At 36.5% G+C, this 58,144-nt stretch overlaps 5 protein-coding genes and 1 long non-coding RNA gene across 7 annotated transcripts; 3 read left to right on the top strand and 3 right to left on the bottom strand.

Moving 5' to 3' along the window:
* Nucleotides 1-10,220: 10,220 nt before the first annotated feature.
* Nucleotides 10,221-11,332, bottom strand: LOC110894305. Its single transcript, XR_002566242.2, has 2 exons — nucleotides 11,264-11,332; nucleotides 10,221-10,459 (listed from the first exon to the last, which is right to left on the bottom strand). It is a non-coding gene; the product is annotated as an uncharacterized LOC110894305 (long non-coding RNA).
* Nucleotides 11,333-12,821: 1,489 nt separating this feature from the next.
* On the top strand, nucleotides 12,822-19,559 carry LOC110894304 (rhamnogalacturonan I rhamnosyltransferase 1). Its single transcript, XM_022141509.2, has 8 exons — nucleotides 12,822-13,897; nucleotides 15,115-15,182; nucleotides 15,267-15,355; nucleotides 15,446-15,608; nucleotides 16,678-16,967; nucleotides 17,824-18,028; nucleotides 18,131-18,288; nucleotides 18,938-19,559. Exons 1-8 carry the CDS (start codon nucleotides 13,621-13,623, stop codon nucleotides 19,209-19,211), a joined length of 1,524 nt encoding a protein of 507 aa, XP_021997201.1. The 5' UTR covers nucleotides 12,822-13,620; the 3' UTR covers nucleotides 19,212-19,559.
* Nucleotides 19,560-20,432: 873 nt separating this feature from the next.
* On the top strand, nucleotides 20,433-21,211 carry LOC118485014. Its single transcript, XM_035981213.1, has 2 exons — nucleotides 20,433-20,631; nucleotides 20,901-21,211. The coding sequence occupies exons 1-2, from the start codon at nucleotides 20,433-20,435 to the stop codon at nucleotides 21,209-21,211; spliced, it is 510 nt and encodes a 169-aa protein (XP_035837106.1).
* A 3,343-nt stretch (nucleotides 21,212-24,554) lies between these two features.
* LOC110892554 lies at nucleotides 24,555-25,109 on the bottom strand. The gene has a single exon (XM_022139710.1). The coding sequence runs from the start codon at nucleotides 25,107-25,109 to the stop codon at nucleotides 24,555-24,557; it is 555 nt and encodes a 184-aa protein (XP_021995402.1).
* A 1,466-nt stretch (nucleotides 25,110-26,575) lies between these two features.
* On the bottom strand, nucleotides 26,576-32,850 carry LOC110894303. Of its 2 annotated transcripts, none has more exons than XM_022141508.2 (3): nucleotides 32,546-32,850; nucleotides 27,020-27,115; nucleotides 26,576-26,877 (listed from the first exon to the last, which is right to left on the bottom strand). In XM_022141508.2, exons 1-3 carry the CDS (start codon nucleotides 32,789-32,791, stop codon nucleotides 26,827-26,829), a joined length of 393 nt encoding a protein of 130 aa, XP_021997200.1. In that variant the 5' UTR covers nucleotides 32,792-32,850; the 3' UTR covers nucleotides 26,576-26,826. The 2 variants fall into 2 exon arrangements, with proteins under 2 accessions (XP_021997200.1, XP_021997199.1); XM_022141507.2 differs by having other exon boundaries at nucleotides 27,020-27,093; nucleotides 32,546-32,844.
* Nucleotides 32,851-38,550: 5,700 nt separating this feature from the next.
* On the top strand, nucleotides 38,551-52,113 carry LOC110896460. Its single transcript, XM_022143793.2, has 5 exons — nucleotides 38,551-38,687; nucleotides 39,201-39,267; nucleotides 41,223-41,848; nucleotides 49,580-49,646; nucleotides 51,899-52,113. Exons 3-4 carry the CDS (start codon nucleotides 41,230-41,232, stop codon nucleotides 49,642-49,644), a joined length of 684 nt encoding a protein of 227 aa, XP_021999485.1. The 5' UTR covers nucleotides 38,551-38,687; nucleotides 39,201-39,267; nucleotides 41,223-41,229; the 3' UTR covers nucleotides 49,645-49,646; nucleotides 51,899-52,113.
* Nucleotides 52,114-58,144: the final 6,031 nt, after the last annotated feature.

Here is a 58,144-nt window from a genome sequence, read left to right as displayed (position 1 = left end):
AAGTGATTTATACATTAAATCATATATAAACCTTATCTTATAACTACATTTTGGGTAAGTGATGCTAAAAACCTATAGAATGTATAAAAATATATTTAAGCACCCTGTGCCTCACATACGGAAAGTCTTCTGCTTTTGCGATTTGTGCTGACCTTGTTGCTTTTGTACGTTTGGCGCTTTCTAAAACCTAGCCCGATGATCACGATCCTTTGCATCCATTCTCGTTGGAGCAAAAATACTTACATCTACGTAACATTTAGCATCCCATTCTCATTGGAGCAACAGTACTTACATCTACGTAACCTTTTGCATCCTATTCTCATTGGAGCAACAATACTTACATCTACGTAGGGCTGTAACGAACAAGGCTATATTCGTGTTCATTCGTTAAGGAAATTAACATGTTCACGAACTGTTCACGAACGCATACCGAACATCAGTTTATGTTCATGTTCGTTCGTTAAGGAAATTCAGTTGTTCACGAAAAGTTCGTGAACACTGGTCTCGAACACAAACGAACGCAAGCGAACACAAACGAACGCAAGCAAATAAAAAAGAACGCAAACGAACATTTAACTTGAAAATAAAAAAATAAAAATATTGTTATCCTTAAACATTCGATATAAGTAGTTAAATAGAACCATCAAATGATAAATCAAAACAAAATAAGTCTAATACACTACCAAACGATGAATCAACTTTAACTAACTTAGACATAATTATGCCCAAAAATGTCTTAGCATGTCCAAATTTTAGCTAACTTAGAAAAAAAATGGTTTCAAGTTTTCAATAGGTTTAGATAAAAGGTTTATTATTTATTATTTTTTAATATAATCAAACGAAGCCGGACGAACGTGACCGAACATATTACCGAACGTTCACGAACGCAGTCGAACGAACGAGACCTATATTCGTGTTTGTTCGCTAAGCTAACCGAACGGAATTTTTGTTCGTGTTCGTTCGTTAAGATAGTCGAGCGAACATAAACGAACTTCCCGTCGAACGGTTCACGAACTGTTCGCTGAACGTTTGGTTCGTTTACAACCCTACATATCTACGTAACCTTTTGCATCCATTCTCGTTGGAGTAAAAGTACTAAACATCTACTTAACCTTATTTAGCGCTAAATCAGATTAAAATCCTTGGCAGCCACACCATAACTCCAATTAAACTCCACTCAAAACATGATCACTGGATGGTTTATAAATGGCAATAAAGAAAGCCATATACCCAAGCTCAACTGCCTAAAATGCTAATTGTCCCGCATGCACATGATCAGCGTGGTGATGAATTTCCATAAATCAATGAAATCCCAATATATAACGGATTCACGGGTTACTTATGTAAAGGTTAACCTCGCAATCAATTCTCTTTAATCTTTTTGTATTTTCACAATAAATACCCAATCAGTTTCCTATAAAACGCCCTTAAGATTTGATAAAAGAATAATAATGTGTGAAGTTGCAAGGCTAATCCGACGCACATTTAGCTAAATGTATTTGCGGGTTTATCCATAAATCGAGTTGAACGTGTTTTGGAACTCATAAATGTAATTTAGGTTCATGTAGTATTTAAAGTTCACACCTATAAATTCTCTCTGTCATAAATCCCTAAGGTGGGGCGGGGCACCTCATGGGTTCGAGGCAGTGTGGCAACACCGCCGCCACTCCCTAGCCATGCACGGGTAGTTTGCCGGAACGGGTTGAATGTTTGGAGAGTTTAAGGTGGGTGTGATTGGTGGGTGGAGTAAAAGGATGAGGTCCATGATTCTAGGGTACATGGGTGTAGAATTAACATGACAACGCAGAATTGGACAGTGTTAGAGTAGGTCCCTTGGGTGCCATGGGCATTTACAATCGCCATCTCACACACGTCACCCACATCAACATCTCTCTCTCTCTACATAGACAAGTACCCCTTCATGTGGACTTCTCCCCTCTCTTAAGCCTCTTCTTCTCTCCGTATACAAATTGATTCCTTCGAAAAATGTGATGTAGGTTGTAGCCTCTCTCTCTCTATCACATGGGAGCCATGACTAATCCCATTGTAAATGGTCTTAGAAGTTAGAACTACATGGAAATACACAAGTTTTGCAGGACCAAAAAGTTTCACCTTAGGATTCTTAGTTGTCTATATTCTTAACACGTAAATTCGCACAAGTATTTCTTCTAAAATCGATTGGAAATATTTGATATGAGATTAAGTGTTTTAACTTCTCATAAACTTGATTAGTCCCATCTAAAAATAAATGTTACAATGCTACTAATATTAATTCTTAGTCCCTTCTTACTAAAAACATAAAATCTGGTCAAAACCTCTACCTATTCGTACTTCGAGTTGAACGAGGAAACACTTTCACATGCGTTGTTTCCGTTTCAAAACTTAATTCGAAGGGAACTTTTATTTATATGCAAACACACCCTTCAACTTGTGTATTTTTTGTATTAGTTATACAAAAATGCGAGATTTATTTTACTTTATTTATATGGTATATAATATATATTATACTTTAATTTTTTTTCATTATATCATGTAACATAAACAAATAATTGTATAATAATAAAAATGATATCACTATATTTCAAATTATTTTAAAAATGACATGCTCATAAAAGATAGGAAAAGATGCTTGATTACTATTTGAAAAAGTCCCATGCTACATCAAATGTAATGATTGATAACTTGGCTCCACACAATTGTTGAAACTTAGAACATCCTATTGCGAAAGCTCCAAATAAAAGGCTGAAAATGTCCATTTTTAACAAGCATACCGAAATTATGTTTTATTCTCATTCATAATGGAGGAAAGAAAAAACCAAACCTAATGGGTAAATTCAGAACCGGAAACATTAAAGATGAATATTCGTGTGTGCAATAAGTATAAAGCTAGTTTTGAAAAAAGTTAATGAGTATGAGACAGGTATATTATGAGATAGTAGTTGATCCGATTACCTGAATCATACATGCCCGTAAACATTTTAGTTTTATTTTTCTTTGTTCTTGGATAGTATAGTAATATAGTACTCATATTATTTTTAGTTTTTTATATTTATAAATTCACTAGATAGTAAAATACTAAAATATTATATAAACAATTATAAAATTAAGAAATGTATTTAGGAAACCCAATGGTCATTTTAATAAGCTAACTGGTGTACCCGTTTTGTACTTTTTTACGATCTATATTTTCTGATATTAAATTATAAATTATTACACTTTGAATTAATATAATTCATTTGATACTTCTAGAATATTATATATCTTTCAAAAGTATAAATACGATAACATAATGCATGATTACTTTAGAAGTGTTGATTTAATTATTTCTAATTACCACCAAATCAGCGGTTAAAAAAACAATTACCACCAAATCAGTCCTGACACATTATGATTTTAGAAGTAGTGATTAAATTAATAATTTTGAAATTAAACAAGTGTCTTCAAGTCAAAGCTGGAAATGGGGACACATGACCTTGTATATTTTTTTTTTAATAATCATAATAGCAGGTCCCCAATATCATTTTTTCCATCTAAAGCAACGCTAAAATAGAGGGAATCTTTTTAATTTTAAAATTATCATAATGTATTTTAAGATGCATTAATAACCTGCTTTTTTATTTATATTTATATATGAAAATCATGTGCAAAAAGTGTGAATAAAGTCAATCCAGTGATTTTTTGGAACTTGTAACAACTAATTTATACAAATGTAAAGTATTCTTTTACATAATTTAAAGTAACTAAACTTGTGAAATGTTTGGTTTCGGCCGCCACGGTTTGAGGTGGTTCGTGTTTTAATGAATTATACCTTAAAAAAATTCTAAACTTGTGAAATGCATTTATTCATTTAAGAGAGTTTTATAGAAGTATTTAATAACACCATTTTCCTAGAGTGTATGTAATACGGGTCCGTCGACTCTCACAAACACGACGTGATAAGAGATGGAGGAAAACCTTATGACGTGAAGGAGAAAAGACAGTAAGACACGAGAGAAAGAAGACAACCCTCATGGCCATAGATTTTTCGTGGAAGACGCTAGTATGGTTTGTGAGGGTGGGAGGGAGGGAGGGGTGGAACCCCCACATCAGCCCCTTCACCATCAAATCAACTTCGATATCTCATCTTCTTCAAGAGGTATCCGTCGGAACCCACGCTTCTAGTGACACTCCCCACAATCAATACCTGCAAGTCCGACTGCAACCCCCAACGGTCACAAACACACACAATCAATCGGTAACCAACCAAGTAATCTCTATTTGGTTTTGGTACCCGATTGACTGATGACGATGTACCCGAAATGGGGTTACAGTCTACGTCCCACCCACCCAAAATAAGAAGGGGAGAGAAAAATACTTCCCCGTGATAGAGAACTCCCTATGAAATTCTAACTACATTTTTATAAGTATGAAATAGTCCAACACTTCTAGATTTGTATGGCCTATCAATTGCAAAATTGTACAATACTCTTCCTCTTGTCACTTTCACCACATTAGATCTTCCTTTCACACCACTTTCCCCCAAAGTTCATACAAAAAGATAATAATAAAGAATAGATCTTCAACATTTGAACATCATTTGACCTTTGTTAATTCGGTAGTTCAAATTCCATTTTCATTATAATAATACTAATTATTATATAATTAATTTATGTCCATCTTCTCGTGATTTCCCACCACCTAATTCTCACATTTTTGGCTTTTCACACTTTCAATAATCATTGTTTCTCACTCCCTCTCTAGGTTTCTTAATTTCATAATTTCTTATTCATTGATCCAACCGACAAAAACTTCAAATCTTACTGTAAATTCATCAACACCCATTTCACCAATTTACGTTTATTCAACTGGGTATTCTTCTTTTCGATGTCACATCATTGTGATACCCAAATCTTGAATTCTTGAATCTTTTTTTCCATTTTCTCACACACCCAGTTCGTCCAACACCCCCAGGTGATTTTATTTGGTTAAAGATTGAATCTTTTTGCAATTTTATGAACACCCACCTCAAGATTTGATCAGGGTATTGCTTAAAGTTTGAATCTTTTTGCAATTTTATGAACACCCACCTCAAGATTTGATCAGGGTATTGCTTAAAGTTTGAATCTTTTTGCAATGAGTTAATTACTGTTTTCGTCCCTGAGGTTTGTCAAAAATAACGGTTTCAGTCCATTAGTTTAAAAATTGCGATTTCAGTCCATTAGTTTCATTTTCGTAACCATTTCAGTCCACTAACTTAACTCCATCCATTTATTTTGTTAACTTTGAGTTAACTAACTAATTCAGGGACGGTTTGCGTCAGTTTTAGAAACACAGGGACTTAAGTGTAAACTATAAAACATTAAAACAAAAAACATAGTAAATTCCAAAAAATTAAAAAAATTCCAAAAAAACCAAACAAATTCCAAAAATTTCTAAAAAAATCATAAAAATTCTAAAAAATTCTAAAAAATCCAAAAAATCCGTTTCGGCGCGAACTGTTTCGAACCCGAACAGTTTCGAGCTTAACCGTTTCGACCCATACCGTTTCGACCCGAACCGTTGCGAGCTGAACCGTTTCGACGCGAACCGTTTCGACCCGTACCGTTTCGAGCCGAACCATTTCGACCCGTACCGTTTCGAAGCCGAACCGTTTCGAACCGAACCGTTTCGACCCGTACCGTTTCGAAGCCGAACCGTTTCAAGTCGTACCGTTTCGAACCGAACCGTGCCGTTTCGAACCAAACCGTTTCGAGCTGAACCGTTTCGAACCGAACCGTTTCGACGCGAACCGTGCCGTATCGAATCGTGCCGTATCGAACGGAAATGGTTCGGCTTCGAAACGGTACGGCTTAGAAACGGTTCGGGTCGAAACGGTACGGTTCGATACAACGGTTCAGTTCGAAACGGCACGGTTCGGTTCGAAACGGTACGGCTTGAAACGGTTCGGCTTCGAAACGGTACGGGTCGAAACGGTTCGGCTCGAAACGGTACGGGTCGAAACGGTTCGCGTCGAAACGGTTCAGCTCGAAACGGTTCGGGTCGAAACGGTACGGACGGTTCAGCTCGAAACGGTTCGGGTACGAAACAGTTTGCGCCGAAACGGATTTTTTTGGATTTTTTGGATTTTTTAGAATTTTTTTAGAATTTTTTTGATTTTTTAGAATTTTTATGATTTTTTAGAATTTTTATTATTTTTTAGAATTTTTTGGAATTTGTTTGGTTTTTTGGATTTTTTTTGATTTTTTGGAATTTACTATTTTTTTTTTGTTTTAATGTTTTAGAGTTTACACTTAAGTCCCTGTGTTTTTAAAACTGACGCAAACCGTCCCTGAATTAGTTAGTTAACTCAAAGTTAACAAAATAAATGGATGGAGTTAAGTTAGTGGACTGAAATGGTTACGAAAATGAAACTAATGGACTGAAATCGCAATTTTTAAACTAATGGACTGAAACCGTTATTTTTGACAAACCTCAGGGACGAAAACAGTAATTAACTCTTTTGCAATTTTACGAACCCCCAACTCAAGATTTGATCAGGGTATTTGATTTAGGGTTTGTATTTATCATATTGACCCAATTTGGAATCATAAAGGTAGGATTTTGATCTTATTTTTGAGTAATGTTTTGAGGTCAAAGAAGCTATGTGGTGTGAAGAACGGAAATGGATGTTAGATCATAAAGGTAGGATTTTGATCTTATTTTTGCTTCAAGTCATTATACATCTTGGTCGCTCCCGGGTGAATGGAATAACAGGATTTATGAGCTTCATCAAGTAGAAGCTTCTTAACCCCACATGTGTTAGGGACCCAGATTCTATTAAAACGAGTCTTTAGGCCGTGACTGCCTATCTCAAGGTCTTTAACTTGGCCGATAATTCTTTCCTTTTTCCAGTTTTCCGCCTTTACAGCTTCATCCTGTGCTTCTCGAATTCGTTCTAGTAAGCTTGAAGTCACAACAAGTTGCATTGATCGTACCCGTATCGGGGTATAATCTGCTTTGCGACTCAACGCATCGGCCACTACATTGGCCTTCCCAGGGTGGTAATGTATTTCACAATCGAAATCTTTGACTGTTTCCAACCACCGCCTTTGTCTCATGTTTAATTCCTTCTGATCGAAGAAATATTTCAAGCTTTTATGGTCGGTAAAAATTGTAAATTTTACCCCGTACAAATAATGCCTCCATATCTTTAAGGCAAACACCACTGCCGCCAATTCCAAGTCATGAACCGGGTATTTCTTTTCATGAACCTTCAATTGCCTCGAGGCGTAGGCGATGACCTTACCTCGTTGCATCAAAACACACCCGAGCCCTAAATAGGAAGCATCCGAGTAAATTTCCATGTCGTCAGTCCCTTTCGGTAATGTCAATACCGGAGCGTGGGTCAACCTTTCTTTGAGCGTTTGGAAAGCTTCCTCTTGCTTAACGCCCCATACAAACTTTTCCTCCTTGCGAGTCAATTTGGTCAATGGCAAGGCAATTTTGGAGAAATCCTGTATGAATTTCCGATAATACCCCGCAAGCCCTAAAAAGCTTCGGATTTCTGAGGGGTTTCTTGGAGGGTTCCATTTTGACACCGCTTCCACCTTGGACGGATCCACTAGTACTCCATCGGTACTAATGATATGTCCAAGAAATTGCACCTCTCTTAGCCAGAAAGCGCACTTAGAAAATTTTGCATATAGCTTTTCTCGTCTGAGGGTGTCTAATACTTCCCGCAAATGGCACACATGCTCAGCTTCATTCTTCGAATATACCAAAATGTCATCGATAAATACGATTACCGACTTATCTAGCATGGGTTTGCAAACCCGGTTCATGAGGTCCATGAAAGCCGCAGGTGCATTTGTCAATCCAAAGGGTATTACAAGGAACTCATAATGCCCGTACCGTGTACGAAAGGTCGTTTTCGGGACGTCTTCCTCCTTGACCTTCAATTGGTGATAACCAGATCGGAGATCAATTTTGGAGAACCAACTTGCTCCTTGTAATTAGTCAAATAAATCATCAATTCTTGGAAGTGGGTATCGATTCTTCACCGTGAGTTTGTTTAACTCTCGGTAATCGATACACATGCGCATACTGCCATCCTTCTTTTTCACGAATAAGACTGGTGCGCCCCACGGAGACACACTCGGTCGGATAAACCCCTTGTCAAGAAATTCCTGAATTTGAGACATCAATTCTTGTAACTCCGACGGCGCAAGTCGGTATGGCGCCTTGGCCACGGGTTTCGCGTCCGGAATCAACTCGATTCCGAACTCTACCTCCCGTTCTGGTGGTATCCCCGGTAGCTCTTGCGGGAACACGTCTTCATAATCTCGCACGACCGGTACATTCTCAATTTTGAGGGGTTCTTTTTCCGTTTCGCTTGCATATACCATATAGGCCTTGCATCCATGTTTCATGAGTTTATGGGCTTCTAGCATTGTGCATATCACCGGGTTACCTCCCTTTTCTCCATATATCGTAACTTGTTTTCCGCTAGGGGACGTTAGTTTTATTTCCTTTTGGAAACAAACCACTTTCGCGTGGTAACGGGATAGCCAATCCATTCCCACTATCACTTGGAATTCTCCCATCGACATCGGAATCAAGTCTATTGCGTATTCCTCGTCATCAATGTTCATTGTGCAGTTTTCACATACATCGCAAACAATAAAGCTTTTGTTATTACCTATCTCTACTTCTAAAGGCATAGGTAATTTTGTTAGAACAAATGAAGGGTGCTGAATAAACCCATATGAAACAAAGGATTTATTCGCACCAGTATCAAATAACACACGTGCGGGAATTGAGTTTACAATAAATATACCTGAGACCACGTCAGGTTCGACCTTTGCTTCAACAGCGGTCAGTTGGAAAGATCTTGCTTTGGCTTTTGAGGCTTCACCTTTCGAGTCTTGCCCTTCTTTCTTTCCCACCAGTTCCGGGCACTCCGATCTTTTGTGACCCGTTCGGTAACAGTTGTAACAAACGGTCACTTTCTCCGGGCATGATATAGCCATATGTCCCGTTTTTCGACATATGGGACAGGGCTTATCTTTGAAGCGACATTCACCCTTATGATTCTTGCCACAGATTTTGAAACTTAGTGTACCACCCTTTGTATCTGATTTCTTCGTTGTTTCATTCATTCTTGCTTTCTTGGTAGGGCTTGGATTTACGTCTCGTGCCCTTCGTTCACCCCGTTCTATACTCTTTTTCAGCTCGATCTCCCTTTCCCGAGCGGCATTGACAATCTCGGTAAGGGTCTCGTACTTTGAAGGGGTTATGAACTCCCTATACTCTGCGCTTAGCATGTTATGGTAGTAATAAACCTTTTGCTCTTCATTCGTTATCAGATCGTCACAGAACTTCATCTTGTCCATAAACATCCCCGTGATCTTGTCTATGGATTCACCTTTGTGTCTGAGTTGCATGAACTCTTCCTTGATCTTGTTTATGACCGCTTTGGGACTATGGTGTTTAAGAAACGGCGTCTTAAACTCTTCCCATGTCATGGTCTTAGCCGCTTCACTTCCAATCTCCTTCTTTTTATTATCCCACCAGTCTTTTGCCTGACCTCTTAATTGACCCGTACCATAAGCTACGTAGTCATTCTCATCGCAATGAGTTCTCTCGAATACTCCCTCGATATCACCTATCCATCGTTGACACACAATTGGATCAACCTCCCCATTATATATGGGTGGTTTACAAGCCATGAATTCCTTGTACGAACAAGGCTTTCGTCCTCCAGATTTTTCCTTTGCTAGATTCGAATCATCCTCTAGCTTCTTGATTCTCTCTTCTACTACTGATAAAACCGTATTTTGGATTTTATCAATGAAGTTCGATAAACTGTTTTCGATCGCCTTTCCAACCTCCTCGGCAATCACTATTCTCATTTGTTCGGTGACTCTTGGCACCGCATCACCATCACCTCCGCCCGCCATCTTTAGTACTGAAATGTTTACATATATTGTTAAACATTCCATTTGTAACACATGCTTTACTTGTTTTGATTTCATCAAGTTCATAACTTGATTTAATCATTCTTGTTTCATGCATTTCTTGTATTTGAGTGAGCTTACACACCCTTTTCATGCATATTTGTTCATGATTTATTTCTATATTCTCTAATTTCTACTTAAACGATTAACTCTTACCGGATGCTTGATCAAGCTTGAACCGAACACTTATTGGCAACCTTGGGCTCTGATTACCAACTTGTAACACCTAGTTTATAATACTAATTGTTTATAAGTTAGAACCATACATTTCGTGCCAAAACTTCAGAGTTTACAAAATGTTTTGAAGATTTAAAAACTAACTAGTTACAACATTCACAAGTTTAACCTAGAAAACGATGTTCAAGGTAAAACTACGAGTGTTTACATACTACAAAACAAAAGATCAAGTGCGGAAGCGTTATAATATGTGTGTTCGGTTCGACTCGATTGCTTGATCATCATCCTTTTTCTTGGGTACCTGAAAACTAAAAATTTTAAACAAGCATTAGCATTATGGTTCTAAAATTTCACGTATTCAACCAAATTCGAACACGTTATTCAAAGATTAAAATAAAAATCACATCAAGCTGGGCTCCACCGTAATTTACGGTCTCACCGTAAATTACGGTGGCTTCTGGACGATTTGGAACCCACCGTAAACCAGTAGGTTCCCACCGTAATAGTATACTGGCCACCGTAAATTACGGTACCACCGTAATTTACGGTGTGCCTTGTACAAAACCCCCTTGTTTCAAATGCAGTTTTGCTGGTTATTTTCGAGCTTCAATCAGCTTAATTTCACATAAATTGTTAAGCGGCTGGGCTAATTTCTCCATACTTGTATTTAACTTATGATAATACTCAACTATTCTCATGAGGGCATGTCTACGGATTAGCTTACAACTAAATTACAAGGCATTTAGTTAGTCGTTTATGCTATTGTCATGCATCAAATATCTAAACTTTAACTCCTATATTAAGAGCAAAGTTTCTTAACTTGCTTATGGTATTAGCTACACGGCTTACACGTCATGTAAATCGTGCATTATGTAATAGTGTCTTGCTTCTTGCTTATTTCTAAAACTTGTTTGACCCGTTTGGGTGCTGAATTTACACACCATTCAGGACATGCAAGATTTCATGCTTATCACTTGTTTTGACCCGTTCACTTGTTTAAGACGCAAAGTCTCTTTCGGGACACAAGGGTCTATCCTGTTTATCATGCTTTATACTATGACATAAAGAAAATCAATAATTAACCTTTACGTAACGAAACGGTATTTTCGTACCTTTAGAGCACGCCCTTTCCCCGTGGATTCCCCTCGACTTGTCCGCTTGACGATCCGGACTCTTTGCCTAGAAATTTCAGTTTACAACATGTTTAGAACTCTTTTTATGACCACAATCACATCATTATGGACCATTATCAAATCTGCGTTTCTATCAACATTTTACATTTAAATCCTCACTTAGGCATTTCAACAAACACCTAACGGGTCAGATTTTCCTACAATCATTACCAAGTTCATATCTTGTAATTTTCATCGAATTTCACTTTAATTAAACGACTTTGCACATATCTTATCATTAACATTTCAGAAATCACTTCCAAATTTCAGATTGTGCTAGAACAAGAGTTTTAAATTCTGCATTTATCAAGTTTCTTGGAGTTCACTACTCACCTACAATGGGGATTATGTAACCCTACAAGTATCATACAAGGTTATGTCAAGAAATCATCTAGGGTTTGATCCTAAACCTCATAACCCTTCTAATTTCAGCCATGCATCAACAATCAAGTTGAATTTCTTGTTTTTCACACTTAACCTAGAATTCAAGATGAACAAAATATCAAGATTTTACATACCTTTAATCCCTACAGCGAGGTGACGATTAATTTGTGTTTAGAACTTGATTTGAGACAGATTTGGGGCTTCAATTTAAAGGATTTTGGTATGAAGCTAGGGTTTGGAGAACCCTCCTGTCGCCCCTCTTCTCTTGATCGACCAGACACACCAATTTTGGTGTGTTTGGTTTGGTTTTGTTACTATTAGTAACCAACTTTTCTAATTTGACAAGTTTAGTCCCCCAGCTTTGTTTTGTTCTTAAGTTATTGTGTTTTAGCCATATCTTGCATTATTTCAAGACTTGAACTTAACTAGATTATATTCCTAGTTAGTAATTTCTTGTTTATTAATTCTTTAAAGTTTCAAGGTAAGGGTTTTTATTTTCGGGGTGTTACAGAGGAAAACTTTATGACGTGGAGGAGAAAAGGCAGAGAGAAAGAAGACAACGCTTATGGCCATAGAATGACTGTCAGTGAAAGACGCTAGTATGTTTTGTGAGGGTGGGAGGGGTTGGGGTTCCACCCCTTCACCATCAAATCAACTTCAATACCTCATCTTTTTCAGAAGGTACTTGTCGGAACCCACTCTTCTGACGCCACTCTCCACAATCAATACCTACAAGTCTGGCTCCAACTCTCAATGGTTACAAACACACACAATCAATCGGTAACCAGCTAAGGAATTTTCTACTCGGTTTTGGTACCTGATTGACTGATGACGCTGTACCCGATCGGATACAGATACCCAAAATAGGGTTATAGTCTACGCCCCACCCACCCTGAAACAGGAAGGGGAGAGAAAAATACTTCCCCATTACAAAGAAGTCCCTATACATTATTTTATAATTCACTCCCTATGAAATTCTAAGTACATTTTTATAGTCCAACACTTCTAGATTTGTATGGCCTATCAATTGCAAAATTGTACAATACTCTTCCTCTTGTCACTTTCACCACATTAAATCTTCCTTTCACACCACTTTCACCCAAAGATCATACAAAAAAAAAATAATAATAAAAAAATAGATCTTCAACATTTGAACATCATTTGACCCTTGTTAATTCGGTAGTTCAAATTCCATTTCCATTATAATAATTATTATACAATTAATTTATGTTCATCTTCTCGTGATTTCCCACCACCTAATTCTCACATTTTTGGCTTTTCACACTTTCAATAATCATTGTTTCTCACTCCCTCTCTCTAGGTTTCTTAATTTCATAATTTCTTATTCATTGATCCAACCGACAAAAACTTCAAATCTTACTGTAAATTCATCAACACCCATTTCACCAATTTACATTTATTCAACTGGGTATTCTTCTTTTCGATGTCACATCATTCTGATACCCAAATCTTGAATTCTTGAATCTTTTTTTTCCATTTTCTCACACACCCAGTTCGTCCAACACCCCCAGGTGATTTTATTTGGTTAAAGATTTAATCTTTTTGCAATTTTATGAACACCCACCTCAAGATTTGATCAGGGTATTGCTTAAAGTTTGAATCTTTTTGCAATTTTATGAACACCCACCTCAAGATTTGATCAGGGTATTGCTTAAAGTTTGAATCTTTTTGCAATTTTATGAACACCCACCTCAAGATTTGATCAGGGTATTGCTTAAAGTTTGAATCTTTTTGCAATTTTACGAACACCCAACTCAAGATTTGATAAGGGGATTTGATTTAGGGTTTGTATTGATCATATTGACCCAATTTGGAATCATAAAGGTAGGATCTTGATCTTATTTTGAGCAATGTTTTGAGAACAAAGAAGCTATGTGGTGTGAAGAACAGAAATGGATGTTAGATCTGAAAACAGTAGTGTACAGGTAGTGAGGTGGGCTAAGTTACCGGGTCAAGTGATCCAGAGAACCAGATTACAAGTGTGGTTTATTAGGGTTTGTTCCAGCATTTTGATTTGGACTTGTTTGGTTCAGCTTGTGAGTGTTGGTGAGCTTTGGCATCCGAAGTTTTTCACTGGGGTTTTTAACAATATTAATGTATCCACTAGACTGTCCTCTGAGGCCACAACCGTCGTTACAACGCCACCACCACCGCCTCTGCCACCGCCAAGTGAGTATCATACTGGTAGAATTAAAGTTGTTGGGTTTTGTAACTTTCTATACTCATTAGGATGTTTTCTAGTACTGTATTATGTAGTTAAACCAGTTTGATACACTAACTGAAAACAAGTTTAAAACCGCTAGAAATTGCCTGGAATGGACGTACGCCTTGCTAAAGGGCGTGCACTTTTTTTGTGCCTAGGAGCTTGGTTTTAAAAAATGCGTATGAGACGCGCTTTGGAGTAGGTGAGGCGCAGACTGTACAAAAAGCGCACTTGAGCAAAAACTCTCTTCTCGTACAGGAAAGGTTTTATGCATCAGGATGTAATACATATAGCGTTTTAGGTTGAACATATATGCAATTTATCTACTAAATTATATATAAGGTTTATTTATAGGTAAACTTTGGGAAGGTGATACTAAAAACCTATGAGAATTAAAAAAAATTGCATAAATAAATTTCGCCTCGCGTACAAAAGCGGTGTGCTTTTGCGCTATATGCCCCGTGCCTTAGTTTTAAAAAGCGATAGGCGCACAAAAGCGACGAGGTCTAACATCGAGGCCCAAAGTGCAACAGCGGTGGGCTTTTCGTACCTGAGGCGCAAGGTGATTATACAATTTTTATACATCCAATAGGTTTTTAGCTTCCTTTACTCAACATATACCTATAATAAGGTTTTAATACCATTTTACCTACATGTACAAGCCAAAAAACCCAAGGTAAAACAATATTTCGGCATAAAAATGCCTCAGGTACATGAGGCGCGCGCCTCAGGCCAGACCCCCCCCCCCCCCCCCCCCGAAAAAAAAACCCCGTAAAATCTGTGCTTTTTCGGCGCTTCTTGTATTTACTCTAGGCGCTGAGCGAAAAAGCCCCAACACCTGAGGCGCTTTTTAAAACAAGGTCGGTATGCCTCACACTTTTTAAACCAAGCCTAGGCGACAGGCTCACCCTTTGCACCTTGAGTGGGCCTTGAGCCTTTAACTACCTTAGGTACTGTGTTGAGATGGTAGATTCTATAGAAGACAACAATGGTGAAAAGAGAATATTAAACCTGATACAAGAATCGTTATCTCTTTTCATGCACTAACTAATAACTAGATCAATCATTGATTGGTATGCCAAATTAATACTTTTAATGGATACGGTACAAGAATCCCTTTTATTAGCAAATTATACCAATGTTTGGGGGGATTTTGTTTGATTATAATTCTTTTGTTGTGCAGGGAATTACATAAGTAACGGGTTTCTCAAAGTTTCTTGTAACGGTGGTTTAAATCAAATGAGAGCCGCGGTTCGTGGGTCTTCTTTTGCTTTCATATCTACTTTATTCTTACATCTGTTATGTTTCATTTCATACCGAAATTTGTCGTTTCAGATATGTGATATGGTGGCGGTTGCTCGTCTTTTAAATCTCACTTTGGTTGTTCCGGAGCTTGATAAGAAATCTTTCTGGGCCGATCCTAGGTAATGTTGTATATTTCTAATAATAACCGTGTCTTTACGGGCATGTTATATCAGACTTTCAGTATGTTTGAGTTATGGTGTTTGCTTCAGTGATTTTGAGGACATTTTTAACGTCGCACACTTCATTGATTCCCTAAGAGATGAAGTTCGGATTGTCAAAAGATTACCTAAGAGATTTAGCAAAAAGTATGGATACCGTCCGTTACAGATGCCACCTGTCAGCTGGTCGAGTGAAAAATACTATCTTGAACAGGTAGGTATTTTTTAGAATTAGCATACCAATTTCAACTCCTGTTATTTGAATCTTATTTGCTATGCAGTTAAATCAGTGATATATCACCGATGTATCGGTTATCGATCCCCATGTAAAATATCGGTACCGATATTATCGGCGATATTGACCAATATATCACCGGTTTTCTTGATATCAGTACCTTTCTTCTTAGTTCTACCATTTGTCTTTCTTCTTATTGCTGCTATTAGTGTTTTAAGTCTTAATTGTTAGTGTCAAAGGTTAGTGTTTTTTTGGTTTTAAAAATCGAGAGGCGCACAAAAGCGACGAGGTCTAAAATTGTAGCGCAAAGCGCAAAAGCGGTGGGCTTTTCGTACCCGAGGCGCAAGATGTTTATATAATTTTTTTTTATATATCCCATAATATCCCATAGGTTTTTAGCTTCCTTTAACCAAAATATCGCTATAGATAAGGCTTTTATACCATTTTACTTACATGTACAAGTCAAAAAACCCAAGGTACAACATTTTTCTGCAGTAAAACGCCTCAGATACATGAGGCGCGCGCCTCAGGCCAAAAAGCCCCCAAAAAAACCCTAAAATTTGCGCTTTTTGGGCGCTTCTTGTAATTACACAAGGCGTTGAGCAAAAAAGCCCCAGAGGCTGCGCCTCGCGCCTAGGCGCGCCTCAGGCGCGCTTTTTAAAACCCAGAGTGTTTTAAGTCTTAATCAATTCCTACTTGCTACAATTGTTAGTGTTTTGCAAGTGCAAAAGGTTAATTTGTTAATGGTAGGAGAATATCCTAAATTCTTAGTCTTAAATTGCTATATATTTATATATATAAATTCTGCATGATATTGAATATCCCACCACGATAAGTCGATAACCTATATCTCAAATATCGGTCCTTGACTGATATCAGCCTTTTACCGCATTAACTGCTTTGCTTATCTGATGATTTGCTTTTCCTTTTTCACTACAAATCTTTGATTTAATCCCATTAATTATTCCACGAGTGAAGGACTCTTGTCAAATATTTTTTTTTGTTGCATAATATGGTTTCATGGTTCCAATTTTGTACCGAATTGCAGATTCTACCACTCTTTAACAAGCATAAGGTGATACACTTTAATCGAACGGATGCGCGATTAGCAAACAATGGGATTTCATTTCATCTTCAAAAGCTTAGGTGTCGTACGAATTTTCATGCACTAAAGTTCACGCCTTCTATTGAAGCTCTTGGGAATAAATTGGTGGACCTTCTTCAAGAAAAAGGGCCATTTTTGGCATTGCATTTAAGATACGAGATGGATATGTTGGCGTTTTCCGGTTGCACGCATGGTTGTACCATTGAAGAAGCCGAGGAACTCAAACGGTTAAGGTAATGGTTTTATATATTCAAATAGGGACCATTTCATCCACATGTGAACACACTATATTTATGCATATAGTGCATATTACTAACTACTATTCCTGGAACCACTAGGATTTATAGTGTGAGTCATTGTTGTAAGAATTGCTAGGCGCTAGTCGGCCGGTGGGATACAGACTAGCGATTAATCAGATTGAGATTTTTTTATATAATCTTCAGTTTTATATATATACGCACACATTTTTATGTGTAATTTTTTTAGCAAGACAAGTTTTAACCCCTCATCAATTCATTTTTTTAAGTAGACAAGATTAATCACTGAAATTTACAAGGTTTGACCGAGAATGGCCGTTAATTGGCTGGACTTTGTCCGGAACCGCCGATTTTGGCTGATTAGGACTGCCTAGGGCTGCCGTTGACCGCCTGGCAGTTAATTGGCCGATTAGAGGAAAATTACTTGGTGAACCTCTGGCTAGCGATTAATCGGCGACTAGTCGGATGCTAGTCGGGATTTTTACAACCATGGTAGAGTACCCTTTTTGGCCTGATCCGTCCGTTATTCCTGACAAAGGAGTCCATTGAGGTTATGTTTTAATCTTGAACAGTAAAAAAATATTAGCTTAGAAGGAAACATGTCAAAGGAGTTGAATAGGTCTAGAAAGTCGTGTATTTCTAATTCATAAAACCTTCTAAATCATACTAAAGAAATAATATAATATATTTAAACCATATATGTCTTGCCAATTATCTGAAAAACAATTTAACACTTTTAACAAAAAAGGTTGGCCTGGACCAAGTAGTAAATAAATACCCTTTATGACCAGTTACCTGACCCGCCCATTTTTATGCCGGTTGTTGTTTTTAGGTATGCGTTCCCATGGTGGAGAGAGAAAGACATCGTGTCAGAAGAAAGGAGATCACAAGGTCTTTGTCCTCTTACACCCGAGGAGGCAACATTAATTCTACAAGCACTCGGGTTTGACCAAAACACACAAATATATATTGCTTCTGGTGAAATTTACGGCAGTGAAAAAAGACTTGCGGAGTTAAGGGCGACATTTCCTCGAGTAGTAAGTAACTGACCGACCTTATGTTTCATTGAATTATATGATGTCTTTAAGGTAATTAATCTTTTTGAAGTAAAGTTTTGACTGTTGATTGTAACATGTAAGGTGAAGAAAGAAACGTTATTAGATCCAGAAGAATTGAGACAGTTCCAGAATCATTCGTCCCAAATGGCGGCTCTTGATTTCATGGTTTCGGTTGCTAGTAACGTTTTTGTTCCGTCTTATGATGGCAATATGGCGAAGCTTGTGGAAGGTCACCGAAGGTATGGTTACATGTTCGTATAAAGTATAATGCACACATGTATAGATGTACATATGGGTGTAAACGTGCCGAGTTGCTTGTGATCTACTCGAGATCAGCTCGCTAAAAGCTTGAATCGAACTGAGCCTGACTTATTTACTTAGGTGTAAAATTGCCTAATTGTTTTATTAAATGAGCTATACTATTATTGTAATTTGTAATAATATTATTTACTTTTATGTTTTGTTTGAAAACAAAGAGTAACATGCCATTTTCGTCCCTGAGGTTTGGCCACTTTTGCAACTTCCGTCCAAAGGTTTGTTTTTCCGCATCTGTGTCCAAAAGGTTTGAAATCTTGACATTTTGATCTGACTCGTTAACTCCATCTATTTTACTCGTTAACTCCACCCAAACCCTTTAATCGTCACAAAAATGTCTAAAAAGACAAAAATACCCATGACTTAACGTTAAAAAATGGATGGAGTTTAGCGAGTCGGATGAAAATGACAATATTTCAAACCTTTTGGATCCAGATGCGGGAAAACCTCAGGGACGAAAATGACATTTTACTCTAAAACATGACAAAAGATGTTTGCAGATCAACACAGCTCTATATAGTTTTGTACCAAAAGATCACTTGTTTCAACTTGAAACCGTTCATTATAATTCAGGTACCTTGGCTTCAAAAAGACTATCCAACTAAACAGAAGAAAACTCGTAGAATTAATAGATTTTCACCAAAACGGGACACTATCATGGAACGAGTTCTCAAACGCTGTGAAATCATCGCACGAGGACAGAATGGGCCAACCCAAACATCGTACGATAATTACAGAAAAACCGAAAGAAGAAGACTACTTCTACGCCAACCCTGAAGAATGCTTCTGTGAGACGTCAAACTGTACCAACTCACAAGTTTCACCAGTAAGTAACACAATCCAATGATGCCTGATTCACAAACACGGTTTTAAGCCAACTGTCGTAGACGCAAATAGCAAGATCGCGCGTAAGCGACATGGTTTTGAAACGGGTGTAAAGATACCGTTGTAGAAATGAGATTTGTGGAGGTTGGCTGCAAATAGAAAATGGCTCAGAGTTGTTTGTACTTGACGGGTGTGTAAAAAGGATGCACTGCGTGTAAGTCGTCTTTCTGGGCATAAAGATTTGTTCTTTTAATTTGTTTTTGTGCTTATTGTTTCTATAGTACAAAATATATAAGAATGCATATTTTTTTTTGATAAGTTTACAAGATTATTCATGTAAATTTTTCATATGTTGGTTCTTGTTTTCATAGATTAACCGGCTTAGTCATGGGTTCGATAGGTTCTACTTTCACTCAAACGAGCTCGTTGTTGATATAAGAAAATACCTAAGATTTGTGTCTATCAGACTCGTCTTTAATTACATAGTTTAAAGATATATAAGTGTAAAATTATTATCTGTATATATAGTTTATTATCTTTGTGACCACCATCTGACGTGAGTAATAAACATAATATGAACATTATGTATTCTGTTGCAACGCGACCTAGATCGATTCATAACTGATTTTCGGGTTCCACGTGAATTGAACCTTGTTTTTTATCCTCCGAATCAACCCATTGTGAAAGGGAAACTTGCTTTGTACACATGAACCATGCCAGCGACTGGCACACCTTTAAACGACGAGTGACGACAGGAAACGAAAGAATGTATCACTAAGACCACCGGGTATGGGGCACGTTGCCGGCCCATCCCCTGCGTCGTGGGTCGTCCCACACCCATCCCCCCCGGGCCCGTCGCGGCATCACCGTCCTCTCCGAGACGTCGGTTGGAGACGGACCAAAGTTTGAAAATTGTGCCCCCCCCCCCCCCTAACGGTAACTTCTTTATTTAAAAAAAAAAAAATTAACCCCACCACTATAAATTAAACCACTTTTCACCCCATTTTTTTTTTACCAAATACTCCCACTTTTCACCTTTTTTTATAAAAAATCCTCTCCCAACCTTTAAAAAAATTATGGATCCCTACAACCCAAATAATCCCAACTCAAGTTCACTCCCGTTTTCTTCACCCGGCTACACACCCGTAATGGAAAACTCTTTTGCGGGTTACCAACAAATACCCAACGCTTTCAACCAACGAAACCAATACCCTATGCAACAACCCAACATTCCGTTCAACCAATGCAAATGCAACAACCCAATATTCCGTTCAACCAAATGCCATATCAAATGCATCAACTAATGCAAAACCCGCTCAATATGCCATATCAACCACCGCCACAAGCACGTCCAACACAAATCGAGAAAGAAGATGAGGACGTAGAGGTTGTGTCAGAAACGCAACCTGAACCTTCAAAAAAGAAAAATACAAAGAGAAAGGGTAAAAAAGAAGACGCAGCCGCCAAACAACAACGGCCATGGTAAAAAATTACGGAAGAGGCGTTGGCAAAGACATATATTAGCTCTTCAACGTCTCCTATAATTGGTAAAATATTATTATTGTTAGAAAATTATTTTTTGTACATTATATTATTATTGTTATTAAATATTATTTGTACATTATATTTTTGTATTATTATTGTTACTAATATTTATTTGTACACTATATTTTTCTAACAAAATATTATTATTATTGTGACTAACTTGTAGGTAACAATCAACAAAGCGATGAGTTTTGGCAAGAAGCCCTTGATATATTACACGCGATTATGGAACAAGGCGAGTACAAAACCACTGATTCTATCAGCTCCAAGTGGCGCAAGATGAATACGTTGATCCAACGCTTTTGTGGGTTTTATAACACAACGCTCGCCAACAAACCGAGTTGGTGGAACCACGAAAATGTTTTCAATGAAGCGTTGCGTTTATACGAAAATGACAAAAAAACTTCTTTCCCACATGTCCGTGCTTGGCAAATTGTAAGGGTGGAGGGTATGGTCAAATCACCCTATGGTGTTTGAGTGAAATCCTACCCAATAATATTATGCCATGTCAACTCTCCATTCCACTCCCCATTTTGCACTCAATAAGGGGTATGGTTAATCACCATAGGGTGTTTGAGTTATATATTTTTTGATTGGTTCCTCTCTCCTCTCTCTCTCTCCTCCATCACTCTTCAATCCATTCGGTGACTATACACCGATTTTGCTCACCTCTCTCCAACTCACCGATCATGTTCATCAACCGGGTATAGTCACCGATCGGTGAGTGTGAGTCACCGATCGACTCCCCGCACTCTATACCCTCTACCCTAAAGGATCAACCAAAATGGAAGAGAACTCCAAATGAAGTTGCAAGTGCAAAACGAGCAACGAAATGGTCTAAAACTTCCGAGTCAGGAAGTTATAGCGTTGGAGGCTCAACCGGTCGTTGCCAAATAAATATCAACGACGAGCCCGAGTATGAGGAGGAGCCGATTGGAGAGAAAGAACGTCCCCCAGGAAGGGACAAAAGTAAAAAGATAGCAGTTGAAAAAAAGGAAACAAGCCGCATCAGGAAGTGGTGGTGGTTCGAAGTTGGAAGGTATTATGGCCGAGTTGAAAGCATTCAACGAAACCTTTACCGAGACGCAAACCGAGAAGGTAAAGGTGAAGAAACGACAAGCCGAGGAGAAGCAAAGGAGGCAAGAAGAAACGCAGCAGTTGGAGGAATGAAAAATAATGACCACCGACCTTAGCGAATATCCACCGGAAGACCGTCCCATTTTACAAATGATGAAGGAAAAAATTAGGAAAAATGGAGTGGGGGAGTGTAGTTTTTTTTTTAATGTAACTTTAGGTTTTTTTTAAGTGTGTTTTTTTTAGTTTTTATTTAAATGTAACTTTAGGTTTTTTAAAGTGTGTTGTTTTCTTAGGTTTGATTTAAATGTAACTTAAGGTTTTTATTTAAATGTAAATTTTTTATTTTTATTTACTTTGTTTTCATTAATTAATTAATTCAAATAAATAATAATAAAAAAATGGGGGAGGAGCATCCACCACACCCTTGGGTAGTCCCCAAGGGGATGGTCCTCCACATATGCTTAGTTGACGCCTATGTGGCGGATAGTCCCCAGTTGTTTAAAAGGTGGAAGGGTGGTTTCATTGATGAAAATACACCAAAACCATTTCTTGGTTAAAATGTTCTACCCGTTTCGTCACAAAGGCCGACCATCCACAACCTGTTTAATTAAACCCGTTAACCTATTTTGTTACAACCCACAAGCCTAAAAATATGGGTTGTGTTGGGGTCGAACAATTCAACCCAAGACGGTTAACACCCCTGCTAAAGGGTTTGATATTGAAAGAAAATAAAGCTTCATGCAGGGAAGACCAATGTATAGAGCAGTGACATATGCAGGTCAATTGATCCATGTATTAGGCTGCACAATGAGTTAGAAGACTCACTTCAGCATGTGGTAAGTGATAACATTGTCCGAACACACACTGTAAATGAAATCGCTATTATCAAAAGAATAGCAACTGAACTCGGCGGCTATTATCATTTGTGATAAACAAAATTGCAACTCAACTTTCAAAGAAAGATCAGAGCATATAGATGTGAGCTGCAAGCATGATAGAAGCAGGGACAGCTAAGGTGGATTTGACCCCTCATACAACCCACATGACCATTTTCACACTGTAATACGACCCATATTGCCATTTTCTCCCTGTCGTACACCCCATATGACACGTTAGTGGTGTGTTTTGTTTAACAGCCACGGGCAATTGATAGCAGAATGCAAACAGATTTCACCAAGTATTAGTAATTAACAATTCTAACATTGCATGTATATCATTATCATTTTCAAGTAACCAAAATAAAGTAAGACAGTACATTTAAGAAGCTAAACAGGATACAGAAGCAATCACTCATTTGATACCTTGTTTATCTTATATAATCCAATATCGTAACCATAGTTATTAAAGGCGCTAGGCGCACAGGCCTTGCCCGGGGCTTAGGCACAAGGCGCAAAAAAAGCGAGGGCCTGAGAAAAGAAGAGCGCACAATGAAAAAAATTTAAAATATTTTACGTATTAGAAAATTAATACTATTCTTTAAATAAAATAAACAGAAGCTATTATATAACATTTAATATCATCTATTTAGTACCAAAAGTTGTAAATATTAGTGTAGAAAAATAGTTTTCTTTAGAGGGTTATTGGATTTTATCACCCCTAACTATTGGATTTGCCGCTACCACCCCCAACTATCATTTTGACCCCCGTCACCCCCAACTTAACACTTAGTGTGTTCTGTCACCACGTCGTTAACTAATCACTAACTTTTGATCTTGGTACTATACTTTTGGGGGTGTCATAGGGATCTTAGGACACCCCAAAAGTATAGAAACAAGATCAAAAGTTAGTGATTAGTTAACAACGTGGTGACAGAATACACTAAGTGTTAAGTTGGGGGTGACGGGCGTCAAAGTGATAGTTGAGGGTGACATCGGCCAATAGCCAATAGTTGGGGGTGATAAAATCTAATAACCCGATAAAAGTAGAAATCTGGCTAAAATCTTGCTAGAAATAATCTCCGGAATTTAGGAATCTTGCCGAAATCTGCGCCGGAACCATCACCTAGAGAATTAAAGCGCAATTGCCTCGCCTAGCTTGGAAAATGGGCCTAGGCCCAAGAGGCGATGGCTTTTAACAACTATGATCGTGACTCATACAAACAACTGAGTAAAATCCTTGATTTTGTCCATTTAAAGGCATAATTGACCATGTAATCCTCCTTAATGATACTTATTTCAAAACTGGCTGTAAAAGGCGTTCTGAACAGGCTTAAACCGCCTCGTGTATAAAAACAACCAGACAGATGAGAGATTACGAAAGGATTACTTGATAAAAAGGTTGATACGTATATGTAATAACGTAAAACAGACGAAAGACACGCAATTTCTGGTTTCAAATAAAGCTTATCCGGATATACATAGACTAACCTCGCGCCTCTTTCAGGATCAAAACGCTTCAATCGTCTTTATGGAACCCAGGTTCCAAATTTCTCAAAACTTTTATATGCAAGTTTTTCACCTAAACAATGACTCCCCAAACATTTCATAAAACCAAAGGCCAATGATAATTCAAACAGCTTTCAGATAATATAACACATGTAACAATTCTAACATTCCATGTATAACATTATCAATTTAAAGTATAATAAAAAAGTATTTCAAGATAACACATTTATAAAGGTTAAACAGTATAGCCAAGCAATCACTCATTTGGCTCTACACTACCAAAATTCATCATCTTTATTCCTAAAATCAATAAAATCAAGTAACACATCCTCAATTCTCATCTCAAATACCTTCAAAATCTATGCTTTTTCCTGTTCCTGTTCCTCTTTCTTCTCCGATGAACTCGACTCAGAATTCGACTCACCCGCAACACCACTTTCTTTCTGTTGATCCAACTGCTTACTAACTTCCTCTTCAGCATCCTTCTCAGCTTGCAAAATCACACCATAATAATCCTGATTAGCCTCCATACACTTCTTCAAAGCAGAAGTAGCCTCAAAACACTTATCCACAATATCTTCACCATTCTTTTCACCTTCTTCAACACACTTTTCCCAGTTGATAAAACTCTCTTTACACTCACCCCCTTTCATAAACAAGCAAAACCCACATTCACCTTCCTCTTCTGATTCTTGATTCCCATTTTCATCGGTTATTACATCTGGGTTTGTTGGATTTGTTGATTCTTGATTAGGGTTTTGGGTTTCTTGGGGTTTAGAAGGTTCGGTTGTGGGATCGGGTTGTGGGGTGGTGGGGGTGTCGGATTGGGGTGGTGACATGGTGCCGGTGTCGGTGGGGTTAGGGTTTTCGTCGCCGGAGATGGGGAAGAAGGGGATGGAAATAGTTGTACCCATTTGGGGTTTCTTGAGGGTTTTGAAGTTAAACCCTAGGAAAAAAGTCAATTTTGGGGATTATTATTTTGACTTTAGAAGTTTTTTTATATGGATTATTACAAGTAACTTGGAAATCAAGAAACATTTGGGGTATTTTGAAAACCAACAAAACGAATTGTGTTATCTAACTGCAGAGGTGGGAAAAAATCGGTTGTGAACTGTAGCTAACTAAAATATTTTGTGAACTGTAGCTAACTAAAATATTTGAAATCAAGTTTTTATCGTACCTGGGTATCTTATATCGGATTTTTTATGCGGGTATAACTGGTTATAACCGTTGGGAGCTTCAAGTTTCGAAAATCTAGCCATTTATAACGGATTTATGTCGGTTGAGGTATGTATTAAAAAGGAAAATTGACTTGGAATATGGGGTTGTTAAAATTAGAGTATAAAGTAATACAAGTGTTGAAATACATGTTAACATGTCTTAAAAAAATTGTATAAACCAATATTTATTTCGTCTAACTAATTACTTTTGTTGTTCTTAATAAGTAAGAAAACATCTTGATAAAGATACATACAATAATGATAAACATAATTGTTTGGTATACTTAACATCGTACACGTACACATAATTTTTTAGATTTCACCAATATACTTGTTAATGTTATTACACATTTTTGTATATACACATAGAGTTGTTAATTGTTAAAAGAAACTTTCTTTGTTAACAATCACCGTAAGCGTTATGTACAACAATATTTGGTGACTTGTAACTAAACTCGTACCGAGTACTTCAAGTATAATATAGGTTTATTCTTTCCTATATTCATATCCCTTGTCAACAACAATTAAATAACACCATGCAATGATAAAAATTGTGTATTGAACACCTACGCGACTTCTATAATTTGTTAAACCCACAAGTAATACATTCTCAAAGATACGTAAAATGGTGAGACTAGAAGAATCACACTTGATGGTCTTCTGATAAGCTTTCTTGTGTTATAATTGTGTTACTGTAGTATATTCTATTTTTTTTTTGTGATGCCACATATTTCGTCGGTGAAAATGTTCGTCAAAGTGACACAAGAGTACTTCGATTCCTACCACCACCGCCACCAAAATTGTGCAGTACATCGTGACAGTAACCCATGTAGAGTTGAGTATTGTTATGGTGCTATGTTTGGAGATGTTTCCATGATTTAGGGGGTGTTTGGGATTGCTTATTTTAATGACTTATTAGCTTATTGACTTTTTGAAAAGTTAAAAGGTTTTTGGCGTGAAATTGTTATGTGAGGGGAAAAGTCAATAAGTCACTCCATTGTGACTTATTAACTTTTCCAAAAAGTCATAAATTGTTTTGAAAAGCTAAGCCAAACATGGCCTTAAAATTTATAACACACATGTACTATGTAATTATTATGTATGTAATCAAGTGTACAACTTTGTTATATACAACCAAAAGCTTCATCTTGCCACTTCTCTTCATCTTCAATCTTAAATCTTTGTTAATCATAAATTGATAATTTATCGGATTTATTCAACAAAGGAGTAAACTAAACTATTAAACAGATGCAAAGGAACAGTTGATTGGCCGTTTTCAGTTCTACTTGTTTCAAACACAAAAGTAAACAACTTCAGAACAACCTGTGACTCTATGTCTATTATAGGATCTGAAATAAGATCGACACGGACGAGTGATCAACTGGTGGAACCATTCTGTCCATCACCGTCTCTAAGTCCACTGCAACAGAAGAAATGCGGCAGCTTGACTCTCCCACATACCCTGCAACAAACAAAAACATACGACGTTCAGATAATGCTAACCATTTTAAGAAGGAGATCATCTTCTCGGTTCTCTCTGATGCAATCCATCATTTGCAGATCAAAAGCTGCATATCAGAAACCTAATAAATCAGAGTTCTTACTTGCAACGAATGATCACCGGAATAGGTTTCAAAGCCTTGGGTCCGTTTCTGATTCCACGTTTGTGAGGAGAAGTCTGCATCATCAACCCAACTTATCTGAGCTACAATATCAACAAATTTAATTCTAATCCGGATTACACGAATCTCAGGCTCCAAGAAACCCTTATATTATCAACAGATCAAAAAACCTAAATGGTTCTGTTTATACTAACAGCTTTTTTAACAGAAACATCTAAGAACAATAACAGATAACGAATAAGGACGACAACGAAAGAGACATAGGTAATTGCAGTCTCATAATCAAGTATACATGTGTCTCATTCACATTGAATACCCATTACTTCTTGGCTTTTGCGGGGATTGAATATACCCGTTTATGTACTTATTTGGTTAAACATGATCTTTTGGGATACCAATTACCCGTAATCTAATCTTAAACTCACCTCGAAAATCAGCTTTAGATATCCAATTATCAACCACATTTCTATCAATTCTATAGCTTTAATAATTTCAAGCTTGTATGTAACAACTTTACAATAAAGTTTATTATAACCAGTTTCTCACTATACCCGGTTTCGGCCTTCGGGTACTTTTCAGGCCCGATTCGGGTACCAGGTTTCTTATAAATCACAATCAAATTTGAGCAATGATGAAATATGCAATATCAAACTCAACCCAATTCAGATAATTTATTGAAATCTAAGACTCCAAGAAACCAGATATTATTAACATCACATAAACCCAAAACCCTAAACCATAGATGTCTATATCGCCCGTTGCAAACGCTGTAGCGCGCTACCTTGCGAAGCGGATTGATGGCGCTATTATCGCTATAGCAGTTGGATCTTGGTACGGGCTGGGTTCTGGATATGGGTATGTATCATTACTTCCCTCCTGGTAAAACGCCTTGTCCTCAAGGCGAAAAGCAGGAAATTGAGCACCGAAGGTCTTGTAGTTCTCCCATGTTGCTTCTGCAGGAGTGTAGTGCTTTCAAGAAATAAGTAACTCCAAGAGAGGCTGATGTTGATCCCTGGTGTGAATCCATCGGTGATTAATCACAGAATAAGGCTGTTTATCAGTTTCTCCCCCCTTATTAATCGGCGGTCCAATAGCAAGATGTTGTAAGTTTGCTGAATCCTTGGTGTTGGATGGAATACCCTGCAACTTGTATTCTTTGCCATCTAATCCTTCCAGTTGGCTTGGACAGTGTTTAGTGAAGCTAACCATTGAATTCCCAGCACCAAATCAGCTCCTCCAATGGAAAACGGATAGAAGTCCTGGATGATTTTTAGGTTGGGAAGCTGTATAGTAACATCCTTGCAGAGCCGATTACAACGGATGATGTCACCGTTGCCAATTTGAACACCAAAAGGAGTTACAAATTGGGTTACCAGCTTTAGTTCACGGACAAGAGCATCGGAGATGAAATTGTGGGTGGACCCACTATCCACCAGAATCAGGACATCGATAGTATCCAAGATGCCTTTAAGCTTCATAGTGGTTGGATTGGGTTTACCAAAAAGAGCATGGAGGCTGATCTCGGCGGTAACAACTGATGAATCTGCATCCGTATTCACTTGGGACTTGTCATGGTTTTCTGGTTCATCTGCCAATTCTAGTAGCTTGAAGGTGCCCGACTTGCAGCGATGACCCGGTCCATACTTTTCGCCACATCGGAAACATTCCCCACGAATGTACCTGTTCTGTTTTTCTGCCTCAGAAATCCGTGTTTCTGGTGGTTTTTGAGCAGCAACAGCCATAGTTTCAGGGTTTGATGATGAAGAGAAGTGGGTTTTGCTGCCAGGATTAGAACTGGGAGTTTTTTCTGAGTGTTTGGGGCTTACCTTAGACTCAAACTCTAATGCCAAACTCATAGCTTTGTATACGGTTCTGGGTTTCTGAATGCGGACATCAGCCTTCAACTCTTCCTTTAGACCGTTAAGGAACACGCCAAGAAGGCAATGGTCCGGCCAATTTGTGACTCGAGAGGACCTCTTAGCAAACTCCTGACGGTACTCCTGCACCGAACCCGTCTGTCTAATACTGCAGAGATATTCATTCGGATTTTGGAATTCTGCTGGCCCAAAATTCTTGTTCAAAGCAAGCACCAAATCTTCCCAAAACTCGATTTCCTGATCTCCTGAAAGCCACGAATAGAAGTCCAATGCATCGCCTTCCAGATGCATGGAGGCTACATCCATCTTTTCTTCTTCAGGAATATGGTAATAGCGAAAGTATTTTTCTGCTTTCAAAATCCATCCACGCGGGTCCCCTTGGCTGAACGAGGGAAAATCGATTTTGGTGTATGGTCGGTAGGTGCGCTGATTACTCCCTGAAGAATCCTCATCATCATACCTGCCATAACCGCCACTCAATTTCCCTGAAGAATCCTCATCATCATACCTGCCATAACCGCCACCTCTTGCTGTAACGACTCCATGGAGTAAGCAATTGCTGCCAATTGTGCAGCCAGAGGATCTGGATTGGATGCGTTTGAATCTGGATTACCACGGGTAGAAGGTGCCATCGTTATCTCAGAAATTAATTGTGAAGATGGGATTTGAGGATTGGATTTAGGGTTGTGAGAGTTGGATTTGAAATTAATTGCGAGGGTTGGATGCGAAATTGATGGCGAGGATTGATCTCTAGATTTCAGAAACTGAGACGTCAATTGAGTTTCCCGGCAATGGAACCAAATGAAAGGAACTCAAACAACGATACTGAAATTAAAGCAACAGGCCCAATTCAAGAAGGGCAACTCTCTAATACAAAACTCAAGATAATAAGAAAAACACTGAACAAGAAAGAAATTAAACATAGTTTGATACTAATATTATCACTAACAGCAGTTACTAAACTGCCCTAAAAACCTCCTGCAACTGTTCCCGCTAGTATCCTTCCCGATATTTTTTTGAGCTCTTTGCAGCAGTTGGATCTGGGTACGGGCTGGGTTCTGGATCTGGGTACGGGTTGGGTTCTGGATATGGGTATGTATCAAAACGCTTATAATTATATCATCAACAGATCAAAAAACCTAAATGGTTCTGTTTATACTAACAGCTTTTTTTTAACAGAAAACTCATGATTTTTATTTATCAACTAAGGAAACGGGATTCTTAATTAATATAACTACTCCTAGATAACCATATTTAGGAAAAAGATAACCCAGTGAAAAACATCTAAGAACAATAACATATAACGAACAAGGACGAGATATTATTAACATCACATAAACCCAAAACCATAGATGTCTATATCGCCCATAGCAATCGCTATGGCGCGCTACCTTGCGAAGCGGATTGATGGCGCTATTACCGCTATATAGGATTTTGCAAAAATAGGAGTTAACTGCCATTTTTGTCCCTGTGGTTTGGTGGAAAATGCCACTTTAGTCCAAAAAAAAAATTTGCGCCATTTTCCTCTCTGACATTCTCGAAACGTGCCATTTCAGTCCAAAAAATTAACGCCAGTTAAAAAAACTCAGTTAGCTCAAGGGTAAATTGGTCATTTTACATAGATTTTTATTTTTTTAATTCAGGTTTTAAGAGAAAAGAAAAAAAACATTTGCAGTTGACCGGGTTCGAACCCGTGACCATTCAGTTGGAAAGAAATGAATCAACCAGCACGCCACAGGTCATTTTGTTACAAACTGCCATTCGTTTTTCTTTTAACATATGTTGTACGTTTTCCCTTGTTAACCGGGAGTCCTAATTCGTCAAAATTGCTAGCAAAAGTTTAGCTCGTTTTAAACATAACTAAAATCCGATACTCATCATACCAAAAATCGTAATCAATCCAACCAAAACTGAGTTTACACAGTTGAAACACGAATGAGGAATCAATCGCCTTCGCTGACCAACAAATTCGCGAAAGTTTCCGAATATAAAAGTGAGATCTTTTAGCACAAACAAAACAGAAAACGAGAAGAGAGAATAAAAAAGGAGGAAGAGCAATGCCAATGCAGTGTCCAAAAATAGACACACATATAGGTAGTACAGCAGCAAGCGTAGAAATAATACTAATATTTAATTCATTTTGTTTCTTGATCATAAATACAAGATAATCAATCAGTTCCACCTGGGTAAAAAAACCTAACAGGTGACCCTCTTCATCCATTACCCAAAAATGCCATTATTACTAGCCTGATCAACCCTACAGCAAATGCATCCGTTCGACATACGATTCAACCAACCACCGGCTAAGCGGCTCTCCGCACCCAACAAAGCACCCCGTGTTACCGTTCTCCGTGAAAAATGGAAACCGGAAAATATTAAGCAGATTGCCTAACCAACTGTTTTAGTTTGTAACACATGTTAAAAAATAAACGAATGGGAGTTTGTAACAAAATGTGTTGTGGCAAGCTGGTTGATTCGTTTCTTTCCAACTGAATGATCACGGGTTCGAACCCGGTCAACTGCAAATGTTTTTGTTTCTTTTCTCTTAAAACCTGAATTCATCATCATCATCATCATCATACTCAGTAAATCCCACCGATAGCAAAGCTAAGGTAGGGTCTGAGGAGGGTAAGATGTCGACAACCTTACCTCTACCCAGTAGGAATAGAGAGGCTGCTTCCAATGAGACCCCCTGCTCGATAGTAGTTTTGCATCAAGCCTTGGACATAAGGCATATAACACTCAGCAATCGGGACAAAGACCGATTAGTGCATGTACCCTTTTGTCTTTCGGCTATCAACGCTACCACATGATGCATGATTAACCGTCCCCCGCTTTTAACGTTATTTTCACGAAATTAGTAAAATAACGTTAAAATTAGTTCACTTTCACTTTTAAAAAAATAAAAAATCTATGTAAAATGACCAATTTACCCTTGATCTAACTGAGTTTCTTAACTGGTGTTATTTTTTTGGACTGAAATGGCACGTTTCGAGAATATCAGGGAGGAAAATGGCGCAAATTTTTTTGGGACTGAAGTGGCATTTTCCACCAAACCAAACCACATGGACGAAAATGACAGTCAACTCCGAAAAATAGTGAGATTTTTGTAATTACTTTGATATATTTTATTATTATTATTATTTTGGATAAAATACACATATAAAATATTTCCTAGATTTTCTTCTAGTTTATCACTAACCATGAAATAGCGCTCGTTGTTTCATCGCTATCGCTATGTAGCATATAGGTAGCCTGTCACTATTGTCCGCTATTCGTTGTTGACAGCTATGCTCTAAAACTAATACCAACAATCTTTATCTTCAAACTATCAAACTCATCACAATCAAATTTGAGGACCTAACGATGAAATATGTAATACCAAACGCAACCCAATTCAGATTATTTATCAAAAATCTGAAATTTCAAAAAACCCAATAATATCAACACCACATAAACCCTAAAACCCTAAACCCTAATACCAACAACCCACAACTTCAAACTAATCAAACTCAACACAATCAAATCCAAGCATCCAACAATGAAACATGTAACAATACATATACAATTAAATCCAAAAGATTCAGAAACAATTAAAAGAAATGAGTAACATTAGATTGAAAAAACACACCTTTTTCTTGGGGACAGCCATGAGCTCCATAGATCCGGGTCCAACATAAAACCCGGATCCGATATCATTATTATCAATGGTATCTGTACTCCTTTCAAATTCAGGCAAAACCACCGGTGCTGTTACGGCTGATGGGCTTATCGAACCGGCCAACGGTGGCGGCTGCGCGATTGCGTGAACCCACCTTGTGAAGGTGAAGATACAATGGTTGTTGGGTTTCAAAACTGATATACTTGATAACGCCATTGTTGGTCTATAGTTCTGAAGCAAGTGTGTGTGTGTGTGTGTGTTGGTGTAAGAAATTTGGGAATTTATTTAAGTAAAAAAGTATACTTAAGGGTGGTAAAGGACGGAAATGCCCTTGTGAATCGGGAGATTGCGACTAGGGTGTTTATCGGGTCGGTTTTTGGGTTGTTTGAATTTGAAGAACCGAACCGATGAAGGATGATAGAGAGGAGACTTGAGTCAACGGGGTGAAATTGGGCCTCGCTGGTTTGTAAATGATTTGAATGATCCATGTTCGTGTTTGTTCATTTAAATTTAACTGAGTAAACGATTGAAGATAATCAGTTAAACGAATGAAGTTATTGTGTCTGTGTTCGTTCCTTAGCGAAATAAACGTGCTCGCTTATGTTCACTCGCTAACAGTATAAACGAACGATTTACGAATGTAAACGGAAAAACAAAACTAAATAGATGAACCAACGTAATATAATATAACTGAGCGATCACTAAAAGTAAGCGTCAAGATCAATCTGTTGCGTCTAAAAAATAATAAAAACTAGATTAGCCTGCTATGGGTGATATGACAATTTTCATAAAACTAGAATGGATTGAGGAATAAATTACAATTTACCTCCCTATCTTCCGTTTTCTACACTTTGGCTCCCTGAGCCTGCATTTCATCACACTTCATCAGTGGACCGTTAGTTAAACTTTACCTTAAGTATATCACATTTATTGTTAATTGATTTTGTAATTCAATAAGGTTTTACTATTTCTAATTCTCTATGGATATCAATTCTTAACATTTTAAGAAATAGTACATTCTTTTCTTTTTTTTGTCTTTTTTCTTTTTATTAAATTTTGTTTTACATTTTTCTTATGGATTTGGTCGTTGTTCGTTTGCTAGTTAACACGGTGTTTGCTAATCACATTTGGTCCCTCAGGTTTTTTACCCCCTCGACTTTTTAATACGTGCCGATATAAATTTGACTTTGTCTATGTTTTAAGTCACGTGAGGCATTTGATGTTAAAAAAAATCGTATTTTTTGTTTTACGTCGTTTTCCGGTTGTGGCCCTCGTCCAGTTGCTACTTAGCACAGTTTTATTCCCCCGCCCCGCAACACTAGTAGCACGGTTTTGCCGCCCCCGCCCGCCAACACGGTCTTTAAGACTAGTTGTTATCATTATGTAGATATTTTCTGAAAACTACAATATCCGAATAGTTCCCATCATTGCACGATAAATATTAAAATTATTTTGTTTTCGATGGATCGTTAATTTACCGAACAAATATTTGAATTAAGATTAGAATTATTAGTTATTCCTATGAATTGTTAGTTTACTGAACAGATATTTGACTTAAAGATTAGAATTATTAGAATAATCTTAATCTTTATTCATCAAAATACAATCCATATAAAATTAACGATCGTTAGTTATTCCTACGAATTGTTAGTTTTTTAAACACATATAATTTTTTTTTAATATGTAGTCCAAATTCCACAAAATCATAACTTTTTTATGGATTGTATTTTGATGAATAAAGATTAGAATTATCAGTTATTCTTACGAATTGTTCGTTTTTTAAACACATAACTTTTTTAATATGTAGTCCAAATTCCACAAAATCATCAAATTTGTTCTACCAAAATTGATAAAACTTGGTAAATCCAAAAGAGCAAAAGTTGCAGCCCAAAGTGAACGAAACTATTTAGCCCAAAAGTGGATAAACTGTTGAACCCAAATAACCAAAATTGCAGCCCAAATTTATAAAACCAATACAGCATGCGGCATGCCCAAACCCATGTACGAACGGTCCCACCACGCCACATCGAACCGGTACCAACCGATCAAATTAGGTCCGATCTCCAGTCCATGTTTTTCCCTTTAGACTATGGGGTTTGGGGCGGGAGTTAGGTACAAACACCCAAATCACCACCCCGAGTGGGCTCACACAAACATACATCAATGCCAATTTTTGATTGTGTGAGGGATTTACTATTCTTAGTCCGTTGTCTTTTAGTGCCTTTTAGGGTTTTTTGTTTTGTTTTGTTTTTTTCTATTTTTTTTATTTTTAAGTTTCGATCAAATCTTTATACTTTAAATAATATATGTTTTTAACTTTGATTTTTTGTTCGCTAATTAATTTTAAAAGTTGAATATGCAGTTACGTTGAAAATCCCGTTTAATTTTTATTTTGTATAATCTTTCTTTAATAACTTTTTTTAAAGTTGAATACGCATTTGTGTTCGAAAATATATTTAAATTCAAAATAGAGTTATTTTTTGTATGGTAAGTTATAACAAGGGTCGGTATTGGTGATGACACAAACCGATACCAACCGACTGAACCGAGCAACATCGATATCGGTATTATCGGAACTGATACCTTTATTCATTTTTATGGTTGCAGATATCCTTTTGGGTATATCGTGACTTACGTACGGGTACGAGTTCTTAACGCATCAGGTGCGGGAATCTCACGAATTATATACAAAAACATCAACCACATACGCACTTAAATCATATGCGTGTTCACACATACACATTAGGGATAAGCATTTGGTGCCGGGTATCGGTACCAAATTATTTTCAGCACCGATTCAGTACCCACTTTTTGACGTTTTCAGTACTGGTACTTACGGTTCAATACTGGTTCTAGACGGTACCAATATTTTACCGAATTTTACCTTCGAATCAGTGGCAGATCCAGGATTTTTTTTTCCAATGGTTTCAATTGTTTAGATACCCTAATATAATAGGACCGGATGTAAAAAAATTCGGGTAGGATTCATCACATAATAAAAAACGATACAATAATAAAAAAGCATGGTCATTAGAAATTAAAAAAACATGTAATACAGATACGATGGTTCTTACAAATTTAAAAAATACCTATAATTGTTCCTTACGAGTTTTCATCTTTTGAAAACGTTGCATTAAATCTTCGACAACCTGTTGAAAGAACTCCTTTTCGATGTAACAAATGCAAGCATCGTTCATATATCCCTCACTCATCTTATTACGCAATTCCGTCTTCACATGATTCATTGAAGAAAAACTTCTCTCAACACTAGCCGTTGCAACCGGTAAAACTAGTGACAACTTTATTAAACGATAAGCCAACGGATAATCAATGTGTATGCTTGTTTCCACCATCCTTTTGGCAAGATCACTTACCCCATTCAAGTTGTCAAACTGTTCATCCTTTTTCACATTACTAATGTAGTGGCCAAGTTGACAGATAAGTTAGTCTTTCTCATCAAAAGTGAAATCATACTGAAACGGACCAACTTTAGCAACTTTAGTTTATTAAAGGCACTAAAATTACAACGCGCGCTCAACGAACACATACACATAAGCAAATCAGTAGTTACCTCGTTAAAACGATTTCCAAGCTCTTAAAATTTGCATATTGAGAACCGTGTTGAAATTATTAACTACATAATAGTGACGATTGGTGATGTTGGTCTTCCTTCTTCGATATTTCGGGTCAACATACTCATCTTCCATGTTAACCATTTCAATCTCATATTTGTCACAAAAGGATGTGATATCTTTTAAAAGCGAGTCAAAACCTTCAAGTCGATACCTTTGTAATTCTTCTTTGGTTGATCTAACCAACCTAACTGCTTTTGTAATCTCTTGATCCTTTCTTTGAAGAGCTTCACACAAAACAATAGTAACTCCCAAGATGTGCTTCATCAAATGTAGATAAAATACAAAATCAAAACTTTTCATGTATATATGAAGTCCTTTTGCTTAACTTTTGTGAGCACCACTAGATCCCGTAGTTTCTATATATTCAAGCACGTCAATAACAACAGGATATAATGCAAGCAAACGGAGAATCATTTTTTCATGAGAACTCCAATGTGTTTCTCAGGCTCTTGCAAGTGAGAGTTCTTGATTCTGACCACTTCCGGTTTCAACTTTCGAATTCAATTTCAAACTCTCTCTTAACAAATCTATTCTTTTGCAAGATGCACCAACAACATTTATTAAATCTGTTAATTCTTTAAAAAAATTAAAAATTTCAAGATGTTTGGTTGCAAAGTCTACAACAACAAGCTGAAGCTGGTGAGCAAAACAATGAACATAATATGCCGAAGAATTTTCTTTTAAAATCAATATTTTCAAACCATTAAACTCACCGGATATGTTGCTTGCACCATCATATCCTTGGCCTCTAACCCTACCTAAACTTAAACTGTGACGAGCATGTAATTTATCAATTGCAGATTTGAGAGATAACGCGATTGTTTCCTTAACATGAACAATGCCAATAAATCGCTCCTTCACAAATCCTAATTTATCAGCATATCTTAAAACCACAACGATTTGTTCCTTTTTCGAAAAGACATCATCACCAAGTTCTTCAAAATATATTCTTTAATACTTCTTCTGTAAAACAATTACACATTTCTTTTTGGATTGATGGTGTGATAACTCGTACTTTTGACCCTAATTATCGGAAAAGGGGTACATATTTTAAAGTATATTATTATTATTTATAGATAATAATAACCTGCGACGAGCGAAACATATTGTTTAACTGGTTGAGCGGTATCGTTTTAACCTATAAAGATATATATATTTATCAGAAATATATATTTTAAATCTATAAGTTAAACGCAATTTACATATATACATATATAATTACTCGATAATATTCTTTAGAATATAAGCATTATTTTTTAAGCGAGACTCGTAACGTCAAGCAGGTTCGAGCAACATCAATGGCGGATCTCGTGGCGGTGGACCATGGCATCGCAAACTGGTTCACGACAGTTCTTGGCTGCAGACGTGGTGGTGTTAGGTAGTTTTTAGTGGTGTCGTCGGGCAGGGGCTGCACAGTGGAGTGTGGCGTGTGGTGGCGGCGTGTGAGGGTCCCGATGGACAAGGCAACAACAACGAGCATCGTGATTCACGGTGGTGTAGCGACACGAGTTCCGGTGAGTGAATCTTCCTTGGTAACCTTCTTATTTTCCGTAGATTTATTACATCTAAGTGTTTACGCAACATGTTAGGCGAACTTGAGTCTGATTTAGATGGTTCGTAACGACATTGGTGGTGGCTGTTGTATTTTGATGCATTTTGAAGTGCTGGAAACCAACAGAAGAGTTTGCGGGTCATATGGAAGCAAGTCAGCTTTGGTCGAACAACGGGTCAAACGGTCAACTGTGGTTAACGACTCAACCGTGGCTAGCATGTGGTTCGAGGCGTGTGTGTGTGTGTGTTAGCGAACGAGTTACGTGTAGGTAATGTTATGTACCGAATCATATTTTCATGTAAAATATATGTAACATAATTGTTGAAGTAATGAGTCAACTCGCGAACGAACCGAACCGACAAGTGATGAAACCCGAAACTGAAAGTGTAACACCCTAAAAACGGGTTTTGGTAATCAAACCACGTTAATATTAACAAACGGGTAAAATACCGTAGGTGATAAATATTAACCCGGTAATTATGGGGATTTAAAAAAAAATAAACCTCGTATTAAATAAAAAGAGAATAAAAGTGTTTGAGTAAATAAAATTCATAAGGGGTCCGAGTTAACGGGACTTAAAATAAAACGGGTTATGATTTTCCCCGAACCCACTAAGTTGTTTAATCTAGTTAGTTATAAATATTGGAATAGTAAGAAAAAGCAAGGTTAAAACACCCGTTATGCAAACTTGTATGAAGTAAAGGGACTAAAGGTGGTGAACTAGAAACTAGTTTTTATTAAACAAAACATTAACACCAAAACACACACATGAAGTGTGTGTTCTGGTTGAGATAAGCACAGGAGCCAAAAGAGCTCTCTAGCTCTAACCCTAACAAGCACAAAATCAAACGATTGAAAGGGCAAATCAAGCCCAAATCGAAATCTAAGCACAAATTCGTGATCACCTCGGAGAAGGGATCATAAGGTATGTCAAATTTCATCACTTTGTTCCATCTCAAATTCTAGATGAAAACATGAAATTCGAAATTAGAACTTGAAAGATGAATGTTTTGGGTGAAACTAGGATGAATCCATGCTTAGGGTGGAACCCTAGTTAAAATTTGATGAATTGGTGTTCATAGATATGAAATTGAGAATCACCCACTTATGTGTTAAATGGGTTTCGTAGGATCATGAAGAACACTAGAATCTTGATTTTTGAAATGAGTATCATTGATTATTATGAAGTACATCTAGGTGTTGCTATGCATGCTAGATGTTATGAACTTGAAAATGATGATAAATATTGGCTAAATAGTTAGTCATGAACTAGATTATTAATTGTAAAGAGTCATGCACACTAGGTGTTTGACATAATGCCTAAACAAAAGCAAATTCGCTGAATTTTGAGTAAAAACACATAATCAAATCATAGGGTGAATTATGCGAAACCTGTTATAATAAGAGTTCTAAACAAACCGTTGGTTGAACTCTATAGGCAAGGAAATTGAATCTTCAAGTGGACAAGCCCGGGCGGATACACGCTTAAAGGGAACACTATGAAGGTACGTAACTTTCGGTTTCGTTACATTGTGCATAAACAAAAGTGTTAGAAATGTTAATGAGATTGTAGTGTCAAATGCGAGTTTGGTATGTCATAGAAGTGACGAAGTTCACTCGATAAACCAAACGAGTCAAAGTAGTTAATTAGATATGTTGGTTGATAATATTGTTTAATTAGTCACGTTCGGAATGAAAATAAAGTGATGTAATTCACTAGATAAAGAAATGGGTTAAAATATTGGTGGTAATAAGTTTGGTATGTTGATAAAATGGTGAATTCCATTAGACAACCAAACGGGTCAAATAATGGTCAAAATGGTAGTGTTCGAAGTGACTTAAACGTCACTCATTAAATTGAGTTACAAAAGCGTAAACCATGGAATGGACGTGATACACTAAGGTTGACAAGCCCGGGAATGGGTAATTATGATTAGAAACCAATGTTGATGAATTATGCAAGTACGTAACTATTAGTTCCGTTACTTATTTACAAAGAATGTTTAGTATGTTTGAAAATGATATCGTAGTGTGATAAGAATGTTTGATGAATAACCAAAGTGACGAATTTCACTTAACAGAACAAACGGGTCAGTTTGAATAAATCATGGTAGTCATCAAAGTGAAGGTTTTCACTTGGCAACGGAATGGGTCAAAACTGTGTTTTCAAAATAACAATGTAAGTAGAGACTGGGAAGTCACAATATATGTTAACAATAGGAGGTGATATGCCAAGAGATTGGATGCACCAAATTGATGCTTATAAACCCTTGCTAATGGGTCAATCGTCTAGAATTTGCTTGCAAAATTTGCATAAAGTGGTTTGCTCGAATTATAGAAAACGAGCATGAAATTCTAGTGTGTGCATAAAACCAGGTGATGGTAATGATACGCCACAGTTGACAAGCCCAGGGAATGGGTAACAAAGCTTAGAAACCATTGAAATTGAATGATGACAAATATGTCATAAAACAAACGGGTCAAAAATCGAAACAAGGATTTGTGAACAATTCATTTATAAACTGGGTTTCGATGTGTGAAATTTGAATGATTGAATTCGTAATTTTATTACGGACGCGTAGGAAAAAGAATCGACTAAAACGGACATGTAGGTAAAAAGTTATGAGCTTTTAAAGTTTGGAATGTTAGAATTTTTGTAGCTGGGCAGATATGCAGGTCCTGGAACTGGACCTGCTGGAAATCATGTTCCCCCGCGGCACGCGGCGGGGTGTTAAGGTCCGGGCGTGACACGCGGGACCGCTCGCAGCCCGGAAGGATTAACCAAAGTCTGTCGCGTGGCACGACAGACCAAAATCCGAGATTTTATTTTTTGTTATTCGTTTAATACCGGAACTTGTTTATACATATTATATGGTTGTCAAAACTAACAATTGATGTGGTTTTGACCTTAGGTAATGTTCTTCTCATTCCGGATGCCGATCAAGCATGATATCAAGAACCGAACACCACTTTTGAAGCTTCCGCGTTTATTTAATTATGTTGTAGACAATGTTCATGTTGTAAACACTTATCTCATCGTTTTGGCTGTTTATTCTATTTAGAAGTTAACTAGAATACTGTTACTAAGAAACTTCTGTTTGATCTAACCTTTTGAAATGAAGCATCTTGGTTATAAAAATGCATATTTTATATTAAAATCTTAAAATAATGAGACGGGTGTTACAAGTTGGTAATCAGAGCTCAAGGTTGTTAACAAAGTGTGTTCGGTTCAAGCTTGATCAAACATCCGGTAAGAATTAGTTACTTTAGTAAATTTTATTTATATATTAGAAAAAGGAATTTGATTTGATCTGCACGGGAAGAGCATGTTAACACACTCAAACCCGGAATGTGCACTAAACATGAATGGTTTAAGCAAGTGGTGAACTTGGCTAAGCCAAAGCGAATGATGCATACGTTATAAAAATGAAATGTTTAATAATTAGCATAAACATTTCAGATTCAAGATGGCCAATGAAGGCAATGATGATACGGTGTCGATAGTCACCGAACAGATGAAAGAAATGTCTGGTTTAACCGGGGGCGAATTAGCATCTCAATTAACTAAAGAGATGGAAGCTAAAATTTCAGAAGAAGTCGGAAAGGCAGTAGAAGCCAGTTTACCGCCGTTTGTCGAGCGATTACAAACCATAATCTCGCTAGTGGTGGAGGATATGATAACTGAATTAAAAGATAGTCTCTCACAAGAAAAAGATGACGGGAAAGTGTTGGATGTGAACTCAAGTCCCGTAAAGAAATCAAAGCCTAATAAAGGTTCTAAGAAAGGAGTTATAAGAAGGGGATCACCTCAGTGTAAAATATGTGGAAAAACTCACAGGGGGAAATGCTACCTTAGAGACAAACCATGTCCTATTTGTAGAGAAGTGGGACATGTGGTTGCAAATTTCCCAGGAGAAGTGTCAGTGTGTTATAAATGTTATAATCCGGGACATAAAAGGTCTGAATGCCCGGAATTGGTCGGAACCAAAGATATAACTGACGTGAAGACTGATACCCCGAAAGAGAAGGCAAGGTCTTCCCACATAACAGCCGTAGAGGCTAAAGCTGAACCTGATGTCATTTCAGGTATGTTTATTATAAATTTAATCTAGGTATAAATTTTATTCAAATACGAGTGCGAATAATAGTTGCATAAGGGAATACATGAGTAGTGGAATGAGTGAATTATGTAAAAGAAATATACATATATATGTATAAGAAAATAAACCGACAATTGAGAATGTCAAAGTATAAGGATAAAGTTTGACTGTCATGAGTAATAAAATTCACACGAACAAGTCAAACAAGATGAATGAAAAAAAAAATAAAGAACTTGGTTGAATAAAAGCGATGAATTTCGCTAATACAACCAAATAAATGAATACGAAGTCTTAAAGCATGCCGGAATGGTTGCTATGATAATGACTACGTTAAAATACCCAATAGATGAGTAGGGCTTCAGGTATAGATGTAAACGAAGAGGCAGGGGCGCGGATGAAACTCAAAAGACTCGGATTAAGAGTATGGTTAAAAGACGACAAAATTTCACAAAACAGAAAATTTGATAAGTTATGTTCAATTATTACAATATTGAACGAACCGAGTAAAGTATAATGCTTAATAGAGCAAGTAAGCGCAAACCATTAATTGAAGCGCAAAATATTAACAAACTCATGTAATGTGTCATGAGAGAATATAAAAAGGAAAATGCAAACCAGACAAAGGAAGCATTAAAACATTAAGATGAAAGAACCCGGGTACTGGGTTGTAAATAAATAAAAGTGTGAACCGGAGAATGGTGAGTGGAAAACAAACCGGTGTGTAAATGATGTAGGAAGTCATGGAGTCGGAAGATTAGTCTAAAACGAGAAAGGGTGTAACCTTAGACTACGGTCAATTCGATTAAATTCGAAAATGAAAATGAACGAATTTTGGGCCTGAAAGGGGTGCCTGATACTAAAAATGTATTTTCTTTAAGAATGCGAAATGACACAAGAAAAAAAAAAACGATCCACGGGATCATCCTAACCTCTGAAATCATAAATAATGTAAAGGTTTAGAGGACTGAATGACCCTCACATCACCGATAGAAATAACTAAACTATATGGGTCCTCAACGAAAAAGGGAAAAATCCTAAAAGAAATAGCCTACAGGGCTAATCGAAAGAACCTACGGGTCACTTGGGTAAGGCGTGGGAACTAGCTATGATTCCCCGCATAAAACACAGGCAAGAATAGTTCTTGTTATCAATTTCTCGACATGATTAAGTGACATGCGATGAAGAGAAAAACGTTAAACTAAAATTAAGTTTTAGTAAGAACCAACGTATTAACAAATATAAATATTATGAGAAGAAAATTAGAAAATGGTTAATACTGAAGAATAAAGGTCTTAACACCGATGGGCGTAGGACGATACATATAAAAGAAAAATTCTTAATAATGAAAAGCCGACATAAAATCACACATGACGCGATGTGATTACGGATGCAAAAGTGGTATAGAATACAACCACGTTGTAATGCGAGTCACTAGATATGATATTATAAGCACGCAAAGGGCCGATGACGGCAAAATAGTATACCCGAATGACGAGGTATGAGGTAAAACAGTGACTAATCAGTGTAGCCGGTAAAACCATTTATAGTTAAAGTAATGTTATGATCTATGTAAAGCGATTGTCAATGTAGGATTAGCGTCAAGAGAACTTGCTGACAGACTCAGTCGCCGAGTGGTAAAAAGACAACTCGGTCAAATAGGCAACAAAAATAGGAAATAGATGATAAAAGGTTACGGTCCATGAGGATATATACCTAAAAGATGCACACGTCAATACGAATGAAAACTTTATATTGGAAAGAAAGAATGTCATAGAAACGAAACTAACGTTCGACCTAAATTAATGAACTACATAAAGAAGGTTTCGGGGATGAAACCTCTTTAAGGGGGGTAGACTTGTAACACCCTAAAAACGGGTTTTAGTAATCAAACCACGTTAATATTAACGAACGGGTAAAATACCGTAGGTGATAAATATTAACCCGGTAATTATGGGGATTTAAAAAAGGAAAAATTACAAGTTTTGTCCTTTATCTTTATACCATATTTCAGGCGGTGTCCTTTTTAACGAATTTTGACAGGTTTTGCCCTTTATAGGGAATTTTCTTGTTAAATCTGGTCACATAAGGGTAGTTTAGTCTTTATACATATAAAGGACAAATTTTGTAAACACTGATAAATATATAGATACAAGCCCTCAATTTTGTCTTTTGCCACTTTTATAATAAATCATTTATTAAACAACCCCTTTTAACCTCCTTTTATCTTCCACCTTAAAAAACCCTAACTCAAATTAAACCTCAATTTTGACATCTCTCCGGTGAACTACATGTTCGAAGTGATGGCCATGAGTGCTGAGAAGCTCCCCTTCATCCTCCCTGCCGTTTTCACAATCGGTCAATGTTCCTGGACACGAGTATCATTCTCGTATTTAGGACAAAAGATACAGATGGAAGCCGCTAATCAGGCAAAAATCGATGTCTCTGAAGTCAAGATGAAGGTGCTGATAATCATCATAGTATGAAACCAAGTTAACATACATACATACATACCTTAAATTGAATTCTAACTTGTATTTATTGAATAAACTAGTTTAGTTATGAACTAATGATTAAATTGGATGTAATTAATTAAAGGTACAAGAGGCGAATTGGGAGCTTTAACAGAAAAAAAAACTCGTAGAAGCAATTTTTTATGAGAAAGAAAACGAAGCAGAGGCTCAAAAGGCTACAACCGAGGCCACCTTCTATGCGCGTCAACAAGTTGCAGATTGTGAACTGTATGCAAAACAAAAAGAAGCTGAAGGTCTAGTTGCCCTTGCACAGGGGACATACATAAGGACCCTTCTGGGTGCATTGGGGGGTAACTATGGGGCTTTAAGAGATTATTTAATGAACAATGGTGGAATGTATCAAGAGATTGCCAAGATTAACAGGGAGGCGGGTGGTGTTGGGGACAACGATGATGGTCAAGGTGGTGCTATGAAGGAGGTTGCCGGGGTGGACAAGATGTTACCGCCATTGTTTAACACGGTTCATGAAGATAAACTTGTTGAATGAATTGGTATGAATTAATTTGAGTTAGGGTTTTTTAAGGTTGAAGATAAACGAGGTTAAAAGGGAATTGTTTAATAAAAGATTTATTATAAAAAAATAGCAAAAGACAAAATTGAGGGCTTGTATTTATACATTTATCAGTATTTACAAAAATTGTCCTTTATATGTATAAAGACTAAACTACCCTCATGTGACTTCCATATGACCAGATTTAACGAGAAAATCTAACTTGGTTAGGGTCAAAGAACAAAACATGCAACAAAATTCCTTATAAAGGGCAAAACCTATCAAAATTCGTTGAAAAGGACACTGCTTGAAATATGGTATAAAGATAAAGGACAAAACTTGTAATTTTTCCATTTAAAAAAAAATAAACCTCGTATTAAATAAAAAGAGAATAAAAGTGTTTGAGTAAATAAAATTCATAAGGGGCCCCGAGTTAACGGGACTTAAAATAAAACGGGTTATGATTTTCCCCGAACCCACTAAGTTAACTAGGGTGTTTAACCTAGTTAGTTATAAATCTTGGAATAGTAAGAAAAAGCAAGGTTAAAACACCCGTTATGCAAACTTGTGTGAAGTAAAGGGACTAAAGGTGGTGAACTAGAAACTAGTTTTTATTAAACAAAACATTAACACCAAATGTCACACCCCGATTTCCACGTGTCTCACCGGTGGGCCCGGTGGGGGATTACCGTGACGATGTTGGAAACAATATAGTCAAACCACACAATTATATAAATGCACAGCGGAAGCTTTAAAGATAATATATACTTCAACCTCTGCTTGTAATATCAAATGTATTACAGAAGTCGAATGTATCCACAGCGGATCAAAATAAATAATTATTGTTCATTCAGATACGACATCGAGTTTGCGAGACTATTCGTGATGCTTAGGAAGCTTATACCAGCCAATTTCGTATAGTACCTGCACTTAATCTTTTTGGGGAAAATACGTCAGTTTACACTGGTAAATACGTTCAACTGACACATTTGAAAATGTTTATTAAAATTGATTTGAATGCACAAGGCACAAACTCTTTTATAACTTGGGAAAATTATTAAAATCTTGTGAACGTATTACATGTTCTTTTATGCGTTCAGTAGCCCGGGTCGTGCCGGGTTAAAGATTTATAGACACACCACATCGCGTAAAACCGTAGTATAAAAACCAACGGCTACGTCTTTTAATTTAATGTCGACAATATATACCGGGTGTACGCCTACACCGGGATGTCGATGGTCGTGGCCATTTCGTAAAATGATGCCAAGGATATCCGGGACAACGGTCATTAAACCCCCCAAAGGCTTTTAAGAAACAAAACTGTTTAAATGAGCCGATCATATTATTTAATTAACCACCTAAGCGATGGAAAAATATAATGCTCAATCAAGCGGTATTATCATACCGTAACCCAAGCCCGTATAGGGGAAATAAGTTAAAGTATTTACCTTTGCAAGTATTATTCCTTAGTTTGATTAAATCACCGATAGCTTTTACTGGGCTCCTAATCTGGAACGAAGGTTTTAATTAACCTCTTAGAATCCTAACGAGTCTTTATGTTGGCCGTAGCCTAGACCGGTTGGTTCCGATATATGAATATGGTTTAATCGCGCGAAGAGGCGAAAACCGAGAATGGAGTGTGATTCTGACCCAACAAGTTCAGAGACTTGTTTTATATGGGCTCAATGTTCACACTCTGGATTTTGGGGTTCAAATAATATATTTTGACCCGTATCGGCTAATTTATGAAAACTAGTTTCATAAGCCGAACCGTGCGCGCAATAGGCGAAACGGTTAACCATGAGAGTCCTACGCTTATTTCCTAAGTCAATATGCCTTAAAGAGGTTGTGGTATCAGTAGGATACCTTCCGTGACGCCCGTAACGAGTTTTAGTTAATATTACGCCCCGTAGGGGTTTTTCGGTTATTTTAAAGACTTTTAAAGAGGTTTTCGAGTTCTACAGGAAATCTGAGTTTCCCGAACAGTTTATAAAGTCTAAAATACTTTATTTATTATTTAAAATCAGTAGTAACTGGAATCGGGTCAAAAGACCTTGTAGAACTCATGTTTTGGTCAAAAAGGGCATTTTCAGTATTTACCGAACCGTAGCCATAACCGCAAGTTATGAGCAAGGTAAAAATTATTAAAAATCTCTAAAATTCCCAAAATATTAATTTATAATAGTGGGTAAAAGTTTTGGTGACGAAATCTTGGTTTAGATAGGTGTTATGCTAATTGCGCCGTTTATTACAAAAGTTTATTTAATTTGCGCTAATTAGCATATCTCCCATTCTAGACCTTGGATTGACGTGAAACTTTAAGGACATGCTTATAATTTAGTAAGCAAGGTTCTGGTCCGTTCACGTGTCCAAAATACTCGTTTTATTTTCAAAAGGCCGTTACGGTCAACTTTTAGGCGAATGACGGAAATGCGCAAAAGACTCGGATAACTCATGAACCGATCACAGAGGTTTATACCATCATGTAACCTGGTCCTAAGAGAGTCCTAAGGCATATCTATACCTCACTAAAACGGGTCAGAACTGAAGTCAAAGCAAAAGTCAAACTTTTGCGACATTCGGCTCCGAACTGGGTCAATATAGCAAACGGTCGATTCAAACGAGCGCAAACAAGTTTATGTACTTATTATCATGTTTTATGATTATCAAAACAGGTTCCATAGCATATACATTACAGATTATGTATAAAATGGCAAAACGACTTTCTGTTGACTTTTTAAGTGCGCGTTTGACTCGATATTTGACATAGTTAGAGTGGTGATCAGAGGGAACCCTTTTAGGGGTTTATTACCCACATAAATACCAACTCAAAACTACTTTTGATCCGATAATTCACTGGACCATTTGTGAGTTATCGCTATAACAACCGTTAGTTACGACGGTTGAGTTTATAAGCTAAAACTATGGAAATGTATGACCAAAATGGTTATGAACGACTTACAGAAGTGGTATCTTGCTTAGAGAGCAGAAGAGAATGCTAGAGAGCTCTTGGAATGATCAGATGAGTGAGTTTGTGTTGTGGTGAAAGTTATGAACCAATTGTGCTTATTTATAGTGTTCAAATGAGCTCAAGATCAACACACAACAGCCTACAACTGATCATGGATGATGGGCATGTGTCCCCTGAAGCTATGGGTCAAGTGTAGGGTGCCCATGCCTCATTTATTGAGGTTTGATCGTTCATAATGCTCAAAAGGCAAGAAAACACAAAGTTTCTGCATCTGGGCGTCCCACGCGGCCCGCATGGGAGAATCCATGCATTTGTACGCGGGCCGCCTGAGATTTAAATATCAGGCGAGTAAAAGAGGAGGCTCGCGGCCCGCCTCAACTTAAGCCAAAACCTCACGCGGGCCGCGAGAGGTTATGTTTTCAGAAATTTAAATCTTTTGTCATGATTACGAAATCCTGGTAATTAATAACGAAATCTTTCGTAATGATTTACCTGACCTTTCGGGTTTGAAGGGGTAACTTTGCGGTTTAGCCCTCGGTTAATTACAACTAAGGACCTCGTGTTATTTACCCGCGCTATTAAGTCCCCGGTTAGTTAATTTAATTATTCTGAAAGTCTTAACTTTCATTGCTGACGCTTTTAACCCTTCTCCTACGAATTCGATCGTAACTTTCTCGTTTCATAACGAAACTTTGCGAAATTTATATATTATATTTCAGTGAGTGTATAATACCGTTACAAGGCCTTGGGAACGTTAAAGGGTCACTCAGAGGTATAATTAAACATGTTGACACAGTTAACCCCTGTAGCTTGTAATCTCTCACTTTCTTTCGTGTTTCGCTTCCGTACGATTCATGATTCATTCGTTTGAAGGTTCAAGCATTATTTAGGGTTACTATACAGTATATTTACCCTTGTTGACATTTATAACCCTCGAATTTATATACTTTCAAGGTTTGTCAAAATTTGTCCTTTATTTAATATAAATGCCACGTGTAATCAAATGACACGTGTTAACACATTACTGGACGCAAAAATTCGAGGTGTTACACCAAAACACACACATGAAGTGTGTGTTCTGGTCGAGATAAGCACAGGAGCCAAAAGAGTTCTCTAGCTTTAACCCTAACAAGCACAAAATCAACCGATTGAAAGGGTAAATCAAGCCCAAATCAAAATCCAAGCACAAATTCGTGATCACCTTGGAGAAGGGATCATAAGGTATGTCAAATTTCATCACTTAGTTCCATCTCAAATTGTAGATGAAAACATGAAATTCGAAATTAGAACTTGAATGATGAATGTTTTGGGTGAAACTAGGATAAATCCATGCTTATGGTGGAACCCTAGTTAAATTGTTGTTCATAGATATGAAATTGAGAATCACCCACTTGTGTGTTAATTAGGTTACGTAGGATGATGAAGAACACTAGAATCTTGATTTTTGAAAATGAGTATCATTGATTATTATGAAGTAAATCTTGGTGTTGCTATGCATGCTAGATGTTATGAACTTGAAAATGATGATAAATCTTGGCTAAATAGTTAGTCATGAACTTGATTATTAATTGTATAGAATTATGCACACTAGGTATTTGACATAATGCCTAAACAAAAGCAAATTTGCTGAATTTTGAGTAAAAACGCATAATCGATTCATAGGGTGAATTATGCGAAACCTGTTATAATAAGAGTTCTAAACAAACCGTTGGTTAAACACTACAGGCAAGGAAATTGAATCTTCAAGTGGACAAGCCGGAGCGGATATGCGCTTGAAGGGAACGCTCTAAAGGTATGTAACTTTTGGTTTCGTTACATTGTGCATAAACAAAAGTGTTAGAAATGTTAATGAGATTGTAGTGTCAAATGCGAGTTTGGTATGTCATAGAAGTGACGAAGTTCACTCGATAAACCAAACGAGTCAAAGTAGTTAATTAGATATGTTGGTTGATAATATTGTTTAATTAGTCACGTTTGCAATGAAAATAAAGTGATGTAATTCACTAGATAAAGAAATGGGTTAAAATATTGGTGGTAATAAGTTTGGTATGTTGATAAAATGGTGAATTCCATTAGACAACCAAACGGGTCAAATAATGGTCGAAATGGTAGTGTTCGAAGTGACTTAAACGTCACTCATTAAATTGAGTTACAAAAGCGTAAACCATGGAATGGACGTGATAGGCTAAGGTTGACAAGCCCGGGAATGGGTAATTATGGTTAGAAACCAATGTTGATGAATTATGCAAGTATGTAACTTTTAGTTCCGTTACTTACTTACAAAGAATGTTTAGTATGTTTGAAGATGATATCGTAGTGTGATAAGAATGTTTGATGAATAACTAAAGTGACGAAGTTCACTTAACAGAACAAACGGGTCAGTTTTAATAAATCATGGTAGTCATCAAAGTGAAGGTTTTCACTTGGCAACGGAATGAGTCAAAACTGTGTTTTCAAGAAACTGTTACTAAGAAACTTCCGTTTGATCAAACCTTATGAAATGAAGTATTTTGGTTATAAAAATGCGTATTCTATATTAAAATCTTAAAATAATGAGACGTGTGTTACAGAAAGTGATTGCATTCATCTTATAAGTAAACAACTCTTCATTTAATATACTTTTGTAACCAACATGAGTTAGAGCAACTAGCCACTGGCCACATGATATTATTAAGCGATATTATACTTACCCTATCTAGTATAAGATAAAAAAGATGATACTTTATCTCTGATCGAAACTTTGTTTGAACCCAATGAATAATCAATATAAATAATAAGTTGTTATTTTCACGTATGCTTTGATAACATAGAGTTGCATGAAGATGATTAATGAATTTGGTTCTATAGATATTAGAATAAGATAATAAAACAAAATCTTTCTTTACAAAAAGAAACCAATTTTTATGCATAAAATCAGAAAGAGTAAACTGTCATTTTGGTCCCTGAGATTTGGTCACTTTTGACACTTTAGTCCAAAACTCAAACCTTTTGCATCTGGGTCCCTGTGGTTTCAGTTTTATTGCCATTTTGGTCCAAAAGTGAAATCAGGTCATATTTGTCTTATAAAATTATACTATTTTGTCCTTTTCCCTGGGGGCAAAATGGTCATTTTAGGCATGAATATATATAAATAAAATAAAAAAACTTCAAAACAACTATATATTTATATGTATTTATAAGTCGAGTTATGACTCGCTATCAGTTAGACGTTTCGTCTGATCAATCTAAAAATGATTTTTCTTACAATAAGCTTTAGTTATGCAATTTGGATATTTTGATCTATTTTATATATTTTATTTTATTTTTACGTAAAATATATTCACAAGAAACCAAAATGAGTCCCTATCGTTCGTCGAGTACACGCGTTTAAATCGAATAAGTGTTTCGATCTTGACAAGGTAATTGAATAAACTATCTTTATAACCAAGTTGTTACTAGAGTTATTTCCATTAGACTTTAAGGTGTCCTTTATTTGTAGTAGGGCACGAGGAGATTTGATATTTCAAGCTTCGGGTTTGCTTGCCTTTATTTGTTATATGGAGTATTATGCTTTGCACATCAGGTGAGTTCACTGCTCTTTTACAAGAATGCGTCCCGCTGGGACAAACAAACCAACTTACATCCCTGTAGGGGATACTTTACAAACTTACATCCCTGTAGGGGATACTTTACGAACATATATCCCTGTAGGGGATACGTTATAAACTGTATTTTAATTTTGATGTTGGATAATCAACTCAACACTATCACCCAGAGTCCCTACTTACTACCGAACTAGTTGCTTGGAGGGCAACGGGGTATTAGTTGACAGCGCTATTAGGCTTGACAACCTTACACCATATCTGGATAGGACGGGCGTGAACTAATGACCTTAACCACATGGCCAGTGTTGACAGGCACTGATGAGGGCAAACAAACAGACATCACCGCAATATCGAGTTATTATCAACATGTCTTTAAACTAAACATTTACCAACTATACGATTAAACAAAACTGTGAACTCACCAGCTTTATGCTGATACACTTTTTCTGCATGCTTGCAGGTTGTTAGATTCATCATGCTTTGGAACTTGCTGTCTGGAGAGCGGGAAGTGACATGGGGCATGCCACATGAGGAAACACGTAAAATTTTGCAACTTAAAACAATTTGGTTTCTAATTATGTTTAAACAATATAAACGCTTCCGCTGAACGTAAACTATGTTGAAACATTATTTATAAAATTGCACTATTCATGTTGGACATGAGATTTGTATTAATATTATTTACTGTTAGTTCGACATGATTAGTGGCTAGATCCTGGTACGTTACACGCCTTGCGGTGGTATCCGCAGGTGGTATTTTGAGGGTGTTATAGATGGAGCCGTCATTTGGTTATTCCCCGGGGCATTTGTAATATAACCTTACCAATTTCTTCATTGATTTCCCCTAAAAATTTAAAAACTCTAAGAAATGTCCTTTATAGAGGGATCCTTTGGACTCATCATGATCCCCAAAAGGTAGCCCACCATTCAACAAACTTTTGGCAAGTATAACTGAAGTACTTAATTGGATTCTGTATTCTTTTTTTTGCTTATCCGTATGTGGTGCAAAGCCCACGTTTACAGCTTGAGCTTCATTAAGTAAGTCTTCCCCTTTTTGAAATTCTTTGTTGTGAAAACTATTGCATTTACCAACATAAGTATCAAATCTTGAGATCCTATACCAACATTGTACCCCTTCGCTCACAAATGCATCATTTTGTCCACTTTCTTTGAACAAGTAACAATATAAGCAATACGCTCTATCTGACACTATATTCTAACCACTTTCTATGTTTACCATCGTACCATTCTGGTTTAAAACATCTTAATATACCACCAAAATCTGTTTATGGAAAATTATGCCCTCTTGGTTGACATGAACCTCTAAGCAAATACGTTCATCTAATTTCATCTTTTTGACTTGGGTGATAAGATGAAAGTGGTTTTCTTTCGGAAGGATCCCACGGAAGATCATTTAAATCTATTTTAAGGGTTTACTACTTGAAGATACAATTCAATGTTTGATGGTTGTCTTTGGAAAAAGTTGTCAATTTTCTTCATACCTAAATATCCAATTCAAATTTCAACAAATTAACATCACTAATTGTCTAATTCATATACACATAATCATTCAAGTTTAACAAAGTAACATAAAAAAATTAACAATTCATAATTATCATACAATCATTCAAGTTCAACTAACATATTAACAACACATTACAATTTATACATATTCATTGAAAAGAATGAAAGAAACTAAAGAAATTGTAAGTTTACCTTTCATTCTTTCAAGAAGGTATACCAACTGAACTCGAAATGGCCTGGATGTTTGAAGGATTCAGAATGAATGTGAGCCGTGAGTTGTGAAATCGTGAATTCGAATTGTTCTTGACATTAATTGGGGATTAATTTGCTTAAGAGAATGAGAGATTTGGTAGGATCGAAGGGGTTAAGGGAAGTGACGAAGTCTGATGTGCGTGTTTTGACGTTACTGGGACGCTACTGGTATAAGGTTAAAACCCTAGAAAGATTTTAGATTTAGAAAAAAAAACGTGTAGAAAGTGCCCAGAACAACAGGAATCGAACCAGAAACCTACATCTTGATAGAAAGCGCCTTAACCACCGGGCCATCCCTCAAATCCATGAATGGGTTCATCCCAAAAATAATTTATGGGTTCATTAGGATTTTTCTATTAATACTAACACTAATAATTTGAAATCGAGTGGGTTCGAGCGAACCCGTAAGTTTCAATGTAGATCCGCCCCTGCTTCGAATACCAGTACCGGTACCATACCGTACCAAACATTTTCGGTACCAGTACTTTTGGTACCAATCATTTAAAACTGTCTTTACTTGCCAACTTACTCCAACCATTCAAGCATACAAACAAGTACATAGGAGCATCCAATACACATAAACACTAATGACAAACATTGCTAAATCGAAAAACCCTTAATCGCATACACATTATACATTCCCACACATACACATGGCACCTTTTCGAATCATCGTTACTAATTGACACACCCTCTTATTCAAACCGACAAAAGAGAACATCTGCAAAACAACCATCTTATACACAATAAAAATGAATTTTGTGAGTGTGCGAGAGTTTATCAGGTAAAGAAACACGAGGAGGGAAGGCTAATATCATGAGTATCTATGTGATGCAAGTTGTCATGATTATATTTTAGAGAATATTACCTGAAAAGGGTAGTAAAATGTATAGTTTCTACTAGTAGGGTGCCCGCACGATGCGGCGGGGGCGACACTTTGCATTGCGGCACTCGTTTCTGGTAGTTTTCTTATTGTGGTATATATGTCATAAGTGTCACACGTATGTAAAGTTTTGTTTTTTTTATAAAAATTAATAATCAAAAGACAAAAAATAAAAGATAAGTTGTTATAATTGTAAAGAATGTTTCTTTTATTGGTTAAATTATAAAGTATAATTTTATTCTTTAAAGTTCATATTTTTTTTTTAAATATCCACATAATACTCATCTAATAAACTATAAGTTTACAATTTTCGTTTTTATAAAAATAAAAAAATAGTATTTGACTCGTAAGTAGGTTTTAGACCTTTTAAATTGTTAAATTTCATTTTTTTTACAGATATAAAAAGTTTATATTTTTATAAAATTTCAAGAATTGTTTTTATAAAAAAATAGGATGTTAAGAGTTTATATCTTTATTAACTTTATATCATACTAAGTTCAAATTTTAGGTTCCTAATCTATACGAGTCTATTTTTAGCTTATTCCCTAAAAATATGCAACACAATCTACTATATATCTAGTCAAGTTGGTAAAGAATTCTTTAAAACTGACTATTATTATATATAACAATATAGTTAAACTTATAATTCTAAAAATTTGCAACACAATTTAGTATCTAGCTAGTAAAGATTGTAAATTTCTGGAGTATTTTATTTTATATTACTTGTTACAAAAAATGTTTATAAAAGAATTGTTTTTTTATAAAAACAAAATATTTTGTTTATAAATAAAGTAAAAAAACCGGTTTACACATGTAAAGTTTCGTTTTTAATAAAAAAAATAATAATCAAATGAATAAAATAAAAGATAAGTTGTTATAATTGTAAATTAAGTTTATTTTGTTGGTAAAATGATAAAGTTTATATTTTTATTCTTTAAAGCTCATAACTTTTTTTAAATATCCACATGCTACTCATTCAATAAACTTTAAGTTTAAAATTTTTGTTTTTATAAAAATAAAAAGAAATAGTAGTTGACTCATAAGTACGTTTTACACCTTTAACTTTAATTGTTAAATTTCATATATATATATATATATATATATAATTTATATTTTTATAAAATTTTAAAAACAGTTTTTATAAGAAAAAATAGGATGTTAAGAGTTTATATCTTTAATAACTTTATATCATAATAAGTTTATTACTTTATGATATTTTTAATTGAGAAATACAAATTATAAGATTAATATCTAGTAATAACTGCAATATTTTATAATTCCAGCTTGGCTATATCTAATTGCAATATCTATTTATTACAACTTTATTATCCTAACTTATATAAGTTCAGTTGACTTGGAAATTTAGGATACTAACTTTATTTTGAACTTTATTAATATGGTCAATAACTGCATTATATTAACACAAAAAATAAAGTTCAAATATAAAATAAAATTTATTCATAAGTCTAGATCAAACATAACAACTGAAAATGAATAAAAAAACATAAAAACACTTGATAGATTTCATATTAGACTGCATTAAATCTGTTCCGCTTCTGAATTGACACTCGAGGATTTTTAATCGGATTTTCCGGTTTGTGCTTGAATCGGCAGTATCTTCTAATTCCACTTCTTTGTCATTGTCCTCAGAATCGTCTAAATTAATAACCTCACTCCATTTCCATTCAGAGAGTCTCTTGGATCTGTTCCTTTGAGTCTCAAACTTTTGATCCTTAAAAAAGACAAAAATTGAATACAAAAGTTAAAAAAAAGATTAAATAAACCTTAAAATTATCTTTTCACTAAATTCACGTTGAAGATTAGATTTGTACGGACTAAACATTGCACCATAAGAAATAATATCAACACTTTTGTCACCATCATCCTGCAATAAAACACACATATAATTACATAACGAACATGTTAATATGAAAGATATATGCAAAAATAATACTTAAAAACCAGCAAAATCAATACCTTAAAAGCTTGTTCGACAACTGGGTTGTTTAAATTGGCATGTTCATCATGCAACTGAATCTGAAAAATCAAATAAGTTAACATGAATTAGACGACCTCGGAAGGAACCAAGGTCGGTGAGGAAAGTTACTGGCCCACAAGAAAGCTAGAAAGCGGATCTAGACTGAATTAAACAATTATTCACTGTTGTGATATAACATAACTGACCTTAAAATTTTCAATCTCGCATGCTTGGTTTTTCGCAACAATTGAATTCAGGACTGGATCCATTTTTTAACTTTGTTTAGCAATAGATTAGGGGTGTTCTGCTATGTATTTATAGTAGTAACTATAAAAGTGCATTAGAGTTTAATTTTAGATTTTGCACCCCTTTATTTAGAAAGTTTGTTGTGGTTAGTTTTAAATTTCTATAAGATATATCTAAGTATAGATATTAGACAGTTTTAATAAAATCATAAGTTTGTTGTGGAGGGGTGAACTGTAACTAATTATCTATAATTTTGTTAAAACATCAGGGATTTGAGTGTAATAAGTTTAGGGGCTAAAAAATAAATAGTGTTTAAAAACCGAACTACCCTCATTTTAGGGGTCTTTCTATAAATAAAAGGGAGAAAAGTTCTTATTTTTTGGGTATCTTAAAATACCCCTCCCTCATGCATTATAATATAGTATAGATTTAAGGCATCAACTTATTAGAGTGAATGGAGTGGTCGAGGTTGCCACCATCAGCTTCTCCTTCCCAGGAGTTAATGAGCCTGGGGACGGTGGTCTAGTCTGTTTCTGCTGGCTTTGTTGATCAGTTTTGTATGAATATAATGGAAAACATGAATAAAAGATAATATTTGTTACACAATTGATGTGTGTAAAATGCAATGTATAAATTACATCAGATGAGGCATAAAACTAACCCTTTTTTAGTACTAATGTTGGAAAAAGTGTGATTTTTGTCTTCCTTTTGTATTTTCAGGACTAAATGAGCTTAAATGAACAAAAGGAACAAACATGCAGCAAAAACTAAGATAAATACAAAGAAAAGGAATAAACGTGGCATGCCCGATCCCTCGACAACATCTCCCCAAGCAAAAACAAGAAACAGAGGGCTGACCACGGCCCGTGCCTACTGGACACGGCGGCGTGGTTAGTTGTCTGCAGAAATGGACAAAGCTATGGAAGCTTCTATTCCCACCACGGGGGCGTGCCCATGTAACACCTCGAAAATTTTGCGTCCAATAATGTATTGACACGTGTCTTGAGTTTACACGTGGCGGATAATATTAATAAAGGACTAATGTTGACAAACCTTGAAAGTATATAAATTCGAGGGTTATAAATGTCAAACAAGGGTAAGTATACTGTATAGTATCCCTAAACGATGCTCGTACCTTCAAACGAATAAATCATGGATCGTACAAAAGCAAAACGCGGAAGAAAGTGAGAGATTACAAGCTGCGGGGGTTAACTGTGTCAACATGTTTAATTATACCTCTGAGTGACCCTTTGACTTACCCGAGGCTTTGTAACAGTAAAATACGCTCACTGGAATGTACTATATAAATTCCGCGAAGTTCCGTTTTAAAATGAGAAAGATATGATCAAATTCGTACGAGAAGGGTTAAAAGCGTCAACAATGAAAGTTGAGGCTTTCCGAATAATTAACAAGATAACCGGGGACTTAACAGTGCGGGTAAATAAACACGAGGCCCTTAGTTGTAAATAATCGAGGGCCAAATCGCAAAGTTACCCCTTCAAACCCGAAAGGTCAGGTTATTAATTACCAAAGATTTCGTTACTAAATACAGGATTTTGTTAATCATTACAAAAAGATTGAAAAAGATTTAAAAACAACCTTTACGGACCGCAAGGGTCCTGCCTTACGGACCGTAAAGGGGTGAATGATTAAGCTTGTCTCCGCCACAGGCTTACGGACCGCAAGGCCCAAGCCATACGGTCCGTAAGCGATGCCCAGCGACAGAAAGTTGGCTGTTGGCTGTTTAAAGCGGTAAAACATTTATGAATGGGTTTCCCAGAGGTATGGGCGTCCCCTACTCGACCCATAGCGCCTTAGGACAC

The sequence above is a fragment of the Helianthus annuus genome, chromosome 12, assembly GCF_002127325.2.
Source record: "Helianthus annuus cultivar XRQ/B chromosome 12, HanXRQr2.0-SUNRISE, whole genome shotgun sequence".
NCBI lineage: Eukaryota > Viridiplantae > Streptophyta > Magnoliopsida > Asterales > Asteraceae > Helianthus > Helianthus annuus.
Note: the sequence above shows the minus strand (reverse complement) of the source record. Positions and strands in the feature narration are given on the sequence as shown.

Coding starts and splice junctions, on each gene's coding strand:
- LOC110894304 (XM_022141509.2), top strand. CDS start 13,621: ATGGATGTTAGATCTGAAAACAGTAGTGTACAGGTAGTGAGGTGGGCT. Junction 13,898..15,114: donor ACCGCCTCTGCCACCGCCAA/GTGAGTATCATA, acceptor TTTGTTGTGCAG/GGAATTACATAAGTAACGGG. Junction 16,968..17,823: donor GAGGAACTCAAACGGTTAAG/GTAATGGTTTTA, acceptor TGTTGTTTTTAG/GTATGCGTTCCCATGGTGGA.
- LOC118485014 (XM_035981213.1), top strand. CDS start 20,433: ATGCAAATGCAACAACCCAATATTCCGTTCAACCAAATGCCATATCAA. Junction 20,632..20,900: donor GAAAAATACAAAGAGAAAGG/GTAAAAAAGAAG, acceptor ACTAACTTGTAG/GTAACAATCAACAAAGCGAT.
- LOC110892554 (XM_022139710.1), bottom strand. CDS start 25,109: ATGGGTACAACTATTTCCATCCCCTTCTTCCCCATCTCCGGCGACGAA.
- LOC110894303 (XM_022141507.2), bottom strand. CDS start 32,791: ATGGCGTTATCAAGTATATCAGTTTTGAAACCCAACAACCATTGTATC. Junction 27,094..32,545: donor TGGCTGTCCCCAAGAAAAAG/GTGTGTTTTTTC, acceptor TTGATGATGCAG/ACTTCTCCTCACAAACGTGG. Junction 26,878..27,019: donor CCGGTGATCATTCGTTGCAA/GTAAGAACTCTG, acceptor TGTTTGTTGCAG/GGTATGTGGGAGAGTCAAGC.
- LOC110896460 (XM_022143793.2), top strand. CDS start 41,230: ATGGCCAATGAAGGCAATGATGATACGGTGTCGATAGTCACCGAACAG. Junction 41,849..49,579: donor TGAACCTGATGTCATTTCAG/GTATGTTTATTA, acceptor TAAACACTACAG/GCAAGGAAATTGAATCTTCA.